The sequence below is a fragment of the Hyla sarda genome, assembly GCF_029499605.1.
Source record: "Hyla sarda isolate aHylSar1 chromosome 1 unlocalized genomic scaffold, aHylSar1.hap1 SUPER_1_unloc_9, whole genome shotgun sequence".
Taxonomy (NCBI): domain Eukaryota; kingdom Metazoa; phylum Chordata; class Amphibia; order Anura; family Hylidae; genus Hyla; species Hyla sarda.
The window spans coordinates 699,684-771,772 of NW_026607595.1; the positions used below are offsets into that span (position 1 = coordinate 699,684).

The 72,089-nt window shown below is 45.6% G+C and overlaps 3 protein-coding genes, 1 long non-coding RNA gene and 1 pseudogene across 4 annotated transcripts; 2 read left to right on the forward strand and 3 right to left on the reverse strand.

The window, feature by feature from the left end:
* The first annotated feature begins 14,446 nt into the window (after positions 1-14,446).
* Positions 14,447-14,616, forward strand: LOC130298319 (U2 spliceosomal RNA; annotated as a pseudogene).
* Positions 14,617-20,457: 5,841 nt separating this feature from the next.
* Positions 20,458-30,692, reverse strand: LOC130298299 (oocyte zinc finger protein XlCOF22-like). Its single transcript, XM_056551230.1, has 5 exons — positions 30,570-30,692; positions 30,422-30,486; positions 29,790-30,255; positions 25,827-26,073; positions 20,458-21,437 (listed from the first exon to the last, which is right to left on the reverse strand). Exons 1-5 carry the CDS (start codon positions 30,655-30,657, stop codon positions 20,564-20,566), a joined length of 1,740 nt encoding a protein of 579 aa, XP_056407205.1. The 5' UTR covers positions 30,658-30,692; the 3' UTR covers positions 20,458-20,563.
* A 1,283-nt stretch (positions 30,693-31,975) lies between these two features.
* Positions 31,976-32,761, reverse strand: LOC130298318 (uncharacterized). Its single transcript, XR_008849758.1, has 3 exons — positions 32,705-32,761; positions 32,382-32,529; positions 31,976-32,105 (listed from the first exon to the last, which is right to left on the reverse strand). It is a non-coding gene; the product is annotated as an uncharacterized LOC130298318 (long non-coding RNA).
* Positions 32,762-35,244: 2,483 nt separating this feature from the next.
* On the forward strand, positions 35,245-49,608 carry LOC130298300 (oocyte zinc finger protein XlCOF7.1-like). Its single transcript, XM_056551231.1, has 3 exons — positions 35,245-35,583; positions 40,174-40,240; positions 48,276-49,608. Exons 1-3 carry the CDS (start codon positions 35,245-35,247, stop codon positions 49,073-49,075), a joined length of 1,206 nt encoding a protein of 401 aa, XP_056407206.1. The 3' UTR covers positions 49,076-49,608.
* Positions 49,609-62,268: 12,660 nt separating this feature from the next.
* On the reverse strand, positions 62,269-67,702 carry LOC130298305 (oocyte zinc finger protein XlCOF7.1-like). Its single transcript, XM_056551237.1, has 4 exons — positions 67,601-67,702; positions 66,439-66,565; positions 65,981-66,355; positions 62,269-63,684 (listed from the first exon to the last, which is right to left on the reverse strand). The coding sequence occupies exons 1-4, from the start codon at positions 67,658-67,660 to the stop codon at positions 62,927-62,929; spliced, it is 1,320 nt and encodes a 439-aa protein (XP_056407212.1). The 5' UTR covers positions 67,661-67,702; the 3' UTR covers positions 62,269-62,926.
* Between the last annotated feature and the right edge of the window lie 4,387 nt (positions 67,703-72,089).

The window sequence follows — 72,089 nt, forward strand, 5'->3', positions numbered from 1 at the left end:
TGCTGTAATGATAGCGCAGTGCCGCAGCGGGGATCCCGAGGGTCCCAAGCAGCGGGACCGCGGTGCTCTGACATCTTATCCCCTATTCTTTGGATAGGGGATAAGATGTCTAGGGGCGGAGTACCTCTTTAAAGGGGTTATCCAGGAATGGAAAAAAAAGAAAAATTCTCAGATCAGCTTAGGACACTAACCTTGTATCTATTATTCTACTGAGACCTTTGTATCTCCTGTACGTGGCTCTAATACACCTTTTTGCCCTCCTACTTGCTCCCTTCCCCGCACGCTGTCTTTAACCTCTTGGGGACACAGGGCGTACCTGTACGTCCTGCTCCCGCGATGTAACGCGTGGTCACTGCGTGACCCCATGTCATATCGGGTCGGTCCCAGCGGCTAACGGTAGCCGGCACCCAGGGCTAATACCAGACATCCCCGATCGCGGTGATGTCCAGTATTAACCCATCTAAAATGTGAAAAAAAGTATTCCCAACAGCTAAGTCGGGCTGATCGGGACCACCGCAGTGTCTGGATCCGCTGGGAGGCAAGCGGAGGGTCCCTTACCTGCCTCCGATCAGCGATTGATTGCTCCAAGCCTGAGATCCAACCTTGAGCAATCGACATCCGATAACACTAATCAATGCAAGGCTATGGCATAGCATTGATCAGTGCTGGCAATCAATGTACTGCATGTTATATCCCCCTATGGGAGCTATAACATTGCAAAAAAAAGGGTAAAAAAAAGAGTTAATAAATGCGATTTAACCCCTTCCCAAATAGAAATTTAAATCACCCCCCTTTTCCCATTTAAATAAAAAATAAAATAAAATTAATATAAACATATGTGGTATCGCCGCGTGCGTAAATGTCCGTAATATAAAAATATTTTGTTAATTAAACCGCACGGTCAATGGCGTACGCGCAAAAAAAAAATCCAAGTATATTTTTGGTCACTTTTTATACCATAAAAAAATGAATAAAAAGCAAAAGTTTTATTTATTTTTAACCTCTAAAGGACTCAGGGCGTACAGGTACACCCTGGGCGCCTGGGTCTTAGCGCATCCTTTGTAGTACCCTGGTGATATCCTGTGTGGACTGGAGATGTGACAAAATGCCACGCCCCCATGTAACGAGGGGGTGGGACATAACGTCTCATCTCCAGTCCTGGAAGTGACTGAGGCCCGAGCAACACAGACAAGGGAACTGTCACAGGAACAGGGTGAGGGGGGTGTAAGGGTCTTCAATCAATTGCTTCAATGGAAGGAGGTGAGGACCCAAAGCTAAAAACACATCATCAAAATACCCATGGGCACTGGAGACTACAAGGGCCTGCGTGACCACAGAGGAATTAGCCCATGAGAGGATAATCTTATTCATAGGTTTGTCCTTGTGGATCTCTGTGGATGAAGAAAGCCCACCCAAAAGCTGTCCCTGGGATGGAACAGGACCAAGTGTTTCCCGGCCAGGATTGGCATGATCAGAGCTAAGGGCCCGATTTGCCACAATAAAGACACAGCCCCTACCTCCTACTCTAATCCCTCTCCTCAGCAGAAAGGGGGGTGACCTGAGCTGCATTGGTTTGACCTTTAAAGGGGTACTTTGACCCTAAGACATCTTACCTCTTATTGAAAGGATAGGGGATAAGATGCCTGATCGCCGGGGTCCCGACGCTGGGAAACCCTGCAATCTTTCATGCAGCACCCCGCTATCTTCAGCCTCCAGAGCGAACATCGCTCCGGGTCTGATGAATCACGATCACGGGGCCTGAGTATTGTGACGTCATGGCCCCGCCCCTGTGTGACATCACGGCCCCGCCCCTGTGTGACATCACGGTCCGCCCCCTCAATGCAAGCCTATGGGAGGGGGTGTGGTGAAAGTCGTGGAGCCGTGACATCACGATACTCCGGCCCTGAGATCGTGATTCATCAGACCCAAAGCGATGATCGCTCCGCAGGCTGGTGATAACAGGGTGCTGCATGAAAGATTGTGGGGGTCCCCAGCAGCGGGACCCCCGTGATCAGGCATCTTATCCCCTATCCTTTCGATAAGATGTCTTAGGGTTGTAGTACCCCTTTAAAGATGATCTGGAACCAGGAGGCATGGGGGGAGGGTTTGAAAGCCGAAGTAACAATCTGACAGAAGACAGAATGGTGGTAGAATCTGTGACTCTTCTCTATATTTAGTGGTTACTACTCACCGGGGTCGTTACTTGTAGGAATGTCCTCCTTATACTGCTCATCACCGCTCACATCTGCCTCTTCTTCTACTTTTATGTCTGTAGCATTAATATAGTTTAGATTGTTTCCTGTAGGAATGTCCTCCTTATACTGCTCATCACTGCTCACATCTGTCTCTTCTTCCTTTATGTCTTTAACATTAATATAGATCAGATCCCTCCCTGTAGGAATGTCCTTCTTACACTGCTCATCACTGCTCACATCTGTCTCTGGAGCATTAATATTGTTCGGATTTTCTCCCTAAATCATAAGATATGGAAGAAATATAGTAAAAGTCATCAGACAGTAGGAGAAGTCACGTGGGATTTTATAGATGAGCAGGAGATGAGGAGTCATGGAGGGTGAGGGGACTGACCACAAGAGCTTCACAGCCCTTCTACAGATCATAGGGAATATCTCCATCTACCTGATCATCCTGTGGAAGAAGAGGACGGGGACACCTCTCTGGTGCTGTTCTCTTACAGGATCTGACTGTAGGGAACACATACAGAGACTGAATTCATTCTTTACATACAAATAATGAGAGGACGTGTGTATATAGTCATGTCTATTACCTGGTGATGTGAGGGGCTGCTGATCCTCCATCATGACCTGATCCTTGTACTGATCCTTGTGTCCTTCTACATACTCCCACTCCTCCATGGAGAAATAGAACGCCATGTCTTGACACCTTATAGGAACCTGACATATAATGATACAGTCATCACCCCGACCCCTCCAGTGGTGTTACTGTATAATGTCCCAGCATTCCCAGCAGTGTCACCTCTCCAGTCATCACCAGACCCCTCCATTACTGTATAATGTCCCAGCATTCCCAGCAGTGTCACCTCTCCAGTCATCACCAGACCCCTCCATTACTGTATAATGTCCCAGCAGTGTCACCTCTCCAGTCATCACCAGACCCCTCCATTACTGTATAATGTCCCAGCAGGGTCACCTCTCCAGTCATCACCAGACCCCTCCATTACTGTATAATGTCCCAGCAGTGTCACCTCTCCAGTCACCACCAGACCCCTCCATTACTGTATAATGTCCCAGCATTCCCAGCAGTGTCACCTCTCCAGTCATCACCAGACCCCTCCATTACTGTATAATGTCCCAGCAGTGTCACCTCTCCAGTCATCACCAGACCCCTCCATTACTGTATAATGTCCCAGCATTCCCAGCTCTCCAGTCATCACCAGACCCCTCCATTACTGTATAATGTCCCAGCAGTGTCACCTCTCCAGTCATCACCAGACCCCTCCATTACTGTATAATGTCCAGCAGTGTCACCTCTCCAGTCATCACCAGACCCCTCCATTACTGTATAATGTCCCAGCAGTGTCACCTCTCCAGTCATCACCAGACACCTCCATTACTGTATAATGTCCCAGCATTCCCAGCAGTGTCACCTCTCAGTCATCACCAGACCCCTCCATTACTGTATAATGTCCCAGCAGTGTCACCTCTCCAGTCATCACCAGACCCCTCCATTACTGTATAATGTCCCAGCAGTGTCACCTCTCCAGTCATCACCAGACCCCTCCATTACTGTATAATGTCCCAGCAGTGTCACCTCTCCAGTCATCACCAGACCCCTCCATTACTGTATAATGTCCCAGCAGGGTCACCTCTCCAGTCAGCAGCTCCATCATCTTGTTGATCAGTTCTAGGATCTTCTGTTCATCCATTTCCTCATGTATCAGGGAGTGAGGTGGGGGCCCCGGGATTGGGCTCAGGGTTCTTCCCCATCCTTCACACACAGGGGCCCGACAGCGCCCACTAGAGGACTTCTTCACTACTGTGTAATCCTGTGTATGGAGAGACACATTAATATCACTACATACATTCCCAGAATCCCTCACCTCTCCAGTCATATCCATCTGTTATTACATAGATAAGAATGAGGTCATGTGACATCACTCCCAGAATCCCTCACCTCTCCAGTCATATCCATCTGTTATTACATAGATAAGAATGAGGTCATGTGACATCACTTCCAGAATCCCTCACCTCTCCAGTCATATCCATCTGTTATTACATAGATAAGAATGAGGTCATGTGACATCACTCCCAGAATCCCTCACCTCTCCAGTCATATCATCTGTTATTACATAGATAAGAATGAGGTCATGTGACATCACTCCCAGAATCCCTCACCTCTCCAGTCATATCCATCTGTTATTACATAGATAAGAATGAGGTCATGTGACATCACTCCCAGAATCCCTCACCTCTCCAGTCATATCCATGTTATTACATAAATAAGAATGAGGTCATGTGACATCACTCCCAGAATCCCTCACCTCTCCATTCATATCCATCTGTTATTACATAGATAAGAATGAGGTCATGTGACATCACTCCCAGAATCCCTCACCTCTCCAGTCATATCCATCTGTTATTACATAGATAAGAATGAGGTCATGTGACATCACTCCCAGAATCCCTCACCTCTCCAGTCATATCCATCTGTTATTACATAGATAAGAATGAGGTCATGTGACATCACTCCCAGAATCCCTCACCTCTGCAGTCATATCCATCTGTTATTATATAGATAAGAATGAGGTCATGTGACATCACTCCCAGAATCCCTCACCTCTCCAGTCATATCCATCTGTTATTACATAGATAAGAATGAGGTCATGTGACATCACTCCCAGAATCCCTCACCTCTCCAGTCATATCCATCTGTTATTACATAGATAAGAATGAGGTCATGTGACATCACTCCCAGAATCCCTCACCTCTCCAGTCATATCCATCTGTTATTACATAGATAAGAATGAGGTCATGTGACATCACTCCCAGAATCCCTCACCTCTCCAGTAAGCCGGAAGAGTATCTGTAGGGTGAGGTTTATGATCCTGTCGGCCATCTTGTTCCTGTCTCTCTCCATGGTTGATGGGTCATCCAGGAGAATTCTCTTATATAGAAGATATCAGCAGAGGATCCTGGATTGGAGAAACCTGAAGGGAAGAAGAGGAGACGATGAGAAATGGCGGCTGCTAATAGAAACAACAACAGAGAAAGAAAGAGACAAATACACAGAAAGTTCTGGATCTTGTGATCTTCTTCGTTAAGTCATAAAACCTTGTGGACCTGAAGGGGTTAATAGTAATGTCCCCTCCCCCAGCGCTCCTGATGTCACCACAACCGTATATACCTCCACCTGCAGACTGTACAGGAGCCGTGTGCTTACAGGACCTGCGATGATGTCACCGTCATGTGATCAGTCACATGGAGGAGGAGGAGTCACATGATCAGGGGCTGCTGCTCTAGGCTCCTCTGCTCAGTGTATGCAGGACTCTGCTGTGCTGGTTGTGATCGCTGCTGGATGAGCTGAAGTTATGTGTATGCAGCAGAGCTGTGTGTGTGTGATGTGCGTGGTGCAGAGCTGTGTATGTGTGTGTTATATATGTCTGCAGCAGAGCTGTGTGTAATGTGCATGTAGCTGAGCTGTATGTGTACACAGTAGAGCTGTATATGTGTAATGTACATGTAGCTGGGCTGTATGTGTACACAGTAGAGCTGTATATGTGTAATGTGCATGTAGCTGAGCTGTATGTGTACACAGTAGAGCTGTATATGTGTAATGTACATGTAGCTGAGCTGTATGTGTACACAGTAGTGCTGTATATGTGTAATGTGCATGTAGCTGAGCTGTATGTGTACACAGTAGAGCTGTATATGTGTAATGTACATGTAGCTGAGCTGTATGTGTACACAGTAGAGCTGTATATGTGTAATGTGCATGTAGCTGAGCTGTATGTGTGCACAGTAGAGCTGTATATGTGTACTGTACATGTAGCTGAGCTGTATGTGTACACAGTAGAGCTGTATATGTGTAATGTGCATGTAGCTGAGCTGTATGTGTACACAGTAGAGCTGTGTATATGTAATGTACATGTAGCTGAGCTGTATGTGTGCACAGTAGAGCTGTATATGTGTACTGTACATGTAGCTGAGCTGTATGTGTACACAGTAGAGCTGTATATGTGTAATGTACATGTAGCTGAGCTGTATGTGTACACAGTAGTGCTGTGTATATGTAATGTACATGTAGCTGAGCTGTATGTGTACACAGTAGTGCTGTATATGTGTAATGTACATGTAGCTGAGCTGTATGTGTACACAGTAGAGCTGTATATGTGTAATGTACATGTAGCTGAGCTGTATGTGTACACAGTAGAGCTGTATATGTGTAATGTGCATGTAGCTGAGCTGTATGTGTACACAGTAGAGCTGTATATGTGTAATGTGCATGTAGCTGAGCTGTATGTGTACACAGTAGAGCTGTATATGTGTAATGTACATGTAGCTGAGCTGTATGTGTACACAGTAGAGCTGTATATGTGTAATGTACATGTAGCTGAGCTGTATGTGTACACAGTAAAGCTGTATATGTGTAATGTACATGTAGCTGAGCTGTATGTGTACACAGTAGAGCTGTATATGTGTAATGTACATGTAGCTGAGCTGTATGTGTACACAGTAGAGCTGTATATGTGTAATGTACATGTAGCTGAGCTGTATATGTACACAGTAGTGCTGTATATGTGTAATGTACATGTAGCTGAGCTGTATGTGTACACAGTAGTGCTGTATATGTGTAATGTGCATGTAGCTGAGCTGTATGTGTACACAGTAGAGCTGTATATGTGTAATGTACATGTAGCTGAGCTGTATGTGTACACAGTAGAGCTGTATATGTGTAATGTACATGTAGCTGAGCTGTATGTGTACACAGTAGAGCTGTATATGTGTAATGTACATGTAGCTGAGCTGTATGTGTACACAGTAGAGCTGTATGTGTGTAATGTGCATGTAGCTGAGCTGTATGTGTACACAGTAGAGCTGTGTGTAATGTGCATGTAGCTGAGCTGTATGTGTACACAGTAGAGCTGTATATATGTGTAATGTGCATGTAGCTGAGCTGTATGTGTACACAGTAGAGCTGTGTGTAATGTGCATGTAGCTGAGCTGTATGTGTACACAGTAGAGCTGTATATGTGTAATGTACATGTAGCTGAGCTGTATGTGTACACAGTAGAGCTGTATATGTGTAATGTACATGTAGCTGAGCTGTATGTGTACACAGTAGAGCTGTATGTGTAATGTACATGTAGCTGAGCTGTATGTGTACACAGTAGAGCTGTATATGTGTAATGTACATGTAGCTGAGCTGTATGTGTACACAGTAGAGCTGTATATGTGTAATGTACATGTAGCTGAGCTGTATGTGTACACAGTAGAGCTGTATATGTGTAATGTACATGTAGCTGAGCTGTATGTGTACACAGTAGAGCTGTATATGTGTAATGTGCATGTAGCTGAGCTGTATGTGTACACAGTAGAGCTGTGTGTAATGTGCATGTAGCTGAGCTGTATGTGTACACAGTAGAGCTGTGTGTAATGTGCATGTAGCTGAGCTGTATGTGTACACAGTAGAGCTGTGTGTAATGTGCATGTAGCTGAGCTGTATGTGTACACAGTAGAGCTGTATATGTGTAATGTGCATGTAACTGAGCTGTATGTGTACACAGTAGAGCTGTATGTGTGTAATGTACATGTAGCTGAGCTGTATGTGTACACAGTAGAGCTGTATATGTGTAATGTACATGTAGCTGAGCTGTATGTGTGTAATGTACATGTAGCTGAGCTGTATGTGTACACAGTAGAGCTGTATATGTGTAATGTGCATGTAGCTGAGCTGTATGTGTACACAGTAGAGCTGTATATGTGTAATGTGCATGTAGCTGAGCTGTATGTGTACACAGTAGAGCTGTATATGTGTAATGTGCATGTAGCTGGGCTGTATGTGTACACAGTAGAGCTGTATATGTGTAATGTGCATGTAGCTGAGCTGTATGTGTACACAGTAGAGCAGAATATGTGTAATGTACATGTAGCTGAGCTGTATGTGTACACAGTAGAGCTGTATATGTGTAATGTGCATGTAGCAGAGCTGTATGTGTACACAGTAGAGCTGTATATGTGTAATGTACATGTAGCTGAGCTGTATGTGTACACAGTAGAGCTGTATATGTGTAATGTACATGTAGCTGAGCTGTATGTGTACACAGTAGTGCTGTATATGTGTAATGTACATGTAGCTGAGCTGTATGTGTACACAGTAGAGCTGTATATGTGTAATGTGTATGTAGCTGAGTTGTATGTGTACACAGTAGTGCTGTATATGTGTAATGTACATGTAGCTGAGCTGTATGTGTACACAGTAGAGCTGTATATGTGTAATGTGCATGTAGCTCAGCTGTATGTGTACACAGTAGAACTGTATATGGGTAATGTACATGTAGCTGAGCTGTATGTGTACACAGTAGAGCTGTATATGTGTAATGTGTATGTAGCTGAGTTGTATGTGTACACAGTAGTGCTGTATATGTGTAATGTACATGTAGCTGAGCTGTATGTGTACACAGTAGAGCTGTATATGTGTAATGTGCATGTAGCTCAGCTGTATGTGTACACAGTAGAACTGTATATGGGTAATGTACATGTAGCTGAGCTGTATGTGTACACAGTAGAGCTGTATATGTGTAATGTACATGTAGCTGAGCTGTATGTGTACACAGTAGAGCTGTATATGTGTAATGTACATGTAGCTGAGCTGTATGTGTACACAGTAGAGCTGTATATGTGTAATGTGCATGTAGCTGAGCTGTATGTGTACACAGTAGAGCTGTATATGTGTAATGTACATGTAGCTGAGCTGTATGTGTACACAGTAGAGCTGTATATGTGTAATGTACATGTAGCTGAGCTGTATGTGTACAGTAGAGCTGTGTAATGTGTATGTAGCTGAGCTGTATGTGTACACAGTAGAGCTGTATATGTGTAATGTGCATGTAGCTGAGCTGTATGTGTACACAGTAGAGCTGTATATGTGTAATGTACATGTAGCTGAGCTGTATGTGTACACAGTAGAGCTGTATATGTGTAATGTACATGTAGCTGAGCTGTATGTGTACACAGTAGAGCTGTATATGTGTAATGTACATGTAGCTGAGCTGTATGTGTACACAGTAGTGCTGTATATGTGTAATGTACATGTAGCTGAGCTGTATGTGTACACAGTAGAGCTGTATATGTGTAATGTGCATGTAGCTGAGCTGTATGTGTACACAGTAGTGCTGTATATGTGTAATGTACATGTAGCTGAGCTGTATGTGTACACAGTAGTGCTGTATATGTGTAATGTGCATGTAGCTGAGCTGTATGTGTACAGTAGAGCTGTATATGTGTAATGTACATGTAGCTGAGCTGTATGTGTACACAGTAGTGCTGTATATGTGTAATGTACATGTAGCTGAGCTGTATGTGTACACAGTAGAGCTGTATGTGTGTAATGTGCATGTAGCTGAGCTGTATGTGTACACAGTAGAGCTGTATATGTGTAATGTACATGTAGATGAGCTGTATGTGTACACAGTAGAGCTGTATGTGTAATGTGCATGTAGCTGAGCTGTATGTGTACAGTAGAGCTGTATATGTGTAATGTGCATGTAGCTGAGCTGTATGTGTACACAGTAGAGCTGTATATGTGTAATGTGCATGTAGCTGAGCTGTATGTGTACACAGTAGAGCTGTATATGTGTTTCTAATAAAATGAAATAAAATGAAGTCCTGTGCTTCTTAGTTGAGCCATTGACAGTCAGACCCTCCCACAGGTGACCCCATTTTGGAAGCTTCACCCCTCACATAACTTAATAAGGGGTGCAGTGAGCATTTACACCCCACTGGCATTTGACAGATCTTTGGAACAGTGGGCTGTGCAAACAAAAAAATAACATTTTTAATTTTTACGGACAACTGTTCATAAAATCTGTCAGACACCTGTGGGGCGTAAATGCTCACTGTACCCCTTGTTACATTCCGTGAGGGGTGTAGTTTCCAAAATGGGGTCACATGTGGAGGGGGTCCACTGTTCTGGCACCATGGGGCTTTGTAAACACACATAGCCTTCAATTCCCGCCTAATTCCCTCAAAATGCCCAATGGCGCTCCTTCTCTTCGGGGCAGTGGCGTAGCTATAGAGGTTGCAACGGTCGCCAGGGGGGGCTCCTTTGCTATAATCACATGATGGCCGGCACCGTCATCATGTTAATTAATCAGTATGACAGACGCTGCTACAAGACCTGTCCGTCAGGCAGCAGCGGAGTCGACATGACCTGGGGTGGGACCTGAGCGACTATCCCACCCCTGCCTTTCCGCCGCATTGAGTGAGTGGAGGAGGAGGGGCAGGGCACGTACGGCGCCAACAGGAAGTCCTGCTTCTCCTTCCGTTATGCACGGCCGCCCGCCTGCCCGCAGGACCCTTATGCACGGCCGCCAGCCCGCAGGACCCTTATGCACGGCCGCCAGCCCGCAGGACCCTTATGCACGGGCGCCAGCCCGCAGGACCCTTATGCACGGGCGCCAGCCCGCAGGACCCTTATGCACGGGCGCCAGCCCGCAGGACCCTTATGCACGGGCGCCAGCCCGCAGGACCCTTATGCACGGGCGCCAGCCCGCAGGACCCTTATGCACGGGCGCCAGCCCGCAGGACCCTTATGCACGGGCGCCAGCCCGCAGGACCCTTATGCACGGGCGCCAGCCCGCAGGACCCTTATGCACGGCCGCCAGCCCGCAGGACCCTTATGCACGGCCGCCAGCCCGCAGGACCCTTATGCACGGCCGCCAGCCCGCAGGACCCTTATGCACGGCCGCCAGCCCGCAGGACCCTTTTGCACGGCCGCCAGCCCGCAGGACCCTTATGCACGGCCGCCAGCCCGCAGGACCCTTATGCACGGCCGCCAGCCCGCAGGACCCTTATGCACGGCCGCCAGCCCGCAGGACCCTTATGCACGGCCGCCAGCCCGCAGGACCCTTATGCACGGCCGCCAGCCCGCAGGACCCTTATGCACGGCCGCCAGCCCGCAGGACCCTTATGCACGGCCGCCAGCCCGCAGGACCCTTATGCACGGCCGCCAGCCCGCAGGACCCTTATGCACGGGCGCCAGCCCGCAGGACCCTTATGCACGGGCGCCAGCCCGCAGGACCCTTATGCACGGGCGCCAGCCCGCAGGACCCTTATGCACGGCCGCCAGCCCGCAGGACCCTTATGCACGGCCGCCAGCCCGCAGGACCCTTATGCACGGCCGCCCGCAGGATGCTTCCCTTCCCTCCCGCTATCGTACCCCGCTATCCCGCCCGGTATGAGTAAACCCTGCGCACTATAAATGTATGGCGCTGCAGCGTGCAGCGCCGTTCATCTATGGCATGGCTATGAAGTTAGCGCAGGAACTCCTGCGCTCACTTCATAGTAGTTGCGCATAGTTACATCACCTGACGTCAGACGCCAGTGTTTTCCAACCATGGTGCCTTCAGCTGTTGTAAAACTACAACTCTCAGCATGCCTGGACAGCCAAAGGTTGTTTGGGCATTCTGGGATTTGTAGTTTTGTGTCTCCTGCTGTTGCAAAACTAAGACTCCCAGCATGCCCGGAAAGCCAAATTTTGGGGGGCTTTTTTCCTATTACCCCTTGTGAAAATGAAAAAAAAACAAATTTAACATTTTCATGTCCAACTTTAATGAAAATTTGTCAAAGACCTGAAGGGTGTTAAGGCTCACTATACCCCTTGTTACGTTCCGTGAGGGGTGTAGTTTCCAAATTGGGGTCACATGTGGGTGTTTTTTTTTTTTTTGCGTTCATGTCAGAACCGCTGTAACGATCAGCCACCCCTGTGCAAATCACCAATTTAGGCCTCAAATGTACATGGCGCTCTCTCACTCCTGAGCCATGTAGTTCGTCCGCAGAGCATTTTACCTGTACACATATGGGGTATTTCCGTACTCAGAAGAAATTGTGTTACAAATTTTGGGGGTCATTTTCTCCTTTTACCTCTTATGAAAATGAAAAGTATGGGGCAACACCAGCATGTTAGTGTACATTTTTTAATTTTTTTTTACACTAACATGCTGGTGTAGCCCCCAACTTTACCTTTTCATAAGGGGTAAAAGGAGAAAAATCGCCCCAAAATTTGTAGTGCAATTTCTCCCGAGTATGGAAATACCCCATATTTGGCCCTAAACTGTTTCCTTGAAATACGTCAGGGCTCTGAAGTGAGAGAGCGCCATGCGCATTTGAGGCCTAAATAAGGAATTAGCAATAGGGGTGGACCCGGTTACCTACAGTAAAACTCTACAGCAGTGTTTCCCAAACAGGGTGCCTCCAGCTGTTGCAAGACTCCCAGCCTGCCAGGACAGTCTATGGCTGTCCGGCAATACTGGGAGTTGTGGTTTTGCAACAGCTGGAGGCTCCCTTTAGGAAACACTGCCGTATGTGACTTTTTTTCATTTTTATTGGGGACGGGGGACGGGGGACGTGTAAGGGTATATGTAGTGTTTTACTTTTTATTATTTGTTAGTGTAGTGTAGTGATTTTAGGGTACATTCACACAGGGAGGGGTTCACAGTAAGTTTTCCGCTGGGAGTTTGAGCTGCGGCGGAAGGAAATCCACTGTAAACCCGGGGGGGGGGGGGGGGGCACCCCAAACCTTCAGCTGTTACAAAACTACAACTCCCAGAATGCACTGACAGACTGTACATGCTGGGAATTGTAGTTTTACAACAGCTGTAGGCACACTGGTGGGGAACCCCTGAGTTAGAAAACGGACTCTAGCTCAGTGATTCCAACCAGCCTCCAGCTGTTGCAAAACTACAATTCCCAGCATGGCCAGACAGTCAGGGATGCTGGGTGTGTAGTTCTGCGATATCTGGCCCTTCAGATGTTGCAGAACTACAAGTCCGGGCATGCTAGGAGTTGTAGTTATGCAACAACTGGGGAAGAACCGCTAAGTAGTGGTCTCCAAACTGTAGCCCTCCAGATGTTGCAAAACTACAACTCCAAGCATGCCCAGACTGTCCAGGCATGCTGGGAGTTGTAGTTCTGCAACATCTGAAGGGCCAGATATTGCAGAACTACACGCCCAGCATCCCTGACTGTCTGGCCGTGCTGGGAGTTGTAGTTTTGCAACATCTGGAGGGCTACAGTTTGGAGACCACCATATAGTGGTCTCCAAACTGTGCCACTTCAGATGTTGCAAAACTACAACTCCCAGCACGGCCAGACAGTCAGTGCATGCTGAAAGTTGTAGTTTTGCAACATCTAGAGGACCACAGTTTAGAGTCCACTACACAGTGGTCTCCAAACTGTGACCCTCCAGATGTTGCAAAACTACAACTCCCAGCCTGCCCAGACAGCCTTTGGCTGTGTGGGCATGCTGGGAGTTGTAGTTTTGCAGCTTTTAGAAGGCCACAGTGAAGATCACTTATCGCGATCTTCACTGCAGCCTTCTCCGCCGCACTTTCCAGCCGCCGCTCTTCCTGCTGCAGCCGCTGCTCCGTGGATGCCGCCTCCAAAGGTCCGGGTAAGCCGGAACATGCTCCCCCCTCTCCGCCTGTGTTCCCCCGCTCTGTACCAACTTCCGATCGGTGGCCAGAGCGGGGGAAATGAAATCTAACCCCGCCCCCCTCCTGCCATTGGTGGTCAGCCTGACCAACCAATGGCAGGGGATAGGAGGGGGTGGCAACACTGCCACCTCGCGCCTATCCTTTAGGATGGTCGGAGCTGTCTCTGTCAGCTCCGATCAGTCTTATTTTCCGGGCGATTGGGTCACCAGTGACCCGATTTGCCCGGATCGCGGCAAATCGCAGGTTTGAATTGACCTGCGATTTGCTGCGATCGCCGACATGGGGGGATCTCAGGACCCCCCCTAGGCATTGCCATGGGATGCCTGCTGATAGATATCAGCAGTCATCCCGGTCCGATCACCGCCCGGCGAGCGGCAGTGATCGGAAATGCCGAGGGCGTATGGATACGCCCTCCATCCTTAAGTGACGGAACGTGAGGACATATGCATACGCCCTTCGTCTCCAAGCAGTTAAATAACTGATAGAAACTATTTTGTGCCAAAAATAGGGAAAGAGAACAGGAGCATCGCCTTACACGTACCTATGGAGATATTGAAAGACAGATGACTCCAAGAACATCCATCCTCCACAAAGGAGCCCGCTCAGCTTCCGAAATACGTCGGAAACTGTTTTGGACCTTCAAGCATACTGTAGTGACATCACTAGCAGCGGCCTAGGACACGGCATACTCCATCGGGAAGAGTTTGGTTGAGACGCCGCCGGCCAGGACACCGTTTGAAACATTTCCTATGAAACATTGTTTTTCGGCCTTTTGGCTAAGATCAAGTGTAGTATCTGTTCTTCTCAGTGTTCTAGTCTCTGCCATTGATCTAGGATGAATGCTGCCTGGAGGGGGCAGGTGTACCAGGGCGTTCCGGGGCTGGTTCTGAGGAATCAGCTGGACGGCTGCCCCCATGTGACCTGTTTCCTCCGGGTCTCGTCATGAGGTTGGAAGAGTCTAGAGCCGAAGTACTTTAGGGACTCGGGGAGTGGTGACCCTGAGGTGCCGAAACTCACCGAGTGGAAGCACTGACACCATAATCCCTGCACCCTTGGCACTCACCTCTTTATTTCCTTCTGGTTAGGACATTTTTATAGATCCGGCAGGATGTCCGGGCAGTGGGGGGAGATTTATTAAAACCTGTGCAAAGGAACAGTTGCCCATAGCAACCAATCAGATGGCTTCTTTCATTTTGCAGAGGCCTTGTTAAAAATAAAAGAAGTGATCTGATTGGTTGCTATGGGCAACTGGGCAACTTTTCCTCTGGACGGGTTTTGATAAATCTCCCCCAGTATACCTGCACATATTCACTTATTTATTTTTGTCACTGTGTCACTTTTGCGTGTTGTGTGTCCACAAGATTGTCAGGGTGCGGTAGCCCTTCTGGGTGTCCCTCCTGGCGGTCTAGGGGAGGTGTGTGTGGCCATCAGGTTCCGCACCTCCCTGCAAAAACCCTGGGTATTCCTGCATGGGCCGGGTACCGACCATTATGGGCTCTGCGGGCAGATTCCTTGGCTAACGCCTGGGGGATCCCAGGAGCATTTGTGGTCTCTTAGTAGCTTTGGCGAAAAGGGACATTGAACCTGGAACCTCACAGGAGCCTTTGGTCCCGGAGTGGAAGGGTACGGTTTGTTGGGGGGGCCTCTATCCTATCGGAGAAGGGCTTGTGATAGGCCAATTCTTTGTGCACTATTTTTTAGTGTAAGGGTGGGTTCACACTACGTTTTGTCCCATACGGGAGCGCATACGGCAGGAGGGAGCTAAAAGCTCGCGCTCCCGTATGTGACCGTATGCGCTCCCGTATGTCATTCACTTCAATGAGCCGACCGGAGTGAAACGTTCGGTCCGGTCGGCTCATTTTTGCGCCGTATGCGCTTTTACAACCGGACCTAAAACCGTGGTTGACCACGGTTTTAGGTCCGGTTGTAAAAGCGCATACGGCGCAAAAATGAGCCGACCGGACTGAACGTTTCACTCCGGTCGGCTCATTGAAGTGAATGGCATACGGGAGCGCATACGGTCACATACGGGAGCGCGAGGTTTTAGCTCCCTCCTGCCGTATGCGCTCCCGTATGGGACAAAACGTAGTGTGAACCCAGCCTAACACGTTTGCACTTTTTCTTGCACTTTGGGAGATTCATGAACATTTGCCTCGATGAAACACCATTGGATATCTTCGCCCGCTTACCAGCCGCAGCAGTGAAATACAAGGAAATCTAAGCAGGTACTAAAACTTTATTTGATCAATTTACACAAATGGTAAAAGATACTTTACATTGTTATTCAGTGGTGAGCAGGTGCGGGTGTGATGTGAAACAAACATGTACAGGGTGGGCCATTTCTATGGATACACCTTAATAAAATGGGAATGGTTGGTGATAACTTCCTGTTTGTGGCACATTAGTATATGTGAGGGGGGGGGGGAACTTTTCAAGATGGGTGGTGACCATGGCGGCCATTTTGAAGTTGGCCATTTTGAATCCAACTTTTGTTTTTTCAATAGGAAGAGGGTCATGTGACACATCAAACTTATTGGGAATTTCACAAGAAAAACAATGATGTGCTTGGATTTAACGTAACTTTATTCTTTCATGAGTTATTTACAAGTTTCTGACCACTTATAAAATGTGTTCAATGTGCTGCCCATTGTGTTGGATTGTCAATGCAACCCTCTTCTCTATATACTGCTATATACACTGCAGGAGAAATGCCAGCACAGGCTTCCAGTATCCGTATATACTACTATATACACTGCAGGAGAAATGCTAGCACAGGCTTCCAGTATCCGTATACACTGCTATATACTACTATATACACCGCAGGAGAAATGCTAGCACAGGCTTCCAGTATCCGTATACACTGCTATATACTACTATATACACCGCAGGAGAAATGCTAGCACAGGCTTCCAGTATCCATATACACTGCTATATATTACTATATACACCGCAGGAGAAATGCTAGCACAGGCTTCCAGTATCCGTATACACTGCTATATACTACTATATACACCGCAGGAGAAATGCTAGCACAGGCTTCCAGTATCCGTATACACTGCTATATACTACTATATACACCGCAGGAGAAATGCTAGCACAGGCTTCCAGTATCCGTATACACTGCTATATACTACTATATACACCGCAGGAGAAATGCTAGCACAGGCTTCCAGTATCCGTATATACTACTATATACACTGCAGGAGAAATGCTAGCACAGGCTTCCAGTATCCGTATACACTGTTATATACTACTATATACACCGCAGGAGAAATGCTAGCACAGGCTTCCAGTATCCGTATACACTGCTATATACTACTATATACACCGCAGGAGAAATGCTAGCACAGGCTTCCAGTATCCATATACACTGCTATATATTACTATATACACCGCAGGAGAAATGCTAGCACAGGCTTCCAGTATCCGTATACACTGCTATATACTACTATATACACCGCAGGAGAAATGCTAGCACAGGCTTCCAGTATCCGTATACACTGCTATATACTACTATATACACCGCAGGAGAAATGCTAGCACAGGCTTCCAGTATCCATATACACTGCTATATACTACTATATACACCGCAGGAGAAATGCTAGCACAGACTTCCAGTATCCGTATACACTGTTATATACTACTATATACACCGCAGGAGAAATGCTAGCACAGGCTTCCAGTATCCGTATACACTGCTATATACACCGCAGGAGAAATGCTAGCACAGGCTTCCAGTATCCGTATACACTGCTATATACTACTATATACACCGCAGGAGAAATGCTAGCACAGGCTTCCAGTATCCGTATACACTGCTATATACTACTATATACACTGTAGGAGAAATGCTAGCACAGGCTTCCAGTATCCGTATACACTGCTATATACTACTATATACACTGTAGGAGAAATGCTAGCACAGGCTTCCAGTATCCGTATACATTGCTATATACTACTATATACACCGCAGGAGAAATGCTAGCACAGGCTTCCAGTATCCGTATACACTGCTATATACACCGCAGGAGAAATGCTAGCACAGGCTTCCAGTATCCGTATACACTGCTATATACTACTATATACACCGCAGGAGAAATGCTAGCACAGGCTTCCAGTATCCGTATACACTGCTATATACTACTATATACACCGCAGGAGAAATGCTAGCACAGGCTTCCAGTATCCGTATACACTGCTATATACTACTATATACACCGCAGGAGAAATGCCAGCACAGGCTTCCAGTATCCGTATACACTGCTATATACTACTATATACACCGCAGGAGAAATGCTAGCACAGGCTTCCAGTATCCGTATACACTGCTATATACTACTATATACACCGCAGGAGAAATGCTAGCACAGGCTTCCAGTATCCGTATACACTGCTATATACTACTATATACACCGCAGGAGAAATGCTAGCACAGGCTTCCAGTATCCGTAGTTTCAGGTGCTGCCCATCTCGTATCTTCACAGCATAGACAATTGCCTTCAGATGACCCCAAAGATAAAAGCCTAAATTTTTTTTCCCCACCGGAGTACCCCTTTAATAACAACGCGACAGTGTAACGTGCAGGAGAGCAGACTTCAGGGGCACAGAATAGCCCCCCACAAATAGCCAGACAGGGGACAAGAAGAGGATTGGTCCTAATTCTGAAGAGGAGTCCCCGAGCTATGAAGGCAAAGATCCCGGATGGGCTGGAGGAGACCACTACTTAGTATTACAGTCCTTTGGGGGAGGTTTTCTTGCCCCAGCAGTCTGGAGTTAGTGTAGGCCGGCCTCCGGAGTGTTGCTGAGGAGGATTCCTGGTGTTCGCTACACAGGAAGGTAAGTGGGAGCAGATTGTAGGATTTAACTGAAAATTTAGTCCCAGGCTTCAGCTTGTGTTGCAGGCCTCAAAACTAGATCTGGGAAAAATGCTTTAAATTGTACAGATGAGGTGTTGGTTTGTTCCTCTGATTCCCCACAGTCCAGATATTAGTTTTTTTGCCGAATTCCAGCTGAGGAAGTTGCATTATAGTCACTTTATAAGTGGATCAGGAAGAAGCTCAGTTCAGAAGCCGCCTTCCTGCAAGAGCTCAAGCTCCGCCCCTGAGGAACTTCTCTGTGAGGTGTTTGGGTCTCCAGTAGCAGCTCCCCATGGATTATGCCTGTTGGGTCTTCTCCATGAGGAGCAGTGAATATCACAACCATATACCACACTCTTCTCCTACCATGTAAACTATAGTGATGACATCGCTGGATCGGTGACTACGTTCTAAAAGAAAACTTTTATTAACAATTGGTAACAAGTTTGGAGATGCAGTATATGATATATGTATAAATGTCAGATATCCTATGTACATGGTGAATATATAGATGTCTTATCTGCATCATTTATTGCTCTAAACTGGGTTCACTCCTATGTGAATTCTTGTCTAATAAGTGGTGATTTCTAAGGAAAACATTTACCACATTCTGCACACTGAAATGGGCTCTATCCTGTGTGAATTCTTAGATGTTTGATAAGTACTGAGTAAAACATTTCCCACATTCTGTACATGAAAATGGCTTCTCCCCTGTGTGAGTTCTTTGATGTCTAATAAGACTTAATTTTAAAGCAAAACATTTCTCACATTCTGAACATGAAAATGTCTCCCCCCCCCCACTTGCACAATCTCTGATGTCCAACACCCCTTCTGTGACTTTTATTTTCTTTAACCCTTTCAGGACTGAGCCCTTTTTCACCTTAAGGACTGAGCCCTTTTTTGCAATTCTGACCACTGTAACTTTATGCATTAATGACTCAGATGCTTTTACCTTTTATTCTGATTCCGAGATTGTTTTTTCGTGACATATTCTACTTTAACATAGCGGTAAATTTTTTGTTGTTACTTGCATCCTTTCTTGGTGAAAAATCACAAAATTTCATGAAAATTTAGCATTTTTCTAACTTTGAAGCTCTCTGCTTGTAAGGAAAATGGATATTCCAAATAAATTATATATTGATTCACAAATACAATATGTCTACTATATGTTGGCTTCATAAAATTGACCTATTTTTACTTTTTGAAGACATTAGAGGGCTTCAAAGTAGAGCAGCAATTTTCAAAATGTTGATGAAAATTGCAAAATCTGAAGGGACAGATGTTAGAGAATTACAACTCTCAGCATGCCTGGGCAGTCTAGGCATGCTGAGAGTTGTAGTTTTGCAACATCTGGAGGGATACCGTTTGGGCACCACTGTATAGTGGTCTCCAAACTGTGACTCTACAGATGTTGCCTTTGGCTGTCTGGGCATGCTGGGAGTTGCAGTTTGGCAACCACTAGCAGTCAGCAGTAAATATCGCTTTACTGCAACCTTCCTTGATGCTCCACGCCGTCGCCTCCCTACCTGCGCCGCTGCTCTCCGCTGATGCCACTGATGATCGGCGGTCCCCACCGCATAAAAGTCCCCAGGTACCGGCCGCCATCTTCTCCCCCCGCTCTGCCCGACATCCAGGGGTGGGCAGAGTGGGGGATCTCCATGGTAACCCCCTGTTTTCAACTGCCATTGGCCAGTAGTCATTGCTGAGTAATGGCAGGGGATAGGAGGGGGTGGCACCACTGCAACCGTGCTCCTATCCCTTAGGATGATTGGGGCTGTCACTGACAGCTCCGATCATCCCTATTTTCCGGGCGATTGGGTCATCAGAGACCCGATCAGCCCGGAATAGCGGCAAATGGCTGATTTGAATTGATCGGCCATTTTCCGCGATCGCCAACATGGGGGGGGGGGCGATATCAGCAGGCAGACCGGAATTCCCATGGATTCTTGCCTTTGTGAGTTCTTTGATGCCTAACAAGATTTGATTTCATAGCGAAACATTTCCCACATTCTGGACATTAAAATGGCTTCTCCCCTGTGTGAGTTCTGTGATGCCTAACAAGCTGATGTTGCTGAGTAAAACTTTTCCCACATTCTGAACATAAAAATGGCTTCTCTCCTGTGTGAGTTCTGTGATGTTCAACAAGATGTGATTCCTCAGTAAAAGATTTTCCACATTCTGTACATAAAAATGGCTTATTGCTTTTGCAAGTTCTTTGATGACTAACAAGAGTTGATTTCCTAGTAAAACATTTCCCACATTCTGGACATGAAAATGGCTTCTCCCCTGTGTGAGTTCTGTGATGTTCAACAAGATGTGATTTCATAGTAAAACATTTCCCGCATTCTGGACATGAAAATGGCTTCTCCCCTGTGTGAGTTCTGTGATGTTCAACAAGATGTGATTTCATAGTAAAACATTTCCCGCATTCTGGACATGAAAATGGCTTCTCCCCTGTGTGAGTTCTGTGATGTCCAACAAGATGTGATTTCATAGTAAAACATTTTCCACATTCTGAACATGAAAATGGCTTCTCCCCTGTGTGAGTTATGTGATGTTGAACAAGATTTGATTTCGTAGTAAAACATTTTCCACATTCTGAACATGAAAATGGCTTCACCTCTGTGTGAGTTATTTCATGTTTAGCAAGACTTGATTTTTGGGAAAAACATTTCCCACATTCTGCACATGAAAATGGTTTCTCCCCTGTGTGAGTTCTTTTATGTTTAACAAGATGTGGCTTCACAGTAAAACATTTTCCACATTCTGAACATGAAAATGGCTTCTCCCCTGTGTGAGTTCTTTTATGTTGAACAAGTTGTGATTTCTTAGTAAAACATTTCCCACAATCTGAGCATGAATATGGTTTCTTTCCTGTATGAGCTCGTTTATGTCCAACACCCCTTCTGTGACCTTTATTTAGCTGAACATCCTGTGATGACTGAGAAGACAGGACCTGTATATAAGGATGAGATGACAGATCTTGGCTGTGAAGGGCTGAGGGTGTATCTGGGATAATGGAATGTTCTTCATATGTATCTTGTGTGATATCATCATCTGCTTTATAATCTGAAGATATAAGATTCTCCTCTGATCTCCTGATACAAGAATCTGCAGAGAATAACACAGATTTTATTATCAGTATTAACCCCTTAACATCCCAGGACCTTTAAACTATTGCATTTGTCATTCTTCCTCCTCTCCTTAGAGCCATAACTCTTATTTTCCCGTATACAGAGCCGCTTGAGAACTTTTTTTGGAGGGACAAATCTTACTTTGTAATAACACTTTTTTTTATTGTGTCCTAAAATCTACGACAAAACCAAAATATTACTATTTGTGAGGAAAATGGAAAAAAAATCTTCTCTTTATTCTGTGGTAAATACGATAAATTTTACTATTATACTTTTTACAAAATGAGTTATTCATAAAATTGCCGTATTCCGACCCCTATAACTCTTATTTTTCCGTATACTGGGATGTATGAGGAGGATTTTTTTGCGCTGTGATTTGTAGTTTTTATCAGGACCATTACCCATCATATATCTGACTTTTTGATAACTTTTTTTCAGATACCGTATATACTCGAGTATAATGCCCCCCATCGGCTTATACTCGAGTGAACAAAAAAAAACTTTCTGGCTTTAGCTGTGAGGGGATGGTGCGGCCCGTCCATCTCCGCCTGTCAATACCTTCTCAGTGGTCTTCAACCTGCGGACCTCCAGATGTTGCAAAACTACAACTCCCAGCATGCCCGGACAGCCATCGGCTGTCCGGGCATGCTGGGAGTTGTAGTTTTGCAACATCTGGAGGTCCGCAGGTCAAAGACCACTGCGGCCTTTGTCATCATCCAGACCCCCCTTTTGTTTTCTAGTCCCCTCCCCTCGGTGGGAAAGAAGGGAGAGCTGGTCCGGGCCGTCATCTGTGCTGCAGGGACCGTCTGGTGGGGACTGTTAGTGGTTCCGGACTGTCCATCTTCACCGGGATGCCCTCTCCTCCGGCCCGGCCCCGGACTAGTGACGTTGCCTTGATGACGACGCACAGGGACGTTCATGCGCAGGGACGTCACCGAGGGCAGGCGAGTAGAAAACAAAAGGGGGGTCTGGATGATGATGATGAAGGCCGCAGTGGTCTTCAGCCTGCGGACCTCCAGATGTTTCAAAACTACAACTCCCAGCATGCCCTGACAGCCGATGGCTGTCCGGGCATGCTGGGAGTTGTAGTTTTGCAAAATTTGGAGGTCCGCAGGTTGAAGACCACTGAGAAGAGATTGACAGGCGGAGATGATGAAGGGGGGGGGGGGGGCGGATGATGACGGGGGCGATGATGACGGGGGCGATGATGACGGGGGCGATGATGACGGGGGCGATGATGACGGGGGCGATGATGACGGGGGTGTTGATGATGACAGGGTGATGATGACGGGGGTGTTGATGACGGGGGTCTGGATGATGACAGGGGGGGGGATGATGTATTTCCCACCCTAAGCTTATTTATTGTCGAGTCAATAACTTTTCCTGGGTTTTTGGGGTGAAATTAGGGGCCTCGGCTTATATTGGGGACGGCTTATACTCGAGTATATACGGTATATGATGGGCCCAAAAATCCACATTTTTGTTGTTTGGTAATTTTTACCTTTATGATGTTCATCATGCGGAATCATAAACATTATGGGGGAGATTTATTAAAACCTGTGCAGAGGAAAAGTTGCCCAGTTGCCCATAGCAACCAATCAGATCGCTGCTTTCATTTTGCAGAGGTTAAAAATGAAAGAAGCCATCTGATTGGTTGCTATGGGCAACTGGGTAACTTTTCCTCTGGACGGGTTTTAATAAATCTCCCCCTATATTTGAGTACATAAAAATAAAGGGAACATGTAAACAACACAATGTAACTCCAAGTCACTGACACTTGTGTGAAATCCCACTGTCCACTCAGGAAGAACACTGACAATCAATTTCACATGGAACAGACAACAGGTGGAAATTATAGGCAATTAGCAAGACCCAATAAAGGAGTGGTTCTGCAGGTGGTGACCACAGACCACTTCTTCCTATGCTTCTTGGCTGATTTTTTGGTCACTTATTTTTTTAAGTATATTTTTATTAACCCCTTAAGGATGCAGGGTTTTTCCGTTTTTGCATTTTCATATTTTCCTCATCACCTTCTAAAAATCATAACGCTATCAATTTTGCACATAAAATTCCATATGTTGGCTTATTTTTTGCGCCAATAATTCTACTTTGCAGTGACATCAGTCATTTTACAAAAAAATCCAACGGTGAAACGTAAAAAAAAAATTCATTGAGCGACAAAATGTAAGAAAAAAAAGCCATTTTGTAACTTTTGAGGGCTTCCGTTTCTACGCAGTGCATTTTTGGGTAATAATCGCACCTTATCTTTATTCTGTAGGTCCATACGGTTAAAATGATCCCCGACTTATATAGGTTGGATTTTGTCGCACTTCTGAAAAAAATCATGAGTACATGCAGGAAAATGTATCCGTAAAAATTCTCATCTTCTGACCCCTATAACTTTTTTATTTTTCCGCATACAGGCCAGTATGAGGGCTAATTTTTTGCGCTGTAATCTGAAGTTTTTATTGGTACCATTTTTGTATCGATTGGACTTTTTGATTGCTTTTTATTAATTTTTTCATGATATAAAAAGTGAAAAACTAAAATACGCTGTTTTGGACTTTGGAATTTTTTTGCACGCACGCCATTGACCGCGCGGTTTAAGTAACAATATATTTTTATAATTCGGACATTTCCGCATGTGGTGATACCACATATGTGTTTATTTTTACTCAGTTTTTTATGGGTTAAATTCAAGGTTAAATGACCTTTATTAACTTTTTTTTTCACTTTTTTTTTGCAGTGTTATGGCTCCCATTGGGGGCTATAACACTGCACACACTCATCTTTTACACTGATCCCAGCAAAGCCATAGCTTTGCATGGATCAATGTTATAGGCGGTCGATTGCTCAAGCCTGTATCTCAGGCTTGGAGCAATCAATCAGCGATTGGACGCGACGGAGCAAGGTAAGGGGTCCTCCGCTTGCATCCTAGCTGATCAGGACATCGCGATTTTATCGCGATGGTCCCGATCAGCCCAACTGAGCTGCAGGGAAGCTTTCACTTTCATTTTAGATGCGGCGATCAACTTTGATCGCCACGTCTAAAGGGTTAATAGCGCGCGGCACTGATCATTGGCCCAGGGTCCCCGCTATCATTAGAGTGACCCCGTTTTAAATACCAGGACCGGGCGTAGGGCGTACAGGTATGCCCTACGTACAGGTATGCCCTGCCCTAGGCAGAGAACATGGCATCTCCGAGAATGTAAAGAGCGCATAAAGCTTCTTCACCCAGGTACCATAATCCCTATAATATAAATCCCTCCTCCCCCAAACGAAAAGTAGAAAATAGCATAGTCTCTCAACGTCCTTGAAAAGTGCACTAAGGCATCTTAGGAGAAATTGACATCGATCACCGCGCAGTCATCATCTGGTAAGAAATAGGTGTCGTCGATGGGGAGACAGAGTTACCACATTCCTCCCCCAGACCCAAACCATGTAGACAAGCATAAAGTGCAGCTCCTCGCTACGGGAGCCTCACTCGGACCCTGCTGGTGCTCCTCTGACTCCCAGGGCATCCAAACCGAGAGCCATAGTGCTCAAAATAAATGGTCAGCCTGTATTCAGTATTATTTATCTGGTAATCTTAGTGCCCCTAGAGAACCCCAAGTGGTGTATCTAAATGGTCGTACAATCTCAATGATCCCCCGAGAGTAAAAGTGAGTAACAAGAAAGGATTTCCATTTTTAGAAAAAACGTTTAGTGCCAGTTTCTGAATGTCTCTCGGCATCTAAGTGATCTACGTCTAGAAACTATTTCAATTGGGCAATCAGCATAGGCAAATCTGGAGTGGTAGTATCTAACCATTTAGACAACGCATGGCAACTAAATGGACTATATGGACAAACCCAGGAAACCTCTCCTCCCCTTCCCCTCCTCCCTCCGGTGGGCGCAATTAATTGGTGAAATAGGAGCGATTGCGGTGTAAAAGGGACCCACACCTTCCAATGATCCCATATGTACGATTGTATGAGACGCCAGTATATCGCTGAGTGTGAGCACTCCCAGATGCCATGATACATGTTTGTAAGTGGGGTACTTCATTTAGGGCAATGAGTGATCCTATCTGGGAAGTTATGGGAGGGCAAGATGTTGAAGCCATATAGGGCAGCGTGAGCGACCTTGAAGTATGTCTCCCTCCACCTCTCATCGATAACATTTTTCCGTACAGACCCGCTCAACACTACGTCAGTAATGTTTGTGTGCCGTGTCCATCTTTCCCACGTCCGAAATACATGTTTGGGATCAAGTTTTAGGAAGCGGTTACGGAAGGCTGCGTACAAGTCAGAGATCGACCTTCTCTGGGATTCATTGCCTATAATGTCATCTAAAATGTGGTTTGGGGCTTGCTTCGACAGATTCCGATATCTAGACGAACAAAAGGCATTACCTGATTGGCATAAAGAGTGTGGGACAGGGGGAGGTCAAACACACAGAACATTTCTCCAGGGGTGAGCCATCTACGGTCATCACTACAAATCAGTTGCCCCCATCGTCTGAGACCCTCTAGAAAGCCACAATTTCAACCACAGAGAAGATTTACCCTGCAGGAATTCTGGGTGGTCAAGCAAGGGCATCCTTTTGGATACCAGAAACGGAAGGCCAAAAACTTTTCGCACTTCCTTCCACGTCACTATGGTATCTCGTAGTAGCACTGAGCCCCTGATCCCTACCCGAAGTATAGCTTATGAAGTGTGAAGCAGTGTCGGTAGAGACCATGGGGCGGCCAGCGCTGTTTCCACCGCTAGATTGGAGAAGTAGTCAGAGGAGTGCAGCCAATCAAGTGCTTGGCGAAACAAACAAGCCAAATTATAGCCCCCGATGTTTGGGAAATTAACTCCCCCCTCAACCTTGCTAAGCATGAGCTTCTGTAAAGCTATGCGCGGGAGCTCGCCCTGCCATAGGAAGCATTAAAAGGCTGCGTTGAGGCGTCTAATGTCATCATGCCGAAGTAGAAGTGGGAGAGTTTGCAAGGGGTACAAAAAGCGGGGAAACTAATCATTTTAACGAGATGGCATCTACTCAGGAAAGATAAGGGCAAGGGGTCCCAGCGCTTCAACTCCACAAAAATACGCTGAAAGAGGGGTGTGTAGTTGAGTGAATAAAGCATGTCAGGAGTCTTCCCAATGCGAATGCCTAGATACATTATGGAAGCAGAGGCCACTGTAACACCCAAGGCATTTGTATCAAGACACCACCCAGGAGGAGTTGCACCCAAAGCATACTCTTGGCGACATTGACCCTGTAGCCCGTAAAGCTTCCGGCATAAGATAGAAAGTTCAGAATTTTAGGGACAGCCTCCTTGGGGTGGTTAGGTAAAGTAATACATCATCGGCACACATGGACAATTTGATCTCCTGGGTGCCCCTGGCTATACCTCTGTAGATATCAGAGGAGATCAAATAGCGGCGATAAAGGCGATAAGGGACAACCCTGACGTGTTCCTTTCGCAAACTGGAGGGGAGTGGATAAGATGCCTGGGGTATGTACCCTAGCCCTGAGACCATCACATAGGCAGTCTGTAAAGGAGCTAAATCGACCTACAATCCCAAACTTTGTCAGGACCAGCCGCAGCCAGTCAAACCGAACATTGTCAAAAGCTTTTTCAGCATCCAAAGCAAACAATGCGGGTTGGGTTGCTGTCTGGGACTGGCCCCAAACACTGTCCAATACTGCCAGTACCCTCCTAATGTTGATGACCGCCGAACGGGTTTTCACGAACCCCACTTGATCGTCACCAACAAGGGAAGGTAAAAATCTAGCCAGGCGATCTGCCAGGATCTTAGATAATAACTTCCCATCCTGGTTGATCAGAGCGATAACAACCAGGTTCTAAAGGGTCCTTGTCAGGATTGGGGAGTACCTTAATGTAAAACTTGCCAGGATAGCTATCTGGCCCTGGCGCTTTCCCATTTGCCACAGCGTGTATACTAGTGGCTACTTCTTCCATTGGAACATTGCGTTGAGCTCCTGCTGCTGCTCATCAGATAAAGATGGTAGGGTGAGCCCCTCCAGAAACCGCGTCCTTTCTTCAGAGCGGGGAAGAATAGAGAGCAGCATAGTAGGAGTCCAAGACGCCATTAACTGAGTGCGGCTCATGCATTACGCATGCATTACGCATGCGTGACTCCTTCACTATACGTGCTAGCAAACGTCCCGCCTTATTGCCCTGCCAAAACATAACTACTTCAAAGTGAGACCTATGGATTCTCTCTTTCCTATCCAACCAGAGTTCATACAAGGATTTTCCTGCCTGCCACTTGAGTTCATGATCTACGGTGGGGGACTCTAAAAAGCAGGAGTAAGCTTCTGCTAAGGCTGCGCTTGCCATTGCATGACCCTCCAGAGTATTCCTTTTGACGGAGTTACTATAACACATAATTTGACTCCTAAGTACCGCCTTAGCAGTTTCCCAGTACAGAGAGGGATTGTCAATGTGGGATGCATTGTCCGTTTGAAATTCCAGCCGCCACCCCCTGAGAAAACTTAGAAAAGATTCATCTTTCGTTAAATAAGACAAAAACCGCCACAAGATGTCAGAACCCTTTGTGCATGATGGCAGGAGCTCCAAGACCACCAGTGCATGATCCGAAATGACCAGGTCCCGTATGTCCACTTCTCTCAAGCGAGAGCACACAGGGGGACTGACTAGGAAATGGTCAATGCGAGACCATGAACCCTGTACGTGTGAGAAGTGCCGCCAAGAGTCTATCAATCCCGTCTGTGTCAGGAAAGGAGGGAGGACCCTGTCACTCTGATGTGGGATGGTAGATATGTGAGCTGAGCGTCTATGATCTATTCACTGTATTTAAGTCCCCTCCCAGGATGGTGTGCGGTCCATTAGACCTATTGACTGTATCTGCTAAAGATGCAAAGAAGGAAGAGTTATCACCACTAGGAGCATAAACATTATAAACGTGATATGTGGTACCATTACGGACTAGTTGAAAATGAGAAAAACACCCCTCGTCATCCCTTTCGTGTGAGAGAATGTGGTGCGAGAAAGACTTGTGAAGCAACGTTACAACTCCCGATTTGCCGTCCGCCACTGGGCTGCCAAACACCTTGCCCACCCACAACTTCTGCATTCTCTGAAAATCCTGCTCCGTTAGATGCGTTTCCTGGAGAGGGACCATGTCCGGACGCAGACGTTTCAAAAAGGGCAGAATTTTTATGCATTTTTGTAGGGAGCATAAACCCTTAACATTCCACATCACCAACTTACACATGGTGAGATAACGTCCCCCGGGGGGCAAGAGAATGCAGCGGGGAACATATACTGAGGAGAAAATAGCTATGAGGGCGAGGAGAGCATGATGGACAAGAGGACCAAAGATGGGTGAAGGCGAGGAGGAAACATTGGATGGAACCAGAAATACAAGGAAGGTAAAACAGAAAAGGATCTGACATCATGAGAAGAACATGGGGGGGGGGGGGGAGGCAAAAACACAGAAACAAACAAAGACAACCCGAAAAAGGGCAAGAACAGAAAAAAAAAAAATCCCCAGACAGACCAATCCACAGAATAGAATAGGGGCGGCCATAAATTGGGTAAAGGACTCCACTTTTTTCGGACATGTGGGTGGCTAGAACTCCCACCCCAGACCCCCGACATAAACCAATCAACTGGGCTTAAACGAAAGGGAAAGAATTTACACGTAAAGAGGGGCCTCCAGGGGAATCCTACAGCAACTATAACTAGAAGGGTACCTATAGGAACGGGATCCCTCAGTGAAACACGTGGAAACTCATGACCGGAGGAGATTACCCAACCACTACCCTTAAACAGCCAGAATAGTACAAAACCGGGCAATCCCTAGAAGGAACCGTAGAGGTGTGGTGTAACAGAACCATTGGCACAGAAGAACAACAAATGGCATTACATACGTTACAGTGAATAATAAATGACAATAAACCCCTAAACCACAGTGTAAAATGATCCCCTGGGACAGTTAAAGAGGTGCCTCGTGGGCCCCATTAGTTTGCACTTTGGCTGAATAGAAGAATATACAGCAAGAGACAGGACAGAGAGATTAAAAAATTCTACACAATTATTACAGCAGAAGAATCTGCGACTTTTCTCTATATTAAGTTGTTACTACTCACCTGGGCGGTTACCTGTAGGAACGTCCTCCTTATACTGCTCGTCACCGCTCACATCTGTCTCTTCTTCTTCCTCACTATCTGTAGCATTAATATTGTTCAGATCTTTTCCTGTCGGGATATCCTCCTTATACTGCTCATCACAGCTCACATCTGTCTCTTCTTCCTTCATTTCTGTAGCATTAATATTGTTCAGATCTTTTCCTGTCGGAATGTCCTCCTTATTCTGCTCATTACCGCTCACATCTGTCTCTTCCTCCTTCATATCTGTCGCCTTAATATTGTTCAGATCTTTTCCTGTCGGAATGTCCTCCTTATTCTGCTCATCACCGCTCACATCTGTCTCTTCCTCCTTCAAATCTGTAGCCTTAATATTGTTCAGATCTTTTCCTGTTGGAATGTCCTCCTTATACTGCTCATCACCGCTCACATCTGTCTCTGGAGCATTAATATTGTTCAGATCTTGACCCTGATTCATAAGATGTGGAAGAAATATTGTAAACATCATCAGACAGTAGGAGAAGTCACGTGGGATGTTATAGATGAGCAGGAGATGAGGAGTCATGGAGGGTGAGGGGACTGACCACAAGAGCTTCACAGCCCTTCTACAGATCATAGGGAATATCTCCATCTACCTGATCATCCTGTGGAAGAAGAGGACGGGGACACCTCTCTGGTGCTGTTCTCTTACTGGATGTGACTGTAGGGAACACATACAGAGACTGAATTCATTCTTTATATACAAATAATGAGAGGACGTGTGTATATAGTCATGTCTATTACCTGGTGATGTGAGGGGCTGCTGATCCTCCATCATGACCTGATCCTTGTACTGATCCTTGTGTCCTTCTACATACTCCCACTCCTCCATGGAGAAATAGACCGCCACGTCCTGACACCTTATAGGAACCTGACACACAATGATACAGTCATCACCCCGACCCCTCCAGTGGTGTTACTGTATAATGTCCCAGCATTCCCAGCAGTGTCACCTCTCCAGTCATCACCAGACCCCCTCCATTACTGTATAATGTCCCAGCATTCCCAGCAGTGTCACCTCTCCAATCATCACCAGACCCCTCCATTACTGTATAATGTCCCAGCAGTGTCACCTCTCCAGTCATCACCCCGACCCCTCCATTACTGTATAATGTCCCAGCAGTGTCACCTCTCCAGTCATCACCAGACCCCTCCATTACTGTATAATGTCCCAGCAGTGTCACCTCTCCAGTCATCACCAGACCCCTCCATTACTGTATAATGTCCCAGCAGTGTCACCTCTCCAGTCATCACCAGACCCCTCCATTACTGTATAATGTCCCAGCAGTGTCACCTCTCCAGTCATCACCAGACCCCTCCATTACTGTATAATGTCCCAGCAGTGTCACCTCTCCAGTCATCACCAGACCCCTCCATTACTGTATAATGTCCCAGCATTCCCAGCAGTGTCACCTCTACAGTCATCACCAGACCCCTCCATTACTGTATAATGTCCCAGCATTCCCAGCAGTGTCACCTCTCCAGTCATCACCAGACCCCTCCATTACTGTATAATGTCCCAGCATTCCCAGCAGTGTCACCTCTCCAGTCATCACCAGACCCCTCCATTACTGTATAATGTCCCAGCAGTGTCACCTCTCCAGTCATCACGAGACCCCTCCATTACTGTATAATGTCCCAGCAGTGTCACCTCTACAGTCATCACCAGACCCCTCCATTACTGTATAATGTCCCAGCATTCCCAGCAGTGTCACCTCTCCAGTCATCACCAGACCCCTCTATTACTGTATAATGTCCCAGCAGTGTCACCTCTCCAGTCATTACCAGACCCCTCCATTACTGTATAATGTCCCAGCAGTGTCACCTCTCCAGTCATCACCAGACCCCTCCATTACTGTATAATGTCCCAGCAGTGTCACCTCTCCAGTCATCACCAGACCCCTCCATTACTGTATAATGTCCCAGCAGTGTCACCTCTCCAGTCATCACCAGACCCCTCCATTACTGTATAATGTCCCAGCAGTGTCACCTCTCCAGTCATTACCAGACCCCTCCATTACTGTATAATGTCCCAGCAGTGTCACCTCTCCAGTCATCACCAGACCCCTCCATTACTGTATAATGTCCCAGCAGTGTCACCTCTACAGTCAGCAGCTCCATCATCTTGTTGATGAGTTCTAGGATCTTCTGTTCATCCATTTCCTCATGTATCAGGGAGTGAGGTGGGGGCCCCGGGATTGGGCTCAGGGTTCTTCCCCATCCTTCACACACAGGGGCCCGACAGCGCCCACTAGAGGACTTCTTCACTACTGTGTAATCCTGTGTATGGAGAGACACATTAATATCACTACATACATTCCCAGAATCCCTCACCTCTTCAGTCATATCCATCTGTTATTACATAGATAAGAATGAGGTCATGTGACATCACTCCCAGAATCCCTCACCTCTCCAGTCATATCCATCTGTTATTACATAGATAAGAATGAGGTCATGTGACATCACTCCCAGAATCCCTCACCTCTCCAGTCATATCCATCTGTTATTTCATAGATAAGAATGAGGTCATGTGACATCACTCCCAGAATCCCTCACCTCTCCAGTAAGCCGGAAGAGTATCTGTAGGGTGAGGTTTATGATCCTGTCGGCCATCTTGTTCCTGTCTCTCTCCATGGTTGATGGGTCATCCAGGAGAATTCTCTTATATAGAAGATATCAGCAGAGGATCCTGGATTGGAGAAACCTGAAGGGAAGAAGAGGAGACAATGAGAAATGGCGGCTGCTAATAGAAACAACAACAGAGAAAGTTCTGGATCTTGTGATCTTCTTCCTTAAGTCATAAAACCTTGTGGACCTGAAGGGGTTAATAGTAATGTCCCCTCCCCCAGCGCTCCTGATGTCACCACACCCGTATATACCTCCACCTGCAGACTGTACAGGAGCCGTGTGCTTACAGGACCTGCGATGATGTCACCGTCATTTGATCAGTCACATGGAGGAGGAGGAGGAGTCACATGATCAGGGGCTGCTGCTCTAGGCTCATCTGCTCAGTGTATGCAGGACTCTGCTGTCACATGACCATTATCACAGGTCCTTCAACTACAATCTCTTCTATCCAGCACTACATAACCCCGCCCACAACTGTCACATGATCCTCCCCACAGGTCCTTTACCCACAGTCATATTTATACTGCTAAACTTTGCCCCCAAATGTACTGGTCACATGATTGTGACATCATCACAGGTCCTACACCTCCAGCATGTAGCAGATACAGAGCAGGTCCTGGTGGGGCAGTCACGTCTGTTGTGTTGTGTGTGGAGATCTCCCAGAGCAGCAGCCCCTGATCATGTGACTCCTCCTCCATGTGACTGATCACATGACGGTGACATCATCGCAGGTCCTGTAAGCACACGGCTCCTCTACAGATACAGGTATGTGTGTGCGGTCACCATCAGATCAGGATTATTGGGGATGTTATTAACCCTTAAAAGACTAGTGCAGTGACAAATAACATCCTCTATCCAGAGGATAGGGGATAAGTTATAGATTGCGGGGGTCCAACCGCTGGGATCCCCCTCGATCTCCTGTACGGGGTCACGGCAGTTTGCAGCAAGCGCGCGATCCGACCCCCACAGGAAGCAGCTGCCGAAGCTCCCCCTCCATGTATTTCTATGGGATACATGGTGGGGGCGTTTTGGCCACCATTCCGTGCAGTGGTTGGCACGCCCCCTTCCTGTGGACTGTCGGGGCCCCGTACAAGAGATCGCAGGGGGTCCCAGCAGTCAGACCCTTGCGATCTATAACTTGTCCCCTATCCGTTGGTTATTTTTTTTTTACTACAGAACTCCTTTAACCCCTTAAGGACCGGGGTTTTTTCCGTTTTTGCACTTTCGTTTTTTGCTCCTTGCCTTTAAAAAATCATAACTCTTTCAATTTTGCACCTAAAAATCCATATGATGGCTTGTGAGATAAAATTGAAAAAAAAAACCGCCGTTTTGTAACTTTTGGGGGCTTCCGTTTCTACACAGTACATTTTTCAGTAAAAATGACACCTTATCATTATTCTGTAGGTCCATATGATTAAAATGATCCCCTACTTATATAGGTTTGATTTTGTCGGACTTCTGGAAAAAATCATAACTACATGCAGGAAAATTAATACGTTTAAAATTGTCATCTTCTGACCCCTATAACTTTTTATTTTTCCGCGTATGGGGCGGTATGAGGGCTCATTTTTTGCGCCGTGATTTGAAGTTTTTAATGGTACCATTTTTGCATTGATAGGACTTATTGATCGCTTTTTATTCATTTTTAAATTATATAAAAAGTGACCAAAAATGTACTATTTTGGACTTTGGAATTTTTTTGCGCGTACGCCATTGACCGTGCGGTTTAATTAATGATATTTTTTTATAATTCGGACATTTCCGCACGCGGCGATACCACATGTTTATTTTTATTTACACTGTGTTTTTTTTTTATGGGAAAGGGGGGGGTGATTCAAACTTTTAATAGGGGAGGGGTTAAATGATCTTCACTTTTTTTTTTCCACTTTTTTTTTTTTTGCAGTGTTATAGGTCCCATAGGGACCTATAACACTGCACACACTGATCTTTTACAGGGACCTATAACACTGCGCACACTGATCTTTTACATTGATCATTATTATCCCATAGGGACCTATAACACTGCACACACTGATCTTTTACATTGATCAATGGTTTCTCATAGGAAACCAGTGATCGATAATTCTGCCGCTTGACTGCTCATGCCTGGATCTCAGGCACTGAGCTGTCATTCGGTGATCGGACAGCGAGGAGGCAGGTAGGGACCCTCCGGCTGTCCTGTAAGCTGTTCGGGATGCCGCGATTTCGCCGCGGCTATCCCGAACAGCCCACTGAGCTAACCGGCACTTTTTACTTTCACTTTTAGCCGCGTGGCTCAGCTTTTAGCGGCGGGTCCTGGCTTCACTATGACGCTGGGCCCGCCGTGATATGATGCAGGGTCACCGTGGGACCCCGCGTTATATCACAGGAGTGGGACCAAGGACGTACTCATACGTCCTTGGTCCTTAAGGGGTTAAGAACATGCAGTACATTTACGCCCTGCGTCCCATATGGGATTTAGAGCTTAGGAGCTATACGCAGCCAGGACTCACCGCTAATAATTAACCCATTAAAGGGGTACTCTGCTGCCCCAGTGGTTGTGTCACAGGGGGTTGTGTCACAGCCATGCCCCTCGTTCCGTCACGCCCTCTCAATGCAGGTCTATGGAAGGAGGCGTGTTTGTATGGTGAAGGGCTGCAGGTCACCTCCCTGCCCATCCTGTCATCTGGTTAATTTCTTCTCTGGGTATTAGCCATTTCTTCCATACAGCAATCTAAGATGGCCGCCTCTGTTGTCCCGGTGGCTGCTTCTACCTCCTTCCTTACGGCCGCACACGAGGCACAGCGGTAACATGTGGTCTCTCCTCAGAGGCTTCTCCCTCAGGCTTCTCTGCTCGGGGCCCCTCTGTTCCATCCCCTTTACCACAAACAACGTGTTCCAGATGAAAAGGGTCTATAACGTGGGCACCTGGAGGGACAACATCCACGTCAGGATTCAAACTCCCGACATAGTGTCGTCCCAACCCTGGAGACCAGATTGGCTTTCTGCCCAGATTCTGGACAATTATGTAACATTCCGGGACAATAATTCCCAGTGTGACGCGGATCCATTCAACTATGATCCAACCAATGCTTTATGTGAACTAAAGTACAAAAAGCACAGAGAAGTGTCATGTGACCATGTCAAAGAAGTCTTTACACCCCTGAGGGGAGGCACAATGGTTTGTTTGTGTCTCGTTGTTGTAATGTTTCCGCCATGTTTGCTCTGAGTGAAGGTCTTTACATCCCTGAGGGGAGGCACAATGGTTTGTTTGTGTCTCGTTGTTGTAATGTTTCCGCCATGTTTGTTCTGAGTGAAGGTCTTTACACCCCTGAGGGGAGGCACAATGGTTTGTTTGTGTCTCGTTGTTGTAATGTTTCCGCCATGTTTGCTCTGAGTGAAGGTCTTTACACCCCTGAGGGGAGGCACAATGGTTTGTTTGTGTCTCGTTGTTGTAATGTTTCCGCCATGTTTGCTCTGAGTGAAGGTCTTTACACCCCTGAGGGGAGGCACAATGGTTTGTTTGTGTCTCGTTGTTGTAATGTTTCCGCCATGTTTGTTCTGAGTGAAGGTCTTTACACCCCTGAGGGGAGGCACAATGGTTTGTTTGTGTCTCGTTGTTGTAATGTTTCCGCCATGTTTGCTCTGAGTGAAGGTCTTTACACCCCTGAGGGGGGGCACAATGGTTTGTGTCTCGTTGTTGTAATGTTTCCGCCCTGTTTGCTCTGAGTGAAGGTCTTTACACCCCTGCGGGGAGGCACAATGGTTTGTTTGTGTCTCGTTGTTGTAATGTTTCCGCCATGTTTGCTCTGAGTGAAGGTCTTTACACCCCTGAGGGGGGGCACAATGGTTTGTGTCTCGTTGTTGTAATGTTTCCGCCCTGTTTGCTCTGAGTGAAGGTCTTTACACCCCTGAGGGGAGGCACAATGGTTTGTTTGTGTCTCGTTGTTGTAATGTTTCCGCCCTGTTTGCTCTGAGTGAAGGTCTTTACACCCCTGAGGGGAGGCACAATGGTTTGTTTGTGTCTCGTTGTTGTAATGTTTCCGCCATGTTTGCTCTGAGTGAAGGTCTTTACACCCCTGAGGGGAGGCACAATGGTTTGTTCGCAGTGGGATACATGCAATGAAGGAATATCAGGTCTAGATGTCCTCAGTCCACTATGAGAGAAGGTGAGATGAGGTAAAGCCGCTCACAATAAGCGTATACGTATGTATATAATAGAAGGTGATGTGAGGAAATCCTTGGGATTAGTAGGACGCAGAAGTTCTCGATCGTGTGTGGAAATATCCCAGATGGATGATCCCTTTATCAGTGATTCCAGTGCGGTGTCACCAAATCTCTTATATGTGTAACTGTTTATTGTCTGGAGTCATGATATTTGGTGCCCTCCAGTGGTCGGGGTAAACACCTAGTTGGCATCAGAATAACTGACTATAGTTAAAATAGGATGGTAAGAGAAGGTGTGTGACATAGGACAGTGACCTCCTGACCTCCGACCATGACAGGTCACATCTACTGGATGATGAAGAATCCTCAGACACTTTGTCCACCATTTCCATCTTCTCACCACTCGTGGCTTCTGGTATTACCTGGATAACATGGAAGGTGGATTCCTGTCTCCATATTCTACCCATCCCCCATGACTCCGCCCCAGACTATGATGGATCCCCTGACTAGGTTTACAGCCTCCATGATTGTGACTATAATGTCTCCTCAGATGTTTCCCCAGATTATCTCCAGGAAATGGATTTTATTTCTCCATAGAATCTGGTGCGGTTTATCATCGTCTCCTCTTCTTCCCTTCAGGTTTCTCCAATCCAGGATCCTCTGCTGATATCTTCTATATAAGAGAATTCTCCTGGATGACCCATCAACCATGGAGAGAGACAGGAACAAGATGGCCGACAGGATCATAAACCTCACCCTACAGATACTCTTCCTGCTTACTGGAGAGGTGAGGGATTCTGGGAGTGATGTCACATGACCTCATTCTTATCTATGTAATAACAAATTGATATGACTGGAGAGGTGAGGGATTCTGGGAGTGATGTCACATGACCTCATTCTTATCTATGTAATAACAGATGGATATGACTGGAGAGGTGAGGGATTCTGGGAATGATGTCACATGACCTCATTCTTATCTATGTAATAACAGATGGATATGACTGGAGAGGTGAGGGATTCTGGGAGTGATGTCACATGACCTCATTCTTATCTATGTAATAACAGATGGATATGACTGGAGAGGTGAGGGATTCTGGGAATGTATGTAGTGATATTAATGTGTCTCTCCATACACAGGATTACACAGTAGTGAAGAAGTCCTCTAGTGGGCGCTGTCGGGCCCCTGTGTGTGAAGGATGGGGAAGAACCCTGAGCCCAATCCCGGGGCCCCCACCTCACTCCCTGATACATGAGGAAATGGATGAACAGAAGATCCTAGAACTCATCAACAAGATGATGGAGCTGCTGACTGGAGAGGTGACCCTGCTGGGACATTATACAGTAATGGAGGGGTCTGGTGATGACTGGAGAGGTGACACTGCTGGGACATTATACAGTAATGGAGGGGTCTGGTGATGACTGGAGAGGTGACACTGCTGGGACATTATACAGTAATGGAGGGGACTGGTGATGACTGGAGAGGTGACACTGCTGGGACATTATACAGTAATGGAGGGGTCTGGTGATGACTGGAGAGGTGACACTGCTGGGACATTATACAGTAATGGAGGGGACTGGTGATGACTGGAGAGGTGACCCTGCTGGGACATTATACAGTAATGGAGGGGTCTGGTGATGACTGGAGAGGTGACACTGCTGAGACATTATACAGTAATGGAGGGGTCTGGTGATGACTGGAGAGGTGACACTGCTGGGACATTATACAGTAATGGAGGGGTCTGGTGATGACTGGAGAGGTGACACTGCTGGGACATTATACAGTAATGGAGGGGTCTGGTGATGACTGGAGAGGTGACACTGCTGGGACATTATACAGTAATGGAGGGGTCTGGTGATGACTGGAGAGGTGACCCTGCTGGGACATTATACAGTAAAGGAGGGGTCTGGTGATGACTGGAGAGGTGACACTGCTGGGACATTATACAGTAATGGAGGGGTCTGGTGTTGACTGGAGAGGTGACACTGCTGGGACATTATACAGTAATGGAGGGGTCTGGTGATGACTGGAGAGGTGACACTGCTGGGACATTATACAGTAATGGAGGGGTCTGGTGATGACTGAAGAGGTGACACTGCTGGGAATACTGGGACATTATACAGTAATGGAGGGGTCTGGTGATGACTGGAGAGGTGACCCTGCTGGGAATGCTGGGACATTATACAGTAATGGAGGGGTCTGGTGATGACTGGAGAGGTGACACTGCTGGGACATTATACAGTAATGGAGGGGTCTGGTGATGACTGGAGAGGTGACACTGCTGGGACATTATACAGTAGTGGAGGGGTCTGGTGATGACTGGAGAGGTGACACTGCTGGGACATTATACAGTAATGGAGGGGTCTGGTGATGACTGGAGAGGTGACACTGCTGGGGCATTATACAGTAATGGAGGGGTCTGGTGATGACTGGAGAGGTGACACTGCTGGGACATTATACAGTAATGGAGGGGTCTGGTGATGACTAGAGAGGTGACACTGCTGGGACATTATACAGTAATGGAGGGGTCTGGTGATGACTGGAGAGGTGACACTGCTGGGACATTATACAGTAATGGAGGGGTCTGGTGATGACTGGAGAGGTGACACTGCTGGGACATTATACAGTAATGGAGGGGTCTGGTGATGACTGGAGAGGTGACACTGCTGGGAATGCTGGGACATTATACAGTAATGGAGGGGTCTGGTGATGACTGGAGAGGTGACACTGCTGGGACATTATACAGTAATGGAGGGGTCTGGTGATGACTGGAGAGGTGACACTGCTGGGACATTATACAGTAATGGAGGGGTCTGGTGATGACTGGAGAGATAACACTGCTGGGACATTATACAGTAATGGAGGGGTCTGGTGATGACTGGAGAGGTGACACTGCTGGGAATGCTGGGACATTATACAGTAATGGAGGGGTCTGGTGATGACTGGAGAGGTGACACTGCTGGGAATGCTGGGACATTATACAGTAATGGAGGGGTCTGGTGATGACTGGAGAGGTGACACTGCTGGGAATGCTGGGACATTATACAGTAACACCACTGGAGGGGTCGGGGTGATGACTGTACCATTATGTGTCAGGTTCCTATAAGGTGTCAGGACGTGGCGGTCTATTTCTCCATGGAGGAGTGGGAGTATGTAGAAGGACACAAGGATCAGTACAAGGATCAGGTCATGATGGAGGATCAGCAGCCCCTCACATCACCAGGTAATAGACATGACTATATACACACGTCCTCTCATTATTTGTATGTAAAGAATGAATTCAGTCTCTGTATGTGTTCCCTACAGTCAGATCCAGTAAGAGAACAGCACCAGAGAGGTGTCCCCGTCCTCTTCTTCCACAGGATGATCAGGTAGATGGAGATATTCCCTATGATCTGTAGAAGGGCTGTGAAGCTCTTGTGGTCAGTCCCCTCACCCTCCATGACTCCTCATCTCCTGCTCATCTATAACATCCCACGTGACTTCTCCTACTGTCTGATGACTTTTACTATATTTCTTCCATATTTTATGAGTCAGGGAGAAGATCTGAACAATATTAATGCTACAGACATAAAGGAAGAAGAGACAGATTTGAGCCGTGATGAGCAGAATGAGAAGGAAATTCCTACAGGGAACTGCCCAGGTGAGTAGTAAAAGTCACAGATTCTGCTCAGTCACTGACTAATAATTTTATATGGAATTTTGTTTAAAGGGGTACTCCGATGGAAATTAATTATTTTAATCTACTGGTTCTCGAAATTTATTCAGTATTGTACATTACTTATATTTAAAAATCTTAATCATTCCAGTACTCATCAGCTGCTGTATGCTCCAGAGGGAGTTGTCTAGTTTTTTCCAGTCTGACCACACTGCTCTCTGCTGACACCTCTGTTCATGTCAGAAACTGGTCAGAGCAGGAGAGGTTCGCTATGAGGATTTGCTTCTGCTGTGGACAGTTCCTGACCTGGACAGAGGTGTCAGCAGAGAGAACTGTGGGGCCACAATCACATTACAGTCTTATCCAAAGTAACTTATAGAGAATCTGACCCCTTGTTCTCCACACTAAAGCCAATATACGGGGTTATAGTAGGGTAAACAGCTTTACAAAGAGGGGTCACTTACTCACATCCGTTTAGTATATGCAGAGTTCCGGCGCTGTAATCTTTAGCTGCATTGCTACGTTGCGAGAGATTGTTCTGTATTACAAACTGGAGAAATGTGAATTCCACGAAGGTCACAAACGTTTTCCACCCTGAAAGCTGCCGTCACCACAGCTCCCATCCTGGGTCACCACAACCCAGCTTTCCCGTTCATACGATGCGTCTGAGACAGAATAGGTGTCTCACCTTCCTACCCCAGAGAGACCATTTTATCCTTATAGCTTTATTACCAAGAATCTTTCCTCAGTGGCCATCATTTGTCCCTCAAGGAGTGGCCGCACTTGTCTGTGGGTACTACCGGACCTATTCTAATTCTTATGGATCACAAACACTTCATTTACCTCCCTGCGGCCAAATGTTTATCTCTAGGACAGGCTAGGTGGGCTCTCTTCTTCTTCTCCCCATTTTATTATGTGTCTCCTTTCTTCTTGGCACTAAGAACACTCAGGCCGGGTTCAAATGGCTGAAAATGTGCGGAATGAACACCCAGAAAACACGGGCGACATTCCGCAGATTTGAAGGATCCGATGGTCGTCTCATTTCTGAGCGGAATCTGCAGAAAGAATAAACAAGTCTATCTGGACATTCCGTCGTGTGCACAGTGCAGCAGAATCTTATAGAAGTCGCCTCGACAGCACATATACTAAAATCTTATGGAAATCAAGCGGACTCTGCTGCAGCTTAGTGTCCGTGTGGAATATTCCTGCAGAATTCTGCGGTGTGAACATAACCTAAAGCTGATGCCCTGTCTCATACCAGTCATACCTGCTGACCGTATTCTAGCACTATATGTAGTACTGTCACCTGCCTGTTGGGGGCCCCATTCTCACCGCTCTAAGCTCTGCTCCTGTTCTGATCTCTATAACTTTTATATTTTTCCACTTACGGATCTGTATTAGGGTTTATTGTTTGCGCCATGAGCTGTAGTTTTTTGTAGGTTTTTTCTCTGGGATTAATAAATAAATAGGTCGGGCAGACGAGGTTTGGCTATCTGGCTGCCCACTTGTTCCATATTGTTTGGGAATCTCCTCTGTAAGTTCCTGATACTGCTCATTCATACAGTGTATGGGTTTATCTATTGGAGCCTATAACTTGCCTGTTGGGTCTTCTAGGATGTGGAGCGGAGCCCTCTGGGATTAATAAATAAATAGGTCGGACAGACGAGGTGCGGCTATCTGGCTGCCCACTTGTTCCATATGGTTTGGGAATCTCCTCTGTAAGTTCCTGATACTGCTCATTCATACAGTGTATGGGTTTATCTATTGGAGCCTATAACTTGCCTGTTGGGTCTTCTAGGATGTGGAGCGGAGCCCTCTGGGATTGGCCAGAAAACTCATTGTTCAGTATTGGATTAGAGCCGCTCCTCCTACTGAGTTTTTGGAATAAATGAGTATCAAGCTTTTCTTCTCCTCGCCCCACAACCCACAATCTAATGTTACCATGGAACGTTTTAATCAGGTCTTGGAGTAATTTCTGCTCTTCTATATATCGGACCGGTTACCCTTGGGCGGAGTTTGCCTGTAACAACGCCGTGAATTCATCCTCGAGTGTGATTCCGTTTCTGACTACAGTTTAGAACCCTCCTTATTACTCTGAATTCTCCACCAGTAAACGTTCCGGCATTAGAAAACCATCTCCAGTAACCCCAGTCCACATGGGTATTATTCCAAGGATCGCTCTAGAGGTCCATGTAGCAGAAGCTCCAGAATGACTGTAAGACAATTAATGACCCCCCCCCCCCTCCTTGAAGATCCGGGAGAGGGTATGGTTGTCCACCCGAAACAAGATTCCCTGCACTTCTACCATAAAAATGGCTCCCCTGTATATTGGGCCCGACCACGTACTTTGACAGGTTAAAGGGAATTCCAGGAATAAAAAAACAGGCCTTTTTTTTTTCTTTCAAAGACCGCGCCCTGTTTGTCTCCACTTTGGATGTGGTTTTACAACTTGTCTCCATTCACTTCAATGGAACTGAGCTGCAGAACCACACCCAACCTGGAGACAGACAGGGAGAGGTCTTGGGAAAAAAAAAAGGCCTGTTTTTTTATTCCTGGAATGTTGCCTATGAACTTAACCTCGTGCCCTCCATACAGACTTCCAAGGTCATCCACATTTCATTCTTAACCCCTTAAGGACTGTTCCCTTTTTCACCTTAAGGACTCGGCCATTTTTTGCAATTCTGACCACTGTCACTTTAAACATTAATAACTCTGGAATGCTTTTACTTATCATTCTGATTCCGAGATTGTTTTTTCGTGACATATTCTACTTTATGTTAGTGGTAAAATTTTGTGGTAACTTGCGTCCTTTCTTGGTGAAAAATCTAAAAATTTGATGAAAAATTAGAAAATTTTGCATTTTTCTAACTTTGAAGCTCTCTGCTTGTAAGGTAAATGGATATTCAAAATAATTTTGATGTCTACTTTATATTTGCATCATAAAATTGACAAGTTTTTACTTTTGGAAGACACCAGAGGGCTTCAAAGTTCAGCAGCAATTTTCCAATTTTTCACAAAATTTTGAAACTCACTTTTTTTCAGGGACCAGTTCAGAAATACCCCACAAATGACCCCATTATAAAAACTGCACCCCCCAAAGTATTCAAAATGACATTCAGTCAGCGTTTTAACCCTTTAGGTGTTTCACAGGAATAGCAGCAAAGTGAAGGAGGTAAGGCAAGGGGTAAAAAGAAGAAAATTTTTACTTGTATTTGAAACCCAATTTCTCTCGAGTAAGCACATACCTCATATGTCTATGTAAATTGTTCAGCGGGCACAGTAGAGGGCTCAGAAGGGAAGGAGCGAAAAATGGTTTTTGGGGGGCATGTCACCTTTAGGAAGCCCCTATGGTGCCAGAACAGCAAAAAACCCACATGGCATACCATTTTGGAAACTAGACACCTCGGGGAACATAACAAGGGGTAAAGTGAACCTTAATACCCCACAGGTGATTCACGACTTTTGCATATGTAAAAAAAAAAAAAAAATAATTCCCTAAAATGCTTGGTTTCCCGAAAGTTTTACATTTTTAAAAAGGGTAATAGCAGAAAATACCCATTTGGCTTTTTGAAAGCAAATTTTGCTCTGGGGGCATGCCGCATTTAGGAAGCCCCTATGGTGCCAGAACAGCAAAAAAAAAAAAACACATGGCATACCATTTTGGAAACTAGACCCCTCAGGGAACGTAACAAGGGGTAAAGTGAACCTTAATACCCCACAGGTGTTTCACGACTTTTGCATATGTAAAAACAAAAAAATGTTTTTTTACCTAAAATGCTTCTTTTCCCAAAAATTTTTCATTTTAAAAAAGGGTAAAGCAGAAAATTTGTAACACAATTTCTCCCGAGTACGGCGATACCCCATATGTGGCCCTAAACTGTTGCCTTGAAATACGACAGGGCTCCAAAGTGAAAGCGCCATGTGCATTTGAGGCCTAAATTAGGGATTGCATAGGGGTGGACATAGGGGTATTCTACGCCAGTGATTCCCAAACAGGGGGCCTCCAGCTGTTGTAAAACTCCCAGTATGCCTGGACAGTCAGTGGCTGTCTGGTAATACTGGGAGTAGTTGTTTTGCAACAGCTGGAGGCTCCGTTTTGGAAACAGTGGCGTACCAGACGTTTTTCATTTTTATTGGGGAGGGGGGCTGTGTAGGGGTATGTGTATATGTAGTGTTTTTTTACTTTTTATTTTATTTTGTGTTAGTGTAGTGTAGTGTTTTTAGGGTACAGTCACACGGGCGGGGGGTTCACAGTAGTTTCTCGCTGGCAGTTTGAGCTGCGGCAGAAAATTTGCCACAGCTCAAACTTGCAGCCGGATACTTACTGTAAACCTCCGCCCATGTGAGTGTACCCTGTACGTTCACATTGGCGGGGGAGAAACATCCAGCTGTTGCAAAACTACAACTCCCAGCATGTACGGTCTATCAGTGCATGCTGGGAGTTGTAGTTTTGCAACAGCTGGAGGCACACTGGTTGTGAAACACCGAGTTTGGTAACAAACTCAGTGTTTTGCAACTAGTGTGCCTTCAGCTGTTGCAAAAGCTACAACCCCCAGCATGTACGGACAGCGGAAGGGCATGCTGGGTCTTGTAGTTATGCAACAGCTGGAGGCATACTACTTTGGCTGGGGATGCTGGGGATTGTAGTTATGTAACAGCTGGAGACACACTGGTTTGCTACTTAACTCAGTGTGCCTTCAGCTGTTGCAAAACTACAACTTTCAGCAGTCACCAACAGCCAACGGGCATGCTGGGAGTTGTAGTTATGCAACCAGCAGATGCACCACTACAACTCCCAGCATGCACTTTAGCTGTTTGTGCAAGCTGGGAGTTGTAGTTACACAACAGCTGAAGGTACACTTTTCCATAGAAAAAATGTGCCTCCAGCTGTTGCAAAACTATAAGTCCCAGCATGCCCATAAGGGCATGCTGGGAGTTGTGGTGGTCTGCCTCCTGCTGTTGCATAACTACAGCTCCCAGCATGCCCTTTTTGCATGCTGGGAGCTGTTGCTAAGCAACAGCAGGAGGCTGTCACTCACCTCCAACGATCCAGCCGCATCAGGTCTGTTTCTCGTCGTCGCTGCTGCTCCTGGGGCCCCGATCCCAACATTCACGCCGGGGATCGGGGTCCCCAGCTCCCGGTGTGCACGTCCCGCACCCGCTCACATCCTCTGGAAGAGGGGCGGAGCGGGTTGCGGGAGTGACACCCGCAGCAGGCGCCCTGATTGGTCGGCCGGGAAACCGGCCGACGAATCAGGGCGATCGTGAGGTTGCACCAGTGCCACCTCACCCCTGCTGGCTCTGACTATTCGGGGCCGTCTCTGACGGCCATCGCCGACATGGGGGGACATAATGACCCCCCTGGGCGATATGCCGGTATGCCTGCTGAACGATTTCAGCAGCGGTGGGGGGGCCGGGTATGGACAGGACGTACTCAAACATCCTGAGTCCTTAAGGACTTGGAAAAGGGGCCGTTTGAGTACGTCCTGCGTCCTTAAGGGGTTAAAGTTGTTGTTATGCAATCACTACACCTCACTACACCTTGCCGGGGTGGGATTATGAGGTCTGCAGTATCCTTGACTCCCATATGTCCAGGGGCGGCCTCCAGTATCTAATCCTCTGGAAAGGCTATGGAGCAGAGGAACGGTCCTGGGTCCCAGCTACAGATGTACGCGCTCCTGCCTTTCTCTGTGTCTTTCATGCTTAAAGGGGTAAATCAACTGGTGCTAAAAAGTTTAACAGATTTGTAAATTACTTCTATTTAAAAATCTTAATCCTTCCAGCACTTATCAGCCTCTGTATACTACAGAGGAAGTTCTTTTCATTTTGAATTTCTTTTCTGTCTGAAACAGTGCTCTGTATACTGCTGCTATCTCTATGGGATCAGGATATATGGTAGTTATACACCTCCCCCACAGCTCTATCTGTATACTGCTGCTATCTCTATGGGATCAGGATATATAGTAGTTATACACCTCCCCCACAGCTCTATCTGTATACTGCTGCTATCTCTATGGGATCAGGATATATAGTAGTTATACATCTCCCCTCCAGCTCTATCTGTATACTGCTGCTGCTATCTCTATGGGATCAAGATATATAGTAGTTATACACCTCCCCTCCAGCTCTATCTGTATACTGCTGCTATCTCTATGGGATCAGGATATATAGTAGTTATACACCTCCCCTCCAGCTCAGTCTGTATACTACTGCTGCTATCTCTATGTTATCAGGATATAAAGTAGTTATATACCTCCCCTCCAGCTTTATCTGTATACTGCTGCTGCTATCTCTATGGGATCGGGATATATAGTAATTATACACCTCCCCTCCAGCTCTATCTGAATACTGTTGCTATCTGTATGGGATCAGGATATATAGTAGCTATACACCTCCCCTCCAGCTCTATCTGTATACTGCTGCTATATCCATGGGATCAGGATACATGGCAGTTATACACCTCTCCTCCAGCTCTATCTGTATACTGCTGCTATCTCTATGGGATCAGGATATATAGTAGATGTACACCTCTCCTCCAGCTCTATCTGTATACTGCTGCTATCTCTATGGGATCAGGATATATAGTAGATATATGCCTCCTCTCCAGCTCAATCTGTATACTGCTGCTGTTATCTCTATGGGATCAGGATATATAGTAGTTATACACCTTCCCTAAGGCTGTGTCCATACATTGTATATTTGCCATGATTTTTCAAATTTGGCTATTACCATAGTTGCGCAAATTGCAGAAAAACCATGTAACCATGGAAACGTGTGAACGAATCTGAAGACTTAAAATCTACAGAAAACAACTAAATTGTAAATATAGGTTAAGTTTTGCCTCAATACTGCAATATTTTTCAAAAAAACCCTCACCTTGAATAAGAAAGTGTCCTGATAAGTTCCATAAGGTATGGGGGGGCCGGTGTGGTTCTCCGTCCTTACTCTCCCTCGGCTTTCACCTCTTTTCTGTCCGCCGCACTCTTGGCTCCTCCTTTTAATCTTTTCCTCTTGTCTGTGGGTGGAGTACCCCTTTAAGGTTCCCGGTTTAGGTTGTATTGTGTCTGTAGTCAGTGACTGTGTTATGCAGCTGTCCTCACTCTGTATACATCATGCTGTGCTGAATGGGATTTTGTCATAGACTTCCATGGTCTGTACTTACACTGTTTGCTTTTTGTTGTAATTGTTTTTAAAAAGTAGTAAAGTGTAACGAAAACTATGAAAATTAGATATCGCTGTGATCATATGGACCGGACTTATATCTTAATGCACATTAATACAATGTAAGATCAGTCCCACAGAAAACAAGCTCTCAAATGCAATGTAGATGGAAAAATAAGAGAGTTATGGCTATGAGGAGGAAAAAATGAAAACACAATTTCCTTGGTTGTTAAGGGGTTAAAGGGGTATTCCAGGATTTTTTTTACTATGATACAGGGGCTGTAAAGTTAGTGTAGTCCATAATATAGTGTCTGTACCTGTGTGTGACGGTTTTCTCACAATTCTTCTGTGATTTTCTCCCCAATATTTATTTTCACCAGCATACAAAATGACTGTTGTCTCAGATTTTTCCCAGGTTGCAATGCAGCCGAGACCTGACATCACTAGTCACCTGATGACAGGGAGCCTGTCTGCTTCAATGGGTGGAGAGATCGCTTGGTGGGAGAGAGATCAATCTACAACTAATGCCACAGCTGTAGGCACCCTGATTGAAGAACACATGTCTTTTGAATGGATGCAGCTCATTTATGTTTCAATGGGTGGGGTGGGTGATGTGTGGGAGGGAGGAAAATGGAATTATGGGATTTGTAGGCAAAGAAGGAAACTCAAACAGGAAATACCAGTTCACAAAAAGCTAGCCACAGTGTTATATAATCTCACAACATAGCCATATAGCCCCAAAACAAGCGCAGATCCTTCCTAAGCATGTCCATTACTGTCTGCCAGGTACCTACTAAAATCACCTTATGGTGGAGAACCCCTTTAATACTGATAATAAAATCTGTTTTATTCTTGGCAGATGACTGTACCAGGAGATCAGAGGAGAATCTTATATCTTCAGATTATAAAGCAGATGATGATATCACACAAGATACATATGAAGAACATTCCATTATCCCAGATACACCCTCAGCCCTTCACAGCCAAGATCTGTCATCTCATCCTTATATACAGGTCCTGTCTTCTCAGTCATCACAGGATGTTCAGCAAAATAAAGGTCACAGAAGGGGTGTTGGACATCAAAGAGATCATACAGGAAAGAAACCATATTCATGCTCAGAATGTGGGAAATGTTTTAGTTTTAAATCAGGTCTTGTTACACATCAAAGAACTCACACAGGAGAGAAGCCATTTTCATGTTCAGAATGTGGGAAATGTTTTAATCAGAAATCAATTCTTGTTGTACATAAAAGAACTCACACAGGAGAGAAGCCCTTTTCATGTTCAGAATGTGGGAAATGTTTTACTTTTCAATCAAGTCTTGTTAAACATCAAAGAACTCATACAGGAGAGAAGCCATTTTCATGTTTAGAATGTGGAAAATGTTTTGCTCAGAAATCAGATCTTGTTAAACATCAAAGAACTCACACAGGGAAGAAGCCATTTTCATGTTCAAAATGTGGGAAATGTTTTACTCAGAAACCACATCTTGTTGTACATCAAATAACTCACACAGGAGAGAAGCCATTTTCATGTTCAAAATGTGGGAAATGTTTTACACAGAAGTCAAGTCTTCATCAGCATCAAAGAAAAGAACTCACACAGGGGAGAAGTCAATTCAGAGGAATAATTGATGCAGATAACACATCTATATATTAACCATGTACATAGGATAGTTGACAGTAATATATATATATATCATTTCCAAACTTGTTACCAATTTTTAAGAAGTTCTCTATATTATATGATTTATTATTCTTATATTCATCTCCGCACACTGGACTTATAATAAATGTAATATTGTCCCTGACGTTGTATATAGGGAATGTAACGCGTCAGTGTTGTCCCCGCCCCCTTCTCATTATGATTATAGAGACTTTAATTCAAGGCATCAGACAGGATCCGCGCGTCTCCCTTGTAGATCGTCTCTTCTGAACATAAGACGCTGCAGATACTTTTATTTATCACAAACCCTAGACCAGCGTTTCCCGTCTTGACGTCTATTTTCGGTCTCAGATCATAAAATCCATTTTTCTATATGAGAAGTCGTCAATATCTCAGCGTCCCCCGGGTTCAGTAAACATCGGTGTAATTCTTTTCCTTTTCTTTGTCCTCCCCGGGGTATAAAATCCCTAGAGATCTGATCACATCTGGTACAAGATCTCTTTACTTCACACTTTGCGCCATTATTACACGGATTGAAGACCCAGTTACACGCTCGTAAATTCCCATATATGTCGTGGATTGGAAGGAAAAAGTTCTTTATTCTTTTACATAAACAATTGCATAACAAATACAAAGTAATAAAGTTTACCTCTTCAAGAAGTTGCTCAAAATTCTAACAATGTTTCTCATATTTTAAGGAGTACTCCGGCGCGCACTTTTTTCCTTTTATCCCGTCTGGGCTGCAAAATAAAAGTAAATGCACTTTCTCTTACCTGCCAACGAGCCCCCAGAGCTCCGGTACACTCCGGTACAGGTGTTCGGTCCCCGGGCTGTATTCTTCTTACTTCCTGTTAGCCCGGCACGTCACACGGAGCTTCAGCCTATCACCGGCCGCAGCGATGTCCCGCCTCGGGGCCATTATGTGAAATTTTTTAGCTCAGTGTAAAGACGTGAATCCATTGTTCTTCACTAAAAGTCTTATCTAAATCCTGTTCCCACTTCTTACAGCAATCAGGGAGTCCAGGATTAGGTAACAAGGTATTAGAAGCTTTTCATACTCCCTTAGTAGATAAACATGGGGTAAAATGACTATATAATGACTTGGATCTGAAAAGTGACATGTTTAGAGATGAGACATAGGGGGAGATTTATCATGGCTTTTAGAGCATGTTTTTGTCTATGTTTTGGCGCAGTTCAGGCGCAAGCAGCATATTTTGAGACTTTTCTGCGCCTTTTGATATAGACAGTTTTACTCTTTTTGCCGACCCGTAGAACTATTTCTTTCTGACCCTGCAGTGGTCACGTATTTATCATTTGCGACTTATGTCAAAAGTCGCTATTTTGTGCGTAAAGGTAAATTTTTAGGCGCAAAGCTAGACCACCTACCAGTAGGTGTGAGAATAATTTCTACCTTCCACAATTCAACCTTTAACCCCTTCCAGCAGAATCCCGTCTATAGATGGTGAATTGCGCAGGTCCTTCACGCATTCTGCTGTCTATAGACGGCATTCAGTTAACCCCGCGATGCGCGACATCGCACGGGTTAACTGACAGAAGTCCCGCTGTTACCAGCCCGATGGCCGATAACTTATACCGATATTCTGGTAGAAGTTTTGGGCTATTTCTCCCCCCTCCCCCCTCAGAAGCCGCTGCAGATCAATGATTTAAAGCTGGCGCTTTAAATCAATGAACTGCAGGGGCTTTAGTGGGGCCAGAGACCGCCGCCGCCGCCCACTTCTCTCCCCCTGCCTGTCCTGGGGTCCTCCCAAGTCCAACCGCCGCTGCTGCCCCATTGCCTCCCCCATCCCGGGTTTTATAATTACCTGTTCCCGGGGTCCGCGCTACTTCTGGTTCCGGCGGCGTCCTGAGCTGTCACTGTGCGCACTGACGGTAACGTTGCGTTGATGACATCACTCGTCATTGCGCAGCGCACAGGACGCCACAGGAGCCAGAACATGGCCCAGCAGATGTCCCCAATCTGGTCTCCAATCTGGTCCCCAATCTGTTCTCCTCCAGTTGTTGCAAAATTACAACTCCCAGCATGCCCCTCGGCTGTCTGGGCATGCTGGGAGTTGTAGTTTTGCAACAACTGGAGGCACACTGTCTGGGAAACATCATCTGTTTTCCAACTCCCAACCCATGTGCCTCCAGCTGTTGCAAAACTATAACTTCCAGCATGCACTGACAGACCATGCATGCTGGGAGTTTTAGTTTTGCTACAGCTGGAGGCACATGGGTTGAGTTATGTAACAAACTCTGTGTTTTGCAACCAGTGTGCCTCCAGCTGTTTCATAACTACAACCCCCAGCATGCACAGACACCCAAAGGGCATGCTGAAAGTTATAGTAGTGAGCCTCCAGCTGTTGCATAACTACAAGTCTCAGCATGCCCTTCTGTCACTGCATGCTGAGAATTGTAGTTTTGCAACAGCTGGAGGTTTGCCCGGCTATGCGCTGACAAGTACTTGCCAGTCCATGGCCAGTATTTGTCGGCGCTTTCGCATACCAACGCTCACCCCGTGGTGTACCCCTATAGGTACATGTAGGTTGGGAACCCAGGCCTCTGGTTGTTGGTCTGACTCTTTTTTAGAAAAGGTGTTTAGACAGGAGAGCTGCACCTTATCCATCATTACTCCTGCGCATTATTGATGACTAAGGGGAACGCTAGTCAAAGAATAGACAAAAAAAATGGTGGAAATGTGATCTAACATAGACATTTCTTGATAAATCTCCCCCTATGTATAGTTTATATTTCCATCATAAAATTGAGATGTTTTTACTTTTGGACGACATCAGAGGCTTCAAAGTTCAGCAGCAATTTTTCACAAAATTTTCAAAATTAGAATTCTTCAGACACCAGTTCAGGTTTGAAGTGGATTTGAAGGGTCTTCATATTAGAAATACCCAACAAATGACCCCGTTATAAAAACTGCACCCCCCACAGTATACAAAATGACATTCAGTAATTGTGTTAACCCTTTAGGTGTTTCACAGGAATAGCAGCAAAGTGAAGGAGAAAATTCTAAATCTTCTTTTCTTACACTCGCATGTTCTTGTAGACCCAATTGTTCAATTTTTACAAGGGGTAAAAGAAGAGAAATCTTCCTCAAATGTGTAACGCAATTTCTCTCGAGTAAGGACATACCTCCTATGTGTATGTAAAGTATTCGGCGGGCGCAGTAAAGGGCTCAGAAGGGAAGGAGCCACAAGGGGATTTTGAAGAGCCAGTTTTGCTGAAATGATTTTTGGGGGGCATGTCCCATTTAGGAAGCCCCTATGGTGCCAGAACAGCAAAAAAAAAACACATGGTATACTATTTTGGAAACTACACCTCTCAAGGCACGTAATAAGGGGTCCAGTGAGCCTTAACCCCCCACAGGTGTTTGATAAATGTTCATTAAAATGGGATTTGAAAAGGAAAAATTAGATTTTTTACACTAAAATGCTGGGGTTACCCTAAATTTTTCACAAGTGGTAATAGGAAAAAATGTCCCCCACAATTGGTAAATACATTTCTTTGGAGTAAGGAAATACCTCATATCTGGACGTAAACTGCTCTGCGGGTGCACACCAGGTCTCAGAAGAGCAGGAGCGCCATTTGGCTTTGGGAGAATTTTGTCAGGGGCCTTGAGCGTTTACAGAGCTACCATGGAGCCAGAGCAGTGGGACCCCCCTTCAAGTGCCATCATTTTGGAAACTACACCCCTCAGGGAACGTAACAAGGGGTACAGTGAGTATTTACACTTCACTGGTGTTTTGAACAGTGGGCCGTAAAATAACAAAATAGTTTTTTTTTTCACAAAAATGCTGGTGTTATCCCAAATTTTTCATTTGCACAAGGAGTAATAGGAGAAAATGCCCCCCAAATGTTGTAACCCCATTGCTTCCGAGTATGGAAATACCCCATATGTGGGTGTCATAGAGGCTCAAGAGTCATAGAGCTATGTTTGCATTTGAGGCCTATGGCATATCAGTAGCTGACGGTTACATATATTCAGAGGAAAATAACAAAAAGGAAAAACCCACATGTGACCCTATTACAGACAGTACCCCCCCCCCCCCCCCCCGGGAAAGGTGTATAGGCAGTGGCGTTGCGACCCAGGTGCGGCCTGCATCGGGTGACACGAACCTAATGGGGTGACACCAAGACGCTCCGCAGCACCCACCCCCCCTCCCGAGCCACACCGACTCCCCCCTTCTGTGCCCGACCGGCCTCCTGTCCGTCAGGAACAAACCCCCCCCCGCCTTCACGTGCGCTGTGCGGTGCGCCCATCCGTCAGTTTGTGTGACTGTGTGACTCTGTGTGTGTGTTTGTGTGACTCTGTGTGTGTGTGTTTGTGCGACTGTGTGTGTGACTGTGTGTGTTTGTGACTGTGTGACTGTGTGTGTGTTTGTGTGACTCTGTGTGTGTGACTCTGTGTGTGTGTGACTGTGTGTATGTGACTCTGTGTGAGTGTGACTCTGTGTGTGTGTATGTGACTGTGTGTGTGTGACTGTGTGACTCTGTGTGTGTGTGACTCTGTGTGTGTGTGTGACTCTGTGTGTGTATGTGACTGTGTATGTGACTGTGTGACTGTGTGTGTGTTTGTGACTGTGTGACTCTGTGTGTGTTTGTGTGACTGTGTGACTCTGTGTGTGTGTGACTGTGTGTGTGTGTTTGTGTGACTCTGTGTGTGTGACTGTGTGACTCTGTGTGTGTGCGACTCTGTGTGTGTGTGTGACTGTGTGTGCGTGTTTGTGCGACTCTGTGTGTGTGACTCTGTGTGTGTTTGTGTGACTGTGTGACTCTGTGCGTGTGTGTGACTGTGTGACTCTGTGTGTCTGTCTGCTTGTGAGTGTGTGTCTCTCTGACTGTGTGTGTGTGTTTGTGTCTCTCTGTGTTGTCTGTGTATGTTTTTTTTTTGGGGGGGGGGGGTTTGAACCAGCGATCTAATGTGGGGAGACTTTGACCCATTGTGGGGAACCTGCTGCCTAATGTGGGGAAACTACTACCAAATGTGCAGAGTCTATACTATCTAATGTGGGGAAACTGCTACCTAATGTGGGGAATCTATGCTACCTAATGTGGGGAAACTGCTACCTAATGTGGGGAATTTGTGCTACCAAATGTGGGGAGTCTATGCTACCTAATGGGGGGAATCTGTGCTACCTAATGGGGGGAAACTGCTACCTACCTAATGTGGGGGAACTGCTGACTACCTAAAGTGGGGGAACTGCTGCCTACCTAATGCTCCCCCCCTGGCAGTAGCACCCTCATCATCCACCAGCAACATCCCCCCCCCCCAGCAGTAATACCTCCATCAGCAGATCCCAATGGTGGATGATGGGGGTGATACTGCCAGGGGGGATGGCCAGTAGCACCCTCATCATCCTCCAGCAACACCCCCCCAGTAGTAGTACCCCCATCATCCACTAGCAACACCACCAATATCCCCCTCCCATGGTAATAGCATCAGCTAACGGATGTTGAGGGGTGTTACTGCGGTTGTGGTATTATATTCAGAGGGTGCACTGTATGGCAACATTATATTCAGAGGGCGCAGTTTGTGGTAGTATTATATTCAGAGGGCGCAGTGGGTGGTAGTATTATATTCAAAGGGTACAGTGTGTGGCGGTATTATATTCAGAGGGTGCACTGTATGGCAACGTTATATTCAGAGGGCGCAGTTTGTGGTAGTATTATATTCAGAGGGCGCAGTTGGTGGTAGTATTATATTCAGAGGGTACAGTGTGTGGCGGTATTATATTCAGGGGTACAGTATGTGGCAGATTTATATTCAGAGTGTACAGTATGTGTTGGTATTATATTCAGAATGTACAGATGTGTGGTAGTATTATATTCAGTGGGTACGGCGTATGGAAGGTTTATAATCAAAGAGTATAGTAGTATTATATTCAGAGGGCGCAGTTTGTGGTTGTATTATGTTCAGAGGGCGCAGTGGGTGGTAGTATTATATTCCGAGGGTACAGTGTGTGGCAGTATTATATTCAGAGGGTACAGTATGTGGCAGATTTATATTCAGAGTGTACAGTATGTGTTGGTATTATATTCAGAATGTACAGTGTGTGGTAGTATTATATTCAGTGGGTACGGTGTATGGAAGGTTTATAATCAAAGAGTATAGTAGTATTATATTTAGAGGATACAGTGTCTGGCAGGTTTATAATTAGAGATGAGCAAACTTACAGTAAATTCGATTCGTCACAAACTTCTCGGCTCGGCAGTTGATGACTTATCCTGCATAAATTAGTTCAGCTTTCAGGTGCTCCCGTGGGCTGGAAAAGGTGGATACAGTCCTAGGAGAATCTTTCCTAGGACTGTATCCACCTTTTCCAGCCCACCGGAACATCTGAAAGCTGAACTAATTTATGCAGGATAAGTCATCAACTGCCAAGCCGAGAAGTTCGTGACGAATCGAATTTACTGTAAGTTTGATCATCTCTATTTATAATAATACTTGTTTTCATATAGAGGATGAGAATACGCTGACATAGTGAGGAGAAGTCTGGGCGTCACATTCTGCAGAGAGAATTTTTAGTTGGACCAGGCAGTATGTACCATCTGAATTAGATAAGAGAAGACTATAGAGAAGACGTCACCTGTAATCACTGATATCATTGTGTATTCTCCTCACTATAGAGAAGACGTCACCTGTAGTCACTGATATCATTGTGTATTCTCCTCACTATAGAGAAGACGTCACCTGTAATCACTGATATCATTGTGTATTCTCCTCACTATAGAGAAGACGTCACCTGTTGTCACTGATATCATTGTGTATTATCCTCACTATAGAGAAGACGTCACCTGTTGTCACTGATATCATTGTGTATTCTCCTCACTATACAGAAGACGTCACCTGTAGTCAGTGATATCATTGTGTATTCTCCTCACTATAGAGAAGACGTCACCTGTAGTCACTGATATCATTGTGTATTCTCCTCACTATAGAGAAGACGTCACCTGTCGTCACTGATATCATTGTGTATTCTCCTCACTATAGAGAAGACGTCACCTGTAGTTACTGATATCATTGTGTATTCTCCTCACAATAGAGAAGACATCACCTGTAGTCACTGATATCATTGTGTATTCTCCTCACTATAGAGAAGACGTCACCTGTAATCACTGATATCATTGTGTATTCTCCTCACTATAGAGAAGACGTCACCTGTAGTCACTGATATCATTGTGTATTCTCCTCACTATAGAGAAGACGTCACCTGTAATCACTGATATCATTGTGTATTCTCCTCACTATAGAGAAGACGTCACCTGTTGTCACTGATATCATTGTGTATTCTCCTCACTATAGAGAAGACGTCACCTGTTGTCACTGATATCATTGTGTATTCTCCTCACTATACAGAAGACGTCACCTGTAGTCAGTGATATCATTGTGTATTCTCCTCACTATAGAGAAGACGTCACCTGTAGTCACTGATATCATTGTGTATTCTCCTCACTATAGAGAAGACGTCACCTGTCGTCACTGATATCATTGTGTATTCTCCTCACTATAGAGAAGACGTCACCTGTAGTTACTGATATCATTGTGTATTCTCCTCACAATAGAGAAGACGTCACCTGTAGTCACTGATATCATTGTGTATTCTCCTCACTATAGAGAAGACGTCACCTGTAGTCACTGATGTCATTGTACATTCTCCTCAATATAGAGAAGACGTCACCTGTAGTCACTGATATCATTGTGTATTCTCCTCACTATAGAGAAGACGTCACCTGTAGTCACTGATATCATTGTGTATTCTCCTCACTATAGAGAAGACGTCACCTGTAGTCACTGATATCATTGTGTATTCTCCTCACTATAGAGAAGACGTCACCTGTAGTCACTGATATCATTGCGTATTCTCCTCACTATAGAGAAGACGTCACCTGTAGTCACTGATATCATTGTGTATTCTCCTCACTATGTCCAATCAGAGCTGTAGTCACTTGTTAGTTCTACAGTTATGGTGAGTGAAACTACAACTCCCAGCATAACCTCACCACTGCATAAAGGGGTACTCTACTGTGAAAAAAAATGTAATCAAGTGGTGCTACAAAGTTAAACAGATTTGTAAATTACTTCTATTTAAAAATCTTAATCCTTCCAGTACTTATTAGCTGCTGTATAAGCGATTCACAGGAAGTTTTTTTCTTTTTTAATTTATTTTCTGTCTGACCACAGTGCTCTGTGCTGACACCTCTGTCCATGTCAAGAACTGTCCATAGTAGGAGCAAATCCCCATTGCAAACCTCTCCTGCTCTGGACAGTTCCTGACATGGACAGAGGTAAGACTGGAAATAACTACACAACTTCCTGTGGAGCATACACCTGCTTATAAGTACTGTAAGGATTAAGATTTTAAATAGAAGTAATTTAAAAATCTGTTTAACTTTCTGGCACCAGTTGATATAAAAGTAAATGTTTTCCAGTGGAGTACCCCTTTAAGTAATTCTGGGAGCTGTATATTTAAATGGTAAAAACTTCTTTAACACTTTCCCATTCTGTGGCAACTGGTACATCTGATTATTATACTGGAATTTCTCACAATGCGCTACAACAGTGGTGTCTGTCACAACTGGCCAAAAACTTACTGGGGGGAGGGGGTAGGTATGGGGGTGACACCATTTTCTACCACACCGGGTGACACCAACCCTACCAACGCCACTGTGTATAGGTGGGAACTGGACAGGTGTTCCCTAAATTTATTTTCCAGGAATGGATGAAGTGTACAATGGGGGGAATGAAAATTACAATTTTATTACTGATGTGCCAATTATATTCCCAGAATGATGACCGAGAGTATAGCCGAAAGTAAAAATAATGCCCGCCCCAAACCCTATACTCTGAATCATCATTCTGGGAATGTGATGTGTGTGGCCGTCCCTATTCTGTTACCTCAAATGCGCACCCGCTAAGGTGGGGAGAGAGCGCTGCACATTTGAGGCAAAAAAAAAAAAAGGACCCCAATGCTAGTGACTCGGTCACCCATGACCCATTTTTGGAAAAAAATACCCCCAGAGGTCTTATCAGTTTTTTTTTTTATGAGATTTTTTTTGATGGGCAATTTAGTGGTTTATGGGGTTAAAATTTGGAATGTTCTCTGGACTTAGTACATTTGGGTCAAATTATGGAAAATTAAAATGAAAAGGGAAAATGTAGTGCTCCATGGAAGTGTGATACTCCCTGAAGCATTCCTTAATGCAGAGGCCCGGATGATCAGGGCAAGTGTCACATTGAGTTGTGGTGTCCTTCCATATCCCCCTCTTGTCCTTCCGTATCCCCCTCTTGTCCTTCCAAATCCCCCACTTGTCCTTCCATATCCCCCTCTTGTCCTTCCGTATCCCCCCTCTTGTCCTTCCATATCCCCCTCTTGTCCTTCCGTATCCCCCCTCTTGTCCTTTCGTATCCCCCTCTTGTCCTTCCATATCCCCCTCTTGTCCATCCATATCCCTTTCTTGTCCTTCCGTATCCCCCTCTTGTCCTTCCGTATCCCCCTCTTGTCCTTCCGTATCCCCCCTCTTGTCCTTCCGTATCCCCCTCTTGTCCTTCCCTATCCCCCTCTTGGCCTTCCGTATCCCCATCTTGTCCTTCCATATCCCCCACTTGTGACACACTGCATTTTTTCTGGGATCGTCCCTTATTTCCAGTGTGGGGTACATCACCTGGAAAGTGCTGGCCGGGGACCATCCTGGCACCTATATTTCCAGTTCATCAGGAACTCCGGCCTGCTTTTTCCCGGTCGCCTGACTTCTTCTTGGAACTAAAGGAATGTCCCTGTGTTGCCAGCATACTGGGACAGTCCAAAAGAGTTATACATGGCAACCTGTACCATGTAGAGTGCAACTTTTTGTATCATATCTGTGTTTTCCGCATGGCATTATATGGCTTGAGGACTTGATCATAGAGATCAACTCCCCCCATATACTGATTGTGACATGGATTTTATCAGGGTTCTTGTAGCTATCTTACTCCCTGCCAAATCCGCATACAGAATCTATATACCGAAGTATACCAAAGTAAATCAAACGGAGCCATTGTCAGTTTCAAATGCTTCTGTGTTCTGTGTGCTCGTCACTGAGCTTTATTTCAAATCGTTCAAGCTTATATTACCTTTGTAATTAACATAAGTTCCCACCCCCCTACTATGCCTTTCCTGAACAGTTTGGCGGGCTTATTTCTTCTGATTCTCCACACGATGGGAGGGGTGAGACAGGAAAGAGCAGATGGGGGAGTAGCATTGTCCTTGTGGCCAGCAGCTTCCTCTACACGATGGTGGGGGCAAGATGGGAGAGAGCAGATGGGGGAGATGTGGACAAGTAACAGAGAAGCATGGCCTCATCCTAAATGGGCATTTTACATATACAGTATATAAAATTTACATATACACACATATACATCTATCACAATTGTAGTCCAGAATACAATCGGGCTTGAGGGCCGGTGTTGTGGTACCTCGCAAAGGGACAGGTGAGCTGCCGTTACCATGAATTATGGTCAGCAAAAGGACATCCCTCTTATCCTTATACGTGACCAGTGACAGGTTTTCATGGGTAAGTGCACGGGACTCACCCTTGGGGATAGGTGTCTGTACAAAATTTAGAGGGCGGCCTCCCTGGTTCTTCCGCACGGTTCCACAAGCGGACGTGGATCTGGCGGCAAGGGATGTGAACAGAGGGATGCTGGTATAAAAGTTGTCCACATACACGTGATAACCCTTATCCAGCAATGGGTGCACAAGGTCCCACACAAGCTTCCCGCTAACACCCAGAGTGGGGGAACAATCTGGGGGTTCAATACGGGAATCCTGTCCCTTATATACTCTAATCTTGAGAGTGTACCCGGAGGTACTCTCACAAAGTTTGTAGAGCTTCACGTCATATCGCGCCTGCTTCGAGGGAATATACTGGCGGAAGATGAGTCTCCCCTTAAAACTGATAAGAGACTCATCTACAGAGAGCTCCCTGAGGGGTACGTAGGCCTCCCAATATTTAGCCCCAAAGTGATCTATGACCAGCCTCACTTTGTAAAGCCGGTCATAGTCAGGTTCACCTCAGGGGGGACATGCTGCATTATCAGTGTAATACAGGCATTTCCGAATGGCCTCAAACCGTCCTCGTTCCATGGCCATAGCGTAGAGTGGGGTCTGGTAGAGGACGTCTATGTTTTTTTTGACTATTTTTTTGACTAGTTTTTTTGACCATATGCAGCATGAGGCCCCAAAATGTCCTCAGTTCGGGTGCATTAATGGCGTACCAGTCATTGGACCTGGCCAAAAGCAAATCAGGGTGGCGGGCAATGAACTGTTGGGTGTACAAGTTTGTTTGCTCCACCATTAGATTGACAAAGTCATCACTGAAATAAAAACTAAAAATTGTCTATTTCAGTGTATCCGGCCGTGTCAATCCGGATTCCTGAGTCGCCAACAAACTCAGGAATATGTGGCCGATATCCCTCTGGGGGTTTCCAGACAGGTTCACCAGTAGGGGGCTCCAGTATGCTTGTCTGGGGGGGGGGGGGGGGGTTTGGATTTCTATTACGAGCGGCATGGACACTCGTACTAGTGTCGGCCAATGGGTCACTATCATAGGGGTGTGTGGCCTCGCCTGGCAGTGTCTCCGCCTCCTTCTGGGGGGCTCATCATCAGTGCTAGATGATGAGGAAGAACACAGAAAAGTAGGATCTTCCTCGTCCTCACTGGCAGATTTGGAGTTGGAGGCAAGTAAAGCGTATGCCTCCTCAGCCGAATATGCCCGGCGGGCCATCACCTTTTTTCTGTTGTGGCAGGGGGAGATGCGAAGGGAGGGGCAGGAAGTGTGTAATGTATGTTTGGTGTAACCTATATATAACGGTGTGTGATTAGAAATCACACACCGTTATAAGAAAAAAATAAAATGCTGTGGCCAAAAAAAAAATTATTTACAAAGGGGGCCAAATGCAGCACCCTGAAGCCCTGTGGCGGACCCTTGATGACCTATTAGGGGGTCGGGGTGAATTTTTTTCACTTTTCTTATTAACCTACCTGTCCCTGCACTGAAACTCACCCTGCACTAAAATCAATTCCTCAGATCTTCACAGAGGGGGGGGGGGGTCCCTGGCTTATTCTCTCAGCTCTGCCCGCTGGCTGAGCTTGGTGGGCGAGCAGAGCTGAGAGAAGGGGACATTAACCCCTCCTTTCCCGGCTGCTATTGATCGTCTGACCAATAACAGCGCTCCTGGGGAGGTGACCAGATCGCCACCTCCCCCCAGCTACAGGAGGTGATTGGTGGTGTATAGTACACCGCCAATCACGTTCTAATTCCGGGTCATCAGGTCACACGTGACCCATATGACCAGAATCGCCACAGATGTGGGTTTGAATTCACCAGCGATCTGCGACGATTGCGCAACATGGGTAGGTGTGGGGTCTCAGAACCCCCCTGGGCATTGTCATGGGATGCCTGCTGAATGATTTCAGGAGGCATCTCGGTCTGGTCCCCAAAATTACGGCATACAGGTACGCCCTGTGTCCTGGAGGGGTTAAATATTAAGATTTAAGAACCTCTTTCCTTCCAATCCGCGACATATATGGGAATTTACGAGCGTGTAACTGGGTCTTCAATCCGTGTAATAATGGCGCAAAGTGTGAAGTAAAGAGATCTTGTACCAGATGTGATCAGATCTCTAGGGATTTTATACCCCGGGGAGGACAAAGAAAAGGAAAAGAATTACACCGATGTTTACTGAACCCGGGGGACGCTGACATATTGACGACTTCTCATATAAAAAAATGGATTTTATGATCTGAGACCGAAAATAGACGTCAAGACGGGAAACGCTGGTCTAGGGTTTGTGATAAATAAAAGTATGTGCAGCGTCTTATGTTCAGAAGAGACGATCTTCAAGGGAGACGTGCGGATCCTGTCTGATGCCTTGAATTAAAGTCTCTATAATCATAATGAGAAGGGGGCGGGGACAACACTGACGCGTTACATTCCCTATATACAACCTCAGGGACAATATTACATTTATTATAAGTCCAGTGTGCGGAGATGAATATAAGAATAATAAATCATATAAGAAAGAAAACTTTATTAACAATTGGTAACAAGTTTGGAGATGCAGTATATCAGGGGTCTCAAACTGGTGGCCCTCCAGATGTTGTATAACTTTAACTCCCAGCATGCCAGGACATGCCCGGACAGCCGTTGGCTGCAGATAACTGTTGTCGGCCATGTTAAGGAATTTAACCAATTCCTTCAGGTACATTTGTTGTTCGAGGCCAAATTGGAAATGTTTTATCAATCAGGCCTGATAGATTGGAAGAAATGACACAGACTGGGATCTGTATACAGCGTCTTCTGACGTTTACTACATACAGCAGAATTCTTATAGGCAAAGATGAAAGGACGGCAAACTGCCCAATGATACCTGGTTACAAACAGGCGTCTTATCTCTAAGTAGGAAGGACGGGAAGTGTGAACGTCTTCAGACTCAGTAGCCTTGGAGTTTTCTGTACGCTCAGCAGTTGTGGTTCTTGTTTACAAGTTTCCTGGTTATAATTCTGGTAAAGTTCACACTCAGTTCATAATGAAGGAACATAGACAAGATGGTGGACTATAGACAACATGGTGATGATATACAAAATGGTGTATAATCATATAAAGGATTATTATAAAAGGTTATATAAAAATGTATAACAAGCTGACTCCCCTCACAGGCATGCTGGGAGTTCAAGTTTTGCAACATCTGGAGGCCGCCAGTTTGAGACCCCTGCAGTATATGATATATATAAATGTCAGATATCCTATGTACATGGTTAATATATAGATGTGATATCTGCATCATTTATTGCTCTAAATTGGCTTCTCTCCTGTGTGAGTTCTTATATGTCTTTTAAGTGTTGCTTTCTTAATAAAACATTTTTCACATTCTGAACATGAAAATGGTTTCTCCCCTGTGTGAATTCTTTGATGATGAACAAGACTTGATTTCTTAGTAAAACATTTTCCACATTCTGAACAAGAAAATGGCTTCTCTCCTGTGTGAGTTCTTTCATGTTTAACAAGATCTGATTTCTGAGTAAAACATTTTCCACATTCTGAACATAAAAATGGCTTCTCCCCTGTGTGAGTTTTTTGATGATAAACAAGATTTGATTTGTCAGCAACACTTTTTCCACACTCTGCACACGAAAATGGCTTTTCCCCTGTGTGAATTCTTTGATGTGTAACAATATGTGATTTCTTAATAAAACATTTCCCACACTCTGAACATGAAAATGGCTTCTCTCCTGTGTGAGTTTTTTGATGATCAACAAAGCTTGATTTCTTAGTAAAACATTTCCCACATTCTGAGCATGAATATGGTTTCTTTCCTGTATGATCTCTTTCATGTCCAACACCCCTTCTGGTGCTATTATTTTGCTGAACATCCTGTGATGAATGAGAAGACAGGACCTGTATATAAGGATGAGATGACAGATCTTGGCTGTGAAGGGCTGAGGGTGTATCTGGGATAATGGAATGTTCTTCATATGTATCTTGTGTGATATCATCATCTGCTTTATAATCTGAAGATAGAAGATTCTCCTCTGATCTCCTGCTACAAGAATCTGCAGAGAATAAAACAGATTTTATTATCAGTAACAACCCAGGAAATGTAAGCTTTCCTCTAATAGGCAAAACTCTTATTTTGCCATAACTCTAATTATTTGTGGTGCCGATCCTTCACTCACTGTGCGGTAAAATTATTTCTCAGGTGAATATGATCACAAGGATACTCAATTTGCATAGTTTTTGTTACCCCCATTTCCATTTTTTTAAATAAATAATAAAAAAATTTTTTGTAAAAATGACCCCTTCTCTTTATTCTGTAGGTCCATACGGTTATAATGATCCCCTACTTATATAGGTGATTTTGTCGCACTTCTGGAAAAAATCATAACTACATGCAGGAAAATTAATATGTTTAAAATTCTTATATTCTGACCCCCATAACTTTTTTTTTTTTCTGCGTACAGGGCGGTATGAGTGATAATTTTTTACGCAGTGATCTGAAGTTTTTATCGGAACTATTTTTGTTTTGTTCTGAATTTTTGATCGCTTTTTATTGTATAAAAAGTGACCAAAAATACTCTATTTTGGACTTTGAAATTTTTTTACGTGTTCGCCATTGTTGATATATTTTTATAGTTCAGACATTTACGCACACGGCGATACCACATGTTTATATTTATTTTTCTTTACATTTTTTTTAAATGATATAAGGAGGGTGATTCAAACTTTTATAAGGGAAGGGGTTAAATCAAATGTATTAACTATATTGTTTACACATTTATAGCCTCCATAGGAGACTATTACATACAATGCTTTGATTGCAGACACTGTTCTGTGCCATAGCATAGCATTGATCAGTGTTATCGGCACCCCACTGCTCCTGTCTGGATCTCAGGCATTGATCAATAGAGCGACGATCAAACGCCGAGGAGGCAGGTGGGGACCCTCCGTGTCCTCACAGCTGATTGGGACACCACAGTTTCACCACGGTGTCCCCGATCGGCCTGATTGAACTGCCGGGAAGCATTTTTTAACATTTTAGATGCGGCAATCAACTTTAATCGCAGCGTCTAAAGGGTTAATACCGGGCTTCACAGCGATCAATGATGTCCGGTATTAGCCACTGATCCTGGTCGTTGCTAGGTGCAGGGCCTGACCTGCGTGACCCCACGTTATAACACAGGAGCGGGCGCACCCTGCATCCTAAAGAGGTTAAGGTGATATTTGTTTGTGTACAGGGGTTTTATTTCGTATCAGTACGGTAGTATTATCCTGTCACTATATGGTGGTAATGGTAGTGGTCATGGTGCGGTGCAATCATTCATCCCTTGTATAGTGGTGATATTGATCTGTGTACAGGGGTTTCATTCAGTATCAGTACGGTGATAGTATCCCGTCATTATATGGTGGTGGTCATGGTGCGGTACAATCATTCATCCCTTGTATAGTGGTGATATTGATCTGTATATAGTGGTTTTATATAATAACAGTATGATGGTATAAGTCACTCCAGTAGTAATATGTCGTCCTGCTGGTTTGGGGTTATTAGTTTATGTATCTAAACCCCAACCATGAAGGGGGGCATGGGAGGGTGAAGGGAGCATGGGAGGTGAGGGAGGCTTGGGGGGCGAGGGAGGCAAGGGGGGCGAGGGAGGCAAGGGAAGCGAGGGAGGCATGGGAGGCGAGCATGGGAGGTGAGGGTGGTATGGGAGGTGAGGGAGGCATGGGGGTGAGGAAGGCATGGGGGTGAGGAGGCATGGGGGTGAGGGGGGTATGGGGGGGAGGGAGGCATGGGAGGTGAGGAGGCATGGGGGTGAGGAGGCATGGGGGTGAGGGAGGCATGGGGGTGAGGGAGGCAGGGGAGGCACCACAATCTCATCTTATATAATATCGGAGAGTCCACGAGAGAACGTGTCCACCAGCGCTTCCTTATCCCAGCACACTTCTGCTGCTAGAATACAGAACTCTATTGAATTCTTGGCCACAGTTCTCGTCCCGTTACATGGACATGAGCTGCTCTGCCGCAGAGGGAGAACGGACAGGGAGATTAAAGGGGTACTCCACTGCCCCAGCATTCAGAACATTTAGTTCCAAACGCTGGGCGTGGGCTGCGGGGGTCATGATGTCACACTGTGCCCCCTCAGTGCAAGTTTATGGGAGCGGGCGTGATGGCCTAGTACACATAGAGATATTTCTTGTCCATATTCCAGCTGTAGTATCACATTAGTTTGTATTTTGGCTGAATAGAAGAATATACAGCAAGAGACAGGACAGAGAGATTAAAGAATCCTACACAATTATTACAGCAAAAGAATCTGTGGCTCTGCTCTATATTCAGTGGTTACTACTCACCTGGGCGGTTACCTGTAGGAATGTCCTCCTTATACTGCTCATCACCGCTCACATCTGTCTCTTCTTCTTCTTCCTTTATGTTTGTAGGATTAATATTGTTCAGATCTTTCCCTGTAGGAATGTCCTCCATATACTGCTCATCACAGCTCACATCTGTCTCTTCTTCTTTCTTCATATCTGTAGCATTAATATTGTTCAGATCTTTTCCTGTCAGAATGTCCTCCTTATACTGCTTATCACTGCTCACATCTGTCTCTTCCTCTTCCTTTATGTCTGTAGCATTAATATAGATCAGATCTTTCTCTGTACAAATGTTCTCCTTATACTGCTGATGAAGAGGACGGGGACAACTCTCTGGTGCTTTTCTCTTACTGACTGTAGGGAACACATACAGAGACTGAATTCATTCTTTACATACAAATAATGAGAGGACGTGTGTATATAGTCAAGTCTATTACCTGGTGATGTGAGAGGCTGCTGATCCTTCATCATCACCCGATCCTTGTACTGATCCTTGTGTCCTTCTACATACTCCCACTCCTCCATGGAGAAATACACCGCCACGTCCTGACACCTTATAGGAACCTGACACATAATGATACAGTCATCACCCCGATCCCTCCAGTGGTGTTACTGTATAATGTCCCAGCATTCCCAGCAGTGTCACCTCTCCAGTCATCACCAGACCCCTCCATTACTGTATAATGTCCCAGCAGTGTCACCTCTCCAGTCATCACCAGACCCCTCCATTACTGTATAATGTCCCAGCAGTGTCACCTCTCCAGTCATCACCAGACCCCTCCATTACTGTATAATGTCCCAGCAGTGTCACCTCTCCAGTCATCACCAGACCCCTCCATTACTGTATAATGTCCCAGCAGTGTCACCTCTCCAGTCATCACCAGACCCCTCCATTACTGTATAATGTCCCAGCAGTGTCACCTCTCCAGTCATCACCAGACCCCTCCATTACTGTATAATGTCCCAGCAGTGTCACCTCTCCAGTCATCACCAGACCCCTCCATTACTGTATAATGTCCCAGCAGTGTCACCTCTCCAGTCATCACCAGACTCCTCCATTACTGTATAATGTCCCAGCAGTGTCACCTCTCCAGTCATCACCAGACCCCTCCATTACTGTATAATGTCCCAGCATTCCCAGCAGTGTCACCTCTCCAGTCATCACCAGACCCCTCCATTACTGTATAATGCCCCAGCATTCCCAGCAGTGTCACCTCTCCAGTCATCACCAGACCCCTCCATTACTGTATAATGTCCCAGCAGTGTCACCTCTCCAGTCATCACCAGACCCCTCCATTACTGTATAATGTCCCAGCAGTGTCACCTCTCCAGTCATCACCAGACCCCTCCATTACTGTATAATGTCCCAGCAGTGTCACCTCTCCAGTCATCACCAGACCCCTCCATTACTGTATAATGTCCCAGCAGTGCCACCTCTCCAGTCATCACCAGACCCCTCCATTACTATATAATGTCCCAGCAGTGTCACCTCTCCAGTCATCACCAGACCCCTCCATTACTGTATAATGTCCCAGCAGTGTCACCTCTCCAGTCATCACCAGACCCCTCCATTACTGTATAATGTCCCAGCAGGGTCACCTCTCCAGTCAGCAGCTCCATCATCTTGTTGATGAGTTCTCGGATCTTCCGTTCATCCATTTCCTCATGTATCAGGGAGTGAGGTGGGGGCCCCGGGATTTGGCTCAGGGTTCTTCCCCATCCTTCACACACAGGGGCCTGACAGCGCCCACTAGAGGACTTCTTCACTACCGTGTAATCCTGTGTATGGAGAGACAAATTAATATCACTAAATACATTCCTAGAATCCCTCACCTCTCCAGTCATATCCATCTGATATTACATATATAAGAATGAGATCATGTGACATCACTCCCAGAATCCCTCACCTCTCCAGTCATATCCATCTGTTATTACATAGATAAGAATGAGGTCATGTGACATCACTCCCAGAATCCCTCACCTCTCCAGTAAGCCGGAAGAGTATCTGTAGGGTGAGGTTTATGATCCTGTCGGCCATCTTGTTCCTGTCTCTCTCCATGGTTGATGGATCATCCAGCAGAATTCTCTTATATAGAAGATATCAGCAGAGGATCCTGGATTGGAGAAACCTGAAGGGAAGAAGAGGAGACGATGATAAACCGCACCAGATTCTATGGAGAAATATCAGATTTCTTTATAAAACAAAATCCATTGTCCGAGGGCTGTAAAATAAGAGACTAGAGCGCACTCCCCTCTCCCGTCCAGTGGTGGCGCTCTGGTCCTCCAGGTCTTCTGAGGTCGCTCTCCCTGCTCTGCTGAAGACGTTGTGAATCCATTTCTCCTAATCTCTGAGGCTGCGGTGTATTCAGAACGTCTTCATCAGAGCAGGGAGAAGAATAGAGGGATTCAATATGACATTGTCCAATGAAGAATACTGAAATGTGTCCACTAGGGGGCACAATATACATCACAATTACATCAGGATTTTATGTGAATTGTGATATGTCCCCCCCGGAAGAACCTGCTATTACCTGCAGCAGAGGCCGAGCATCATATACCGTTACACACGCAGGGTCTGGGCCACCACCGGAGTCAGTGTTTCCCAAGCAGGGTGCCTCCAGCTGTTACAGCATTTGGCTGTCAGGGCATGCTGGGAGTTGTAGTGTTACAACAGCTGGAGGCACGCTGGTTTGGAAACACTGTCTTAAGTAATAATAGGGGCGCGGGAGAAACTTAAAAAACCTGATGCTTACATAGTTCTGTATGGAAGAAGTGGCTGATACCCGGAGAAAAGAGATTGACCAGGTGACAGGATGGGCGGGTAAGTGACCTGATACCTTCACCATCCAGACATCCCCTGGGGGGCAGTATAGGCAGGAAATCAGGCAAACAACCGCTGGTCGGCACGGCGCTCCCTAGAGAAACAACCGCACAGCGCCATGTCTAAGCCACGCCCACCTACATTATTTTATTACAAAAATGGGATATAAACTTATTAGGGGAGGGGCTTCTATTACAATCCCTGAATAACGCTCTGCCATAGTGATCAGTGTTATCGGTGCTCGGCTTATACAGGCTGTGGAGGTGTCTGTATACTTAGAGCACCGATCTGAGCACAGAGCACGGTAAGGGGCCCTCCGGCCGTCATCTCAGCTGATCTAGACTCCGCCCCCAACAACTGCATTTTACTCATTTTAGATTCTGCAATCGACTTTGATCATGGAATCTAAAGGGTTAATGGCGATGAGCGTCATTAGTGGTGAGTCCTGGCTGCTTATAGCTCCTGAGCTCACCTCAAAGTCCCATATGGGGCACAGAATGTAAATATACATCGTGTCCTTAAGGGTTAATAATAAACATCCCCAATAATCCTGATCTGATGGTGACCGCACACACATACCTGTATCTGTAGAGGAGCCGTGTGCTTACAGGACCTGCGATGATGTCACCGTCATGTGATCAGTCACATGGAGGAGGAGGAGTCACATGATCAGGGGCTGCTGCTCTGAGAGATCTCCACACACAACACAACAGCAGTGACTGCCCCACCAGGACCTGCTCTGTATCTGCTACATGCTGGAGGTGTAGGACCTGTGATGATGTCACAATCATGTGACCAGTACATTTGAGGGGCAAAGTATAGCAGTAAATATGTGACTGTGGCCGAAGGACCTGTGGGGAGGATCATGTGACAGGAGTGGGCGGAGATCAGCAGTGCAGGATAGACGGGATGGCGATTTAAGGACCTGTGAAAATGGTCATGTGACAGCAGAGTCCCGATTGATCACATGACGGTGACATCATCGCAGGTCCTGTAAGCACACGCCTCCTGTACAGCTCTGCAGGTGGAGGTATGTGTGAGGTCACATGTTGCTGTTAGATTTTTTTTGTACTATTAACCCCTTCAGAACCCAGCAGTTTTGCGTTTTAACCCCTTAAGGACACAGTGATTTCTCTTTTTATTGTTTTTCTCCTCGCCTTCTAATAGCCATAATGATTGCAATTTCCTCTTTACAAACCCATATGAGGCTTGTTGTTGTTGTTGTTTTTTTCACCACCGGTTTGTACTTTGTAATGACATCACTCATTTTACTGCAAAATCTACAACAAGGGACAAAATAATATTATTTATGGGGTGAAATAGAAAAAAAAAAAGCTATTTTTAAATTTTGGGTCTTCTGTTTGGACGCAGTGCACATTACGGTAATAATTCTCTTTATTCTGTAGGTCCAAACGATTACAATGATAAATGATTTATATAGGTTTTATTTTAACACTTTTAAAATATAAAACAATTCTAACTTTTTGTATATAAATTATTATGCATCAGATTTTCCTACCTTGTCCCCTATAACTCTTTTATTATTCCGTATACGGGGATGTATGAAAGTCTTTTTTTGCGCCGTGATCTGTAATTTTTATTGGAACCACTTTAGTTTTGATGAGACTTTTTGATCACTTTTTAAGAATTTTTTTCTGGTCCATGAAGTTGTATTTTATTACGTTTACGCCATTGACCGTGCGGTTACACATGTTTAGGTTTATTTTTGTTTACATTATTTCATTTAAGAGAAACAAATTGGTAAATGGGGAAGAATCAATAGTTTATTAGGGGAGGGGCTTATTCATATTAAGTTAATGTTCTTTTTACCTTATTCCCAGTTTTTTAGTCCCTGTAGTAGACTATTACATGGAATCTATAGATTACATACACTGATCAATGCTGTGATGCTGAGGCTGCCTGCAGGATTGGAGCGTCGTTCAGACAGCGTGGAGCGAGGTTAGGGACCTCCACCCATTCTCTCAGCTGACCAGGACCCCGCTATTTCACTGTGGGTGTCCTTATCAGCTCCACCGGAAATAGATTTTTGGCATTGGTGATGTCCGGCATTAGCAATGAGTCCCAGATGCTGATAGCAGGTAGGACCTAGGGACTATGAATCGTGCTGAACTCCTGACTGTGCTTCATAGACTGGCAGCGGCCTCCCTCCCCTCCAAATCTTATCACTTTAATGACAGGAGTCCCTGCTCTGAAAGGGGTTTCCTGCACAAGAGCAGAAGATATGCCAGATTTGATGCGTCTCCTGCTCCGGAGCTGGGCCCATGGCTATACATTATATACCTCCTGCCCAGTCAGCCATGAAGGAGTTAAATGGTGGTGATGCATTGCCACTTAACTTTTCTGGGGCCACACACTATACAGATAGCTGCTTATTGTCCCTTCTACTTGCTGGGATAAGAACAACCAGTCTAGCTAGGGTTAAGTAGCGCACAGCACTGCCAATTCTATCCTTAGGGGCCAGACAGTAAGCAGCCATCTATATAGTCCCGGGGGAGGGGAGCAGTGATACTATGAAATATCACTTAACTCCTTACACTCCATGGGACGGGCGCTTTGGGTATAATGACCTGAACTGACAGCTGGATCATCAGACTTGCGGTCAGTTCGGGACATGTGACCATAATATAGAGGATCTGCCCCGACAAGTATTCACCTCATCATCCGAGAGCAAGAAGATAAATCATGTGCAGGAATATCCCCTCAAATGTCTCCATATAACATCCTGGAATTGTATAGAATTAAATGTTTATTCACAATACAGGTTCCTATCAGGGGTCAGGACGTGGCGGTCTATTTCTCCATGGAGGAGTGGGAGTATGTAGAAGGACACAAGGATCAGTACAAGGATCAGGTCATGATGGAGGATCAGCAGCCCCTCACATCAGCAGGTAATAGACATGACTATATACACACGTCCTCTCATTATTTGTATGTAAAGAATGAATTCAGTCTCTGTATGTGTTCCCTACAGTCACATCCAGTAAGAGAACAGCACCAGAGAGGTGTCCCCGTCCTCTTCTTCCACAGGATGATCAGGTAGATGGAGATATTCCCTATGATCTGTAGAAGGGCTGTGAAGCTCTTGTGGTCAGTCCCCTCACCCTCCATGACTCCTCATCTCCTGCTCATCTATAACATCCCACGTGACTTCTCCTACTGTCTGATGACTTTTACTATATTTCTTCCACATCTCTTGAATCAGGGTGAAGATCCGAACAATATTAAAGCTACAGAGACAAATGTGAG

Bases quoted from the DNA above. Each gene is read 5' to 3' on its own strand.
- LOC130298305 (XM_056551237.1), bottom strand. From the start codon at position 67,660: ATGGATGAACGGAAGATCCGAGAACTCATCAACAAGATGATGGAGCTG. The intron at 66,566-67,600 runs GTGACCCTGCTG...ATTATGTGTCAG, and splicing joins TGGAGCTGCTGACTGGAGAG to GTTCCTATAAGGTGTCAGGA. The intron at 63,685-65,980 runs GTGAGTAGTAAC...TATTCTCTGCAG, and splicing joins TCCTACAGGTAACCGCCCAG to ATTCTTGTAGCAGGAGATCA.
- LOC130298299 (XM_056551230.1), bottom strand. From the start codon at position 30,657: ATGGAGGAGTGGGAGTATGTAGAAGGACACAAGGATCAGTACAAGGAT. The intron at 26,074-29,789 runs GTGAGTAGTAAC...TATGCCAATCAG, and splicing joins TCCTACAGGTAACCGCCCAG to GTAATGCCTTTTGTTCGTCT. The intron at 21,438-25,826 runs GTGGAGGGAGAC...GGGTGTTGGACA, and splicing joins AAAAATGTTATCGATGAGAG to TAAACGAGCTCATACAGGAA.
- LOC130298300 (XM_056551231.1), top strand. From the start codon at position 35,245: ATGTGGTCTCTCCTCAGAGGCTTCTCCCTCAGGCTTCTCTGCTCGGGG. The intron at 35,584-40,173 runs GTCTTTACACCC...ACAGACATAAAG, and splicing joins CATGTGACCATGTCAAAGAA to GAAGAAGAGACAGATTTGAG. The intron at 40,241-48,275 runs GTGAGTAGTAAA...TATTCTTGGCAG, and splicing joins TCCTACAGGGAACTGCCCAG to ATGACTGTACCAGGAGATCA.